This window comes from Lolium perenne, chromosome 5 (genome assembly GCF_019359855.2).
Source record: "Lolium perenne isolate Kyuss_39 chromosome 5, Kyuss_2.0, whole genome shotgun sequence".
NCBI lineage: Eukaryota > Viridiplantae > Streptophyta > Magnoliopsida > Poales > Poaceae > Lolium > Lolium perenne.
This window is the reverse complement of record NC_067248.2, coordinates 44,895,276-44,967,364: the sequence shown is the minus strand read 5'-3', so window position 1 is coordinate 44,967,364 and position 72,089 is coordinate 44,895,276. Positions and strand designations below refer to the sequence as shown.

General features: G+C 43.3%; 3 protein-coding genes and 1 pseudogene across 5 annotated transcripts; 1 reads left to right on the top strand and 3 right to left on the bottom strand.

The window, feature by feature from the left end:
• Positions 1-36,350: 36,350 nt before the first annotated feature.
• LOC127299323 (uncharacterized) lies at positions 36,351-39,817 on the top strand. Its single transcript, XM_051329267.2, has 2 exons — positions 36,351-37,347; positions 37,927-39,817. The coding sequence occupies exons 1-2, from the start codon at positions 36,362-36,364 to the stop codon at positions 39,815-39,817; spliced, it is 2,877 nt and encodes a 958-aa protein (XP_051185227.2). The 5' UTR covers positions 36,351-36,361.
• A 349-nt stretch (positions 39,818-40,166) lies between these two features.
• LOC127298473 (uncharacterized) lies at positions 40,167-44,886 on the bottom strand. Its single transcript, XM_051328322.2, has 6 exons — positions 44,313-44,886; positions 42,951-43,096; positions 41,513-41,681; positions 41,312-41,410; positions 40,864-40,946; positions 40,167-40,745 (listed from the first exon to the last, which is right to left on the bottom strand). The coding sequence occupies exons 1-6, from the start codon at positions 44,706-44,708 to the stop codon at positions 40,616-40,618; spliced, it is 1,023 nt and encodes a 340-aa protein (XP_051184282.1). The 5' UTR covers positions 44,709-44,886; the 3' UTR covers positions 40,167-40,615.
• Positions 44,887-45,531: 645 nt separating this feature from the next.
• LOC127298474 (uncharacterized) lies at positions 45,532-52,576 on the bottom strand. Of its 3 annotated transcripts, XM_051328324.2 has the most exons (8): positions 52,273-52,576; positions 51,775-51,860; positions 50,809-50,853; positions 48,934-49,260; positions 48,746-48,867; positions 46,990-47,032; positions 46,044-46,118; positions 45,532-45,792 (listed from the first exon to the last, which is right to left on the bottom strand). In XM_051328324.2, exons 4-8 carry the CDS (start codon positions 49,011-49,013, stop codon positions 45,723-45,725), a joined length of 390 nt encoding a protein of 129 aa, XP_051184284.1. In that variant the 5' UTR covers positions 49,014-49,260; positions 50,809-50,853; positions 51,775-51,860; positions 52,273-52,576; the 3' UTR covers positions 45,532-45,722. The 3 variants fall into 3 exon arrangements, 1 of the variants encoding a protein (XP_051184284.1); XR_007849788.2 differs by having other exon boundaries at positions 46,044-48,273; positions 48,746-49,260; XR_007849789.2 differs by lacking the exon at positions 46,990-47,032 and having other exon boundaries at positions 48,746-49,260.
• Positions 52,577-53,268: 692 nt separating this feature from the next.
• Positions 53,269-54,177, bottom strand: LOC127304460 (phospholipase A1-Igamma3, chloroplastic-like; annotated as a pseudogene).
• Between the last annotated feature and the right edge of the window lie 17,912 nt (positions 54,178-72,089).

The following is a 72,089-nucleotide window of genomic DNA, read 5'->3' as shown; positions in this document are numbered from 1 at the left end:
AGTGCCGCGGTATCACATCATCACTACCTTTTACTTTTTACTATCAAGTAGTGTCATATCATGAGTAGGGAAGTTATCATATAAGATGGGTTGCAGTGTGGAAGTATCTCTCCTTTAGTTGGTTGTCTATGTATCCCTTGGTGTGAGTTATCGTTATGAAATATTAATGAGAAGTCTTATCATTTACATATTGCACACCTTATTTTAGTTTGCAATTTCTATTATATGATTGATCTTGATTTTAGTATTGGTACCACTTTGGGAGCATTGAGTAAATCTATTTGGTTTTGGCAAACTTAGCATTGGTCAATAGCAACAACACCTTGAGGTTTAAGTAGAAAAGAGAAATATATATAGTTGTTTCATTGTCTTCCTTTCTTGTTAGCTCATAGCTTATTATTCTGAAGTTAAAATTGTTTGTGCTTACAAGAAAGATGCATGATTGTTTCTATCACATGTATATTCGTTTGATTCCCTCAACTTTTGTGCTTGCTAATTAACCTTGCTAGCCAAAGACCTGTACTGAGAGGGAATGCTTCTCGTGCATCCAAACCTCAACCCAAACCTATGCCATTTGTGTCCACCATATCTACCTACTACATGGTATTTCTCCGCCATTCCAAAGTAAATTGCTTGAGTGCTACCTTTAAAATTTCTATCCTTTACCTCTGCAATATATAGCTCATGGGACAAATAGCCTTAAAAACTATCGTGGTGAAGACTATGTACTTATGTGTCTTATTTCTTAGTAAGTTGCTTGTTGAGCGGTAACCATGTTTTCTGGGGACGCCATCAACTCTTTTACCTTTGTTGAATATCATGTGAGTTGCTATGCATGTTCGTCTTGTCTGAAGTAATGGTGGTTTTCACAATCAAATGGTTTGAGTATGCATACTGTTAGAGAAGAACATTGGGCCGCTAACTAAAGCCATGATTCATGGTGGAAGTTTCAGTATGGACAGCTAATCCTCAATCTCTTATGAGAATAATAATTGTTGTTGAATGCTTATGCATTAAAGAGGAGTCTATTATCTGTTGTCTATGTTGTCCCGGTATGGATGTCTAAGTTGAGAATAATCAAAAGCGAGAAATCCAATGCGAGCTTTCTCCTTAGACCTTTGTACAGGCGGCATAGAGGTACCCCTTTGTGACACTTGGTTGAAACATATGCTATGCAATGATAATCTGTGTTAATCCAAGCTAATTAGGACAAGGTGCGAGCACTATTAGTATACTATGCATGAGGCTTGCAAATTATAAGATGTCTTATAAATAACACATATGCTTTATTACTACCGTTGACAAAATTGTTTCTTGTTTTCAAAATGAAAAGCTCTAGCACAAAAATAGTAATCCATGCTTCCCTCTGCGAAGGGTCTGTCTCTTACTTTATGTTGAGTCAGTAAACCTATTCCCCTCCATCTTAAGCAAGCATTTGAGTTGTTGTGATCAAACCATTATATTGTGATTTACTTCATCATGTCTTTTACTCTTCCTTGTTTAGTACAAGTTTTATCTGAATGAATATAGCTTTGAAAGTTATCAATTATTACTATGATTGAGTATGCAAGTTTACCATAAGCTTTAATATGAAAGCGCTGCTCCATAGATAAGTATAATCTGTTAACTGTTCTCTGACCAAGAATAAAGTTTGCCATCACCAACTATGATTTCTTATGCACCTTTATTTGTGATTTCCTTTTACTTGTTTCAAGTTGAATTATATGAGGAAGTTGTTCACTAATATGTCTTGTGTGAATTAATATGATGCTTCTTGTCCGTATTTTATTTATCGACTCTTCACTCCATAAACATGTGGTCTTGTTTACCGAGTTCAGTTTCGCTTGGGGACAAGCGAAGTCTAAGCTTGGGGGGAGTTGATACGTCCATTTTGCATCACTATTTTATATCATAATTTGCTGTTATTCATTAATATATTTCATATTTGGAGATAATACTTATGTTATTTCATCTATTTTGCATGTTTCATGATTATTGGAGGATCGCGCACCGGAGCCAGGATTCTGCTGGAAAAAACACCGTCAGAATGCAATATTTCGGGAGATCAACAGTTGACAGAAATTATACGAAAAATCCTATTTTTCCAGATGACGCAGGGAGCCAGAAGGGGGAGCCGAGGGGACCCGAGGTGGGCCCACCTCATAGGCCGGCGCGGCCCAAGGCCTGGCCGCGCCGCCCTGTGAGGAGGGGGCCCACAGCCCTCTCTCGCCTCCTTTTCTTCGCGTACGTCTTCGTCCCGAAAACCTAAGCTCCAGAGGGTACATCGCGAAGAGCCACATCCGCCTTTGCGGGGCGGAGAACACCAGAGAGAAAAAAGCTCTCCGGCGGGCAGGAATCCGCCGGGGAAATTCCCTCCCGGAGGGGGAAATCGACGCCATCGTCACCGTCATCGAGCTGGACATCATCTCCATCACCATCGTCATCATCTCCATCATCATCACCGCCATCTCCACCGCTACACCTCGTCACCGCTGTAACAATTCGGGTTGGATCTTGATTGTTTGATAGGGGAAACTCTCCCGGTGTTGATTTCTACTTGTTATTGATGCTATTGAGTGAAACCATTGAACCAAGGTTTATGTTCAGATTGTTATTCATCATCATATCACCTCTGATCATGTTCCATATGATGTCTCGTGAGTAGTTCGTTTAGTTCTTGAGGACATGGGTGAAGTCTAAATGTTAGTAGTGAATTATGGTTGAGTAATATTCAATGTTATGATATTTAAGTTGTGGTGTTATTCTTCTAGTGGTGTTGTGTGAACGTCGACTACATGACACTTCACCTTTGTGGGCCTAGGGGAATGCATCTTGTACTCGTTTACCAATTGCGGGGTTGCCGGAGTGACAGAAACCTGAGCCCCCGTTGGTATATCGATGTAGGAGGGATAGCAGGATCTCAGAGTTTAAGGCTGTGGTTAGATTTATCTTAATTACTTTCTTGTAGTTGCGGATGCTTGCAAGGGGTATAATCACAAGTATGTATTAGTCCTAGGAAGGGCGGTACATTAGCATAGGTTCACCCACACAACACTTATCAAAACAATGAAGATTAATTAGCCGTACGTAGCGAAAGCACTAGACTAAAATCCCGTGTGTCCTCGAGAACGTTTGGTCATTATAAGTAAACAAACCGGCTTGTCCTTTGTGCTAAAAAGGATTGGGCCACTCGCTGCAATTATTACTCTCGCACTTTACTTACTCGTACTTTATTCATCTGTTACATCAAAACCCCCTGAATACTTGTCTGTGAGCATTTACAGTGAATCCTTCATCGAAACTGCTTGTCAACACCTTCTGCTCCTCGTTGGGATCGACATTCTTACTTATCGAAGATACTACGATACACCCCCTATACTTGTGGGCCATCACACTGTCGGAGCGGAAACCGCCTCCGCCTGTACACCCGGCGGACGTCGAGGTACTTTTCCGCCGCCGATTCGGTCACCTCCCCTACCTACGCGTCTTAACCGCCCCATTGCGGACGGAGGGGTGGTGGCTAAAGCGGCGGAGCGGCATCAGAGGAGGTGGAATCGCTCGCCGGAGAGGAGGCAGGAGGCGGCGGCGGGAGTGAAAGCGGCGGAGGGGACTAGGGTTTAGAAACCGAACTGCCCTCCACGGCCCCTTTTAATACGGGGCGACCGCTCGATTTCTCGGGGGCCCGAACTCGTTATACGGGTCAGGCCGCGAGTTCGGGCTCCGTTCTGGCCCATCTCCGAACCGAACCCCTATTCTCGCCGGAATTATTCAGTTTCGGCTGCGAGTTCGAGCTCTGCTAGAGATGCTCTTACAACGACATGACGAAGAAAAACTAACTTCTGCTTCTCTGTAGCTATCATTTGTATAACTTCCAACTAAATCTATGTCATGAAATGTATATCAAATAGAATTGTATTCTGCTACTATATTTCGATAAAATGTTGAATTATGGGTTGCAGGTATAGCTAGGCAATGGGCATACATCTGCTAACAGATGTAGATTAAAATGCGGGCAATGTTTGCAAAAGTGTAACATCCCAAATTTTCGAACAAAGAAGAAATTAAATTTCCATTTTTCCAAAAATGAGAACCAACAAAAACTTTTATTAAATTAAGTTTGATGCATAGTGATCATGCTCATATGTTGTGTTTTTGCCATGATTGTTTGTTTATTGCATTGAACATATTTACAAAACCCTAAACCCTAACCTTCTCAAAACCAAATAGGATCAAATAAGAAGGAACTAAAATAAAATAAAAAGACTAGTATGCAAATTTTGACTAATACCCTCCTTACTTTTCTAAATAGTGGTGAACCATTGTTAGACCCCACTAAACCCTAAACCTCACCCCTCTTCTCACCATCCATTATAAACAAAATAAAAAGAAATAAAATTAAATAAGAAAAGGGCCTACGTGCCTATGGCTATTTTGGTAAAACTTTTACCTAGGCTTTTCTAACTTGTTTAAAGGTTTTGAAAACATCAACAAACCTAACCTAGTACTTACCAACCAAATCAAGTGAGAAACAAAAATAAAATAAACATATGCATAGAGGCATATGTGGCAGATAGCCATATTACCAAAACTTGACCTAAGCACCTCTACCTTGCCCAAATGATTTGAAACCAACACTAAACCTCCTCTAACCCTAAATGAACCATACACCATGCCTAAGTGAAGCCAAGAATAAGAAAAGAATAAAAGTTAGAAAATCACCAAAACCCTCACATATGGGTTATACCATTTTTGCAAAACTTTAACCTAGACCAGTTTGGCTTGCACTATTGGTTGTAAATGGTTACTAAACACTTATTAACACTTTTGGAATCAAAGAAACTCAAATTGAATCAAATTTGAATGAAATGTGAGCTCACATGCAATTATGGTCAATTTGGCAAATCTTAGCCTGATGCCTTCTTTGAACCTTTGTCTTGGAAGATTTCTGAACTAAACTTGGCCAATTCTTTGCACCTCATCCAAGACAACATCAAGATGAACAAATTTGCCCAAAACCATCACCACAAATTCCTTCTCAAATTCAAATGATGATCAAGCAAAGTAGAGACATTGAAGCATATGCAAGATCATGTGCATTTTGAATTTTTGCAAACCACTTCAAATTTGACCACCACCACTACCAATCTACTGCAAATAATATATGATTCAAACCCACCAAAAATCATCCAAAAATTTGAAAGTAATTCTCTTGCGGCCATTTCATCGAGGACATGGTGAGCACCATCCTGCCAACTCGGGACATTGCAATGTCCAGCACTTTCTTGCCTCCCCCATTGATGCTATGTCATCCTTGCTACCTCTCTGACCCCTCTGAGCTTTGCCAAACACTTTGACAAGAAATGGTACACAGGGTCTTCATCATTTTGACTAAGACATGCCATGCCGTGGCATGGCATGGACATGCCCTTTGTCAACACCCGGATTTTTAAGTCCAGGTGCCTGTCATGCCATACATCGCAATCCCAGGAATATTGTTGTTGCGAGACATAACAGTTGAATATCATAAGTCATCATTCATTACATACCATAGTCGTCTTACAAATAGAGATCACACGATCCCATATTACACACAGAGTTGATCTAGGGATCAACATTCACCAAATTCATAGTTTCATAGCGGAAGCGTAAAGTAGAAGGGACTCTCTAGTCCACAGGCCAACGTCTGACGTCAGAAGGCTCCCTAGTTGTCGTGGGCGTCCTGCGGGTCGTCTTCTTCATGCTGTGGTTCTGCTTCAGAATCTGGCCATTTGAATAGCCAGGGACACAGCCGTGAGTACTTTAAAGTACTCGCAAACTAATACTAAGGTAAGTGCTAACAATCCTAGTAAGGGGGTGCTAAGCTCTAGTTTATTTCGCATAAAGCAGATTTTGTTTCACAAACATTTTTGTAAACAACTCTTTATGTACCAACTACTCAAGTGGGAACATTAGTGTCATTCCCACAACTCTGTTGTGATTCCAAGTCAAAGTCTCCATTCAAGTTCAAAGTCATAAGTCACACTTCACCATTCATAGTTTTCGAAAAGTTCTGATGACGGAACAGTATGGCCTTTCCAACTGTCCATAACCGAGGACGCGGCTATTCGAACAGGTCGAACTCGGCAGCGGTTGTACACGAGTGCCCCAACAATTGCAATAGCTCGTCAGGGTAACTGCCCTGATTTATCGTACGCAAGACGCGAACTACCAATCATAACCTTTCATTTACATACCCTAGTATAGGCACCTCTCCCCATGAGCTTGGCCTCCCGGTGAAGACCAACTGTCAACCCGGAACTGCACAGGGCTTGGGCCGGACATTCACCTCATCGCGCATCATATCGTATCATCTCAGTTGTTGTGGTAGAGGCAGCTTTCGGCATAACCCCGATGATGCTTGTTTAGAGGGAACCCATACTAAGACACACAAACTTCCAGTTAAGCCCTACCCAGATTCAGGTATTGTGGGGGTACGGTAAAATTGGAATGGTATCGCATCCGAACCCAACCATCAGTGTTTTTGGTAAAATTCACCAAGTCATTCACCAGTCATATTCACCTTCAAAAGAAATCATTCAATGGAATGCATCTTCATCCCAAGGTTTCGAAACTCCTTTAAAAATCTCTCAATAGAATGACTCGTCATTCCAAGGTTTTCGAAATCATTTCGGTTCAGTCTCCCACATGGAGTAGCCACTTTCAAATCAGCACTAGCATCTATGCAAGAGGGATGCTAAGTATTTGGTGTGTTTCTAGGCTAAGTTTGATACTCTTGTACTAGTCCAATACTAGCCAAGTGAATCATGAATCAAAAAGTACTTTGATAAAACAAAGGGTAAATAGAGTTTGTAAGTACAAACTGGAAATTAAGATCATAAGCCTAAAGTAAAATAGGGGAAGGCTTTGCTCATAGAGAGCTTAGCAAGTTGCAAGATTATTATCTTGCAACCAAAATGGTTTGCCTCAAGCTAGCTTGCATTGGTGGTAGCTTGCTAACTTTACTACTTTAGTCACCAACTTGTACTTTGACCAAAGTTAACTATAAAAGTAACCCATCTAGAAAACAAGTAAGAATTTGTAAAATCAAAACTTAGGATGGGTTCATAGAATAAAAGGTAAGAAACATGGTGCCTTGCCCCAAGGGGCGTTGCACCTTGCAAGAATATTAGTTTGCAAACAATATCTTAGCTTGCAAACAATATCACCTTGCAAAGGTAATTTCTATCAGTGCTAGCTTGCGTTGGTAATAACTTGCAATACTATCAGCTTGCCTTGGTTGAAGTGAGGGTCCAAGTTCTCTTCTCCTTCCTTGTTGTAGAAGTCCTCCTCTTCTGATGGTCTCGGTACTAGCGTCTAAAATACGAATACGGGGTACACAATCATCATACCAAACTTACATACTAAACTAATCACACACAAGTTTCACACAACTTAGCTAGCATCACACTTCTATTAAGTGGGTGGAGGTGTTCTTCCTATTTAAGAAAATAATTTTCTCTCATACTAACTTAGGTGTTACTTTTAATTAATTAGAGGAATAACTTCCTCTCATATCTTATTAAGATTTAATTTCTCTTATGAACAAGATATGACCTAGGTTGACTAAAGTCAACCTCTTCATACTCCTCATTTGAGAAAAATGATTTAAATGAGGTTTCATACCTCATACAATTTAATCCTAACAAGGGTAATGATTTAAGGTCACCCAATACTCAATATGAGATTATATAGACCATGGTCCATACCTCATGTTGAAATACTTGGGACCAAGATTTAAATGAGAGAGAAACCTCTCATAAGATTGAACACATAGTTGTAACTAGGTTAACAACTACCATTGAGGTGATTTCACATCCTCAACAATTCATTGGTTATTCTAACAATACTCGTACTCACACCAATACTACACTTAGAGTGCATTGGTTGTGTGGCTTGAGGAAAATAATTTCCTCTCCTACATGTAAGTGATAGTTTCCATCTAGTGTTTGAGAAATACCTTTCTCTTACTGAAAACTTCTTAAGATTTAATTTCTCAAACAATCATGCATGAAATCATGTTGACCCAAGTCAACCATTCATCATTATCATTTGAGAAATAGATTTAAATGAGGTAGAGTACCTCATGCCATTTAATAACACTACCTATGATTTAAATCTCTTAGTAATTCATATAGGTGAGTTTGGCCAGGGGTCCAAACATCACATGAATTCCTTTGAGATAAGATTTAAATGAAGCATAAGACTTCATATGAATTACTTAATAGTTTTGGACAATATCAACTAGTTAAACTAGCCATATTGCACACTACTTAAACTAGGGCATGATCATGCAAAGTGACCACACCATTTTCTTGTAGAAACAATTAGTGTAAGTCAAATGTGAGCTAAAGGTGTTGGAATTAACTTAAAATCATTTGTGGTTGATTTTTAAGAATTAATCTAAGGCAGAAAAGTCCCTGACTTGTTATTTTTGCCAGATTAATTCTACAAAGAGATTGACCATGAGGTCAGGGGCATTGGATAGATATTTTCCTAAGCTTTCCAAAAATATAAAATTCACTAGATTTGGTTTAGCCAATTTGAAATGGTTGAATTTCAAAGTGGAGGCAGTATTATAATTTATAACCAATTTATTTAACAGGATTTGCAAAATGGGCCGGCGGGAAACTGAACGGGCCGAAAGATTTGAAAATGCCCGGGGGCAGCCCAACTAGCGCTGCGGGCCAGCTGACAAAGGGGCCCGCGCGTCAGTGAGTGAAACTCACCGAAACGGTACGGGAGAAGGTGGGCGGTTGGATTAGATGCAGATCGGGCGGCTGTGGATCGTCGTCGTCGTCGACGAGAGGCAGACGCGGGCACGGCGGAGGAAGGGGGTCGGAGCGGTCGTCGAAGCTCCGGCGGTCGACGGCGAGGTGCGCAGCGACGTTGTCGAGGACGGCGGTCCTCCTGGTAGCAGTGGCGTCTCCGGGGAGGGCTCCAATCGGCGGCGGCGTCTGCGGCAGCTTGCGGGTCTCCGGCGTGCAATTGGCCGGCTAGCGGCGGCGAGGTGCTATGGAGAGGGGCGGAGGAGATTCAGAGGGAGGAGAGGAGTGGATTTGCTGTGAAGGTGAAGGCGCGGGGACGGCTCCTTTTATAGGGGCGAGTTGGCCGTGAGGGTGTGCGGCGAGGGCGACAGCAGGGCGGCGGTTCCGGCGGGCTAGAGGGCTGGGCAACGACGTGGCAGTGTTCAGCAAGTCCAGGCGGTTCTCCTGGAGGTGACAGCGGGGTCGGGCGGTGTCGGACGGCGACGCATTGCTTCCGCGTCCGCGGCGGCGTCCGCGGGAAAATGTCGACGGTGTCGACGGCGGCAGGCAGCGCGAGGACACGGGACCGTGTCAGGCGGGTTCAGGGTGCGGCGGTGATGCTCGACGCGTAGCCAGGGGGTCCGAGGGAGGCGGCGTTCGTCGGCGTCGCACGTGGCCAGGGCGTGTCCACGGGCGCGCGCACGACGTGGTCGGCATGGTTCTGGGCTGATCTGGGCGCATGGTTTTCGGCCACTATCGTCGTTCATCTTGACAGGGGCAAGGCTAGGGAGGTAGAGGGAGGTGAGGTGGAGCTGAATGGCAGCAGGGCCATGGCTGGAGGTGAAGGAGAAAGGAGGGGGCACGGCATGGCCGGCATGCTATGGCATGGCCATGGCTAGGCCATGTCTTGCCCTTCCCTAGGGTTGCTGTGGTGGTGTGAGGCAGAGAGGGGGCAAGGGGACAGTATGGTGTAGGTTGGGGGAGATTATGGGTAGTAGAACACTATTTCAAATAGTGTTGCATTTATGCCATATTTGGAAATTGCCAAATTTGCTCAAATTTGATTGAGTTCAAAAGGTTGACCAAAAAGACAAGAGTGGGTTTGGTTTGGTTCTAAATGACCAGAGGCAAGGAGAGGTGGTGGTGGAATTTAGAAATTCAAAATATGTCAATTTTCACTAAGTGGGAGATTGTTCCACTTAATTAAAAGTGCCAACTTTGGAGGAGCAAAGCAATTGATCAAGAAGGATTTTGGCAAGGTGGTCTTTACAAAAAGTGTTCATCTTGATGTCCTCTTGGATGACATGCAAAGAGTTGGGAAAGTTCAGTTTGAAAATCTTGAAATAGAGAGGCTCAAAGTAGTGACCAGAATAATAATGGCAGATTTGACCATTATTGCATGTGATCCCCAATTGAGTTTGAAATTGATTTGAAAAGGGTTGCTTGGATTCCAAAAGTTGTAATAAATGTTTAGTAACATTATACAACTAATGGTGAAGGCCAAAATGGGCTAGGGTCAAAATTTAGAAAAAAAAGCATAAGCCCTATGTGAGGTTTTGTGAATTTCTAACTATTTAAACTTTTATTTTTCTTGGCCTTGCTTTGACAAGGGTGAGGTTTATTTGGTGCTAGAAGAAGTTGGATGAAAGGGTCCAACCATTTTGAGACAAGGTTGGTGCCTAGGTCAAAGTTGATAAATTGGCCCTATGTGTATGTGAGGGAAAAATGGAGTTATCCCACTATTGGGTTTCTCTCCATTTGATTGGACTTGTCTTGACTCTAATGTCATTTTTATTAGTTTAGAAACATTTTCAAACCATTGAAACCATTTCAAATGGTCTTGCTCCAAGATTTGCAAAATTGGTCAAAACACAAGAGAGAGGACATGTCAATTTTTCTTATTCTTGTAAGGTGCTCCCCTTGCTTTACTTGAGCAAGGTGGAGGGTCAAGTTAGGGTTAGATTGGGTTCAGAGATGGTTTCACACCATTTGGTAAAAGTAGAAGGGCATAGGACAAGAATTGGTGAAAATGGCTACGGGTCACATATGCCTCTATGCATATGTGGCACTTGATTTTTATTGAACTTGGCTTGACCCAATTGATGTTGTTGAGAGTTGAAATGGTATCTAGGAGTGATCCCACCATTCAACTTCAAGTCTAGGGTCAAGATCCTTAATTTCACAAATTTGATATTTTGCTCTCATATGCCTCTATGGCATTATTACTCTCTTTTTGAAAACCTTGTGTTCCACTTAGGATGGTGTTGGAAAAGTACTAGATAAGGTTTAAGAGGACTTTCCAATTCTCTACATAAAGTAGAAAGGCCTAGGGAAAGTTTCTCAAAAAGAGCCATAGGCCTATATGCCTCTTTCTTAAATAAGATTTTTCCTTTTCATTTTATTCCTCAAAGATTGAGGACAAGAGGGGTGTGGTTTAGGGTTTAATAAGTTTTGCAATGGTTCACCACCATTGAGCAAAAAGAAAAGGTAGGGTTTAAGATTTACATATTAGGGCTATAGGCCCACATATAGTTTTTCCTTTATTCAGGGTTTCTCAAAATAGATCAAAGGAGTTTTGAAAAGGTTAGGGCTTAGGGTTCTTCTTATTTGATTTCTTTAACTTTTATTGGGTTTGTGATCTTTACTGGATCACTCTAGGGTTTTAGGGTGGGTCACATAAGCATACTAACACTCATCAAGGCAAGAACACAAGTAATAGATAGGAGCAATAAGCCTAATACCTTATATAAGAAAAGTTTTTGTTGGTTCTCATTTTTGGAAAAAGTAAATTCCTTTTTGCTTTGTTTTGAAATTTGGGGTGTTACAAACCCTTCCCCCTTAAACAAATCTCGTCCCGAGATTTTAAGAGGAGTTAGGTTCCTAGGAGAGATTGGGCGGTTTGATTTAGTAGGAAACATACTTGTCATGTTCCGAGATGCTTCGGCGGTCTTCAGGTGGTAGTAGCGACCGGTGCGGTTGTTCGGGTAGTTTGGAGCAAACTTTCTTCTAGTTGCGATATGGCGCTGCTGCTGTGCAGGTGCAGAGGGGTTGGCGGCGATCTTGGCAAGCTTCTTGCGGCATTCATTGGAGAAATGACCCACAGTTCCACATTCATAGCAGGTTACCGTTGACTTGCTTGTTTGTGCGATGGGTACAGCATTGCTTCCCGTCCTGGGGGCATTGTTGGTGGCTTTCCTCGGGCACTTGTTAGAGTAATGACCAGTAACACCACATGCGTAGCAGGTCACATTGGACTTGGCTCTGGGGGCATGGTGGAGTATTGGGATGTGCTGCTCCAGTGATGCTATCTTCACGCGGAGGCGGGCAATGAGGTAGTCCTTCTTGGCGTGTTGATGGCGAAGTGCCTTGCGCTCCATTGCAAGGATGTTGATGGTGTCAGCCATCTTGGCGTGCTCAGTGTGTATCTGATTGGCCTGGGCACGGGAGTTGTTGCGGGTAGGAGGGGCCATCTGAACATTGAAGTAGATGATAAGATAAGAGGGAAACTTCTAGGGTTTGTTTGAGTTAAAGTTCACAAAGTTCCAAAACTTGAAAACTTGAGTAGTGTTGAAGGGGGTAAAAACCAGCAACACCTTTTCATTCATACCAAACATCACACATTACAAATCTAACACACCGTTGGTTTGAAGAACCATTCATTCGTTCTACGATACAAGGGGATCCTGATACAACTCACACCTACTTAAGTGCTGGGGTGATACTACTTTTACGGGTGTAATCTGCTTCTTCACGGGTGAGGTGCTTGGCGTGAGGCGAGGGCGTTGTCCAAATCCCTGCAGGTTTTGTACTGCCTGAAGTCCTGAGGTGCTTCGTAGGGGTTCATCCTTGGTTGCGGTGGGGGCATGGTCATTGGTTCTCCCCAGGGGTCATGTCTTGGGTAGTAGATGAAGCGAGTGTTCTTGATCTTGTCCTTATTTTGTCCACACAGACGAAAAATTGCCTCTTGCATCGCTTCGGCTAGTCCTTCCTTCCAAGTGTTTCCCGTTACAGCAATCCAAATGGTTTCCCATACCGGGGCATCAAGCTTCCTTCGTAGATCAGTAGAAACGTCCCACTGAGGTGGTTCTCCTGCCTTAGCCTTGAGTGGCATTCCGAAGAACTTGGGGTACGGGTGTCCTAGATAATCCACTAGTTGCTTCAACTCTTTTTCGAACTTGAGGTCGCCTTCGGAACCAAGCTGATAGGACTCCCACTGGTACGTCATCTGTGAGCACAGAGGAGTAAATTAGAGAAGTAGTCAAGTGCGCAAAATTTTAGGTAAGTTTGCAAAGGAAGTAGAGATTGCTCATCTTTTTGAAAAAGGATTTCAAGGATAAGAGTAGGAACAAGTTTTCCCAAATATTCACTTCATTGGTTTTTGAAACTAAGTTTTTCAGACGTCCATTCTAACTAGGGTCTCCTAAGGTCAAACAATGGCTCTGATACCAACTTGTCAACACCCGGATTTTTAAGTCCAGGTGCCTGTCATGCCATACATCGCAATCCCAGGAATATTGTTGTTGCGAGACATAACAGTTGAATATCATAAGTCATCATTCATTACATACCATAGTCGTCTTACAAATAGAGATCACACGATCCCATATTACACACAGAGTTGATCTAGGGATCAACATTCACCAAATTCATAGTTTCATAGCGGAAGCGTAAAGTAGAAGGGACTCTCTAGTCCACAGGCCAACGTCTGACGTCAGAAGGCTCCCTAGTTGTCGTGGGCGTCCTGCGGGTCGTCTTCTTCATGCTGTGGTTCTGCTTCAGAATCTGGCCATTTGAATAGCCAGGGACACAGCCGTGAGTACTTTAAAGTACTCGCAAACTAATACTAAGGTAAGTGCTAACAATCCTAGTAAGGGGGTGCTAAGCTCTAGTTTATTTCGCATAAAGCAGATTTTGTTTCACAAACATTTTTGTAAACAACTCTTTATGTACCAACTACTCAAGTGGGAACATTAGTGTCATTCCCACAACTCTGTTGTGATTCCAAGTCAAAGTCTCCATTCAAGTTCAAAGTCATAAGTCACACTTCACCATTCATAGTTTTCGAAAAGTTCTGATGACGGAACAGTATGGCCTTTCCAACTGTCCATAACCGAGGACGCGGCTATTCGAATAGGTTTAACTCTGCAGAGGTTGTACACTTGTGCCACAACAATTGCAATAGCTCGTCAGGGGTAACTGGCCCTGATTTATCGTACGCAGTACGCGAACTACCAATCATAACCTTTCATTTACATACCCTAGTATAGGCACCTCTCCCCATGAGCTTGGCCTCCCAGTGAAGACCAACTGTCAACCTGGGAACTGCACAGGGCTTGGGCCGGACATTCACCTCATCGCGCATCATATCGTATCATCTCAGTTGTTGTGGTAGAGGCAGCTTTCGGCATAACCCCGATGATGCTTGTTTAGAGGGAACCCATACTAAGACACACAAACTTCCAGTTAAGCCCTACCCAGATTCAGGTATTGTGGGGGTACGGTAAAATTGGAATGGTATCGCATCCGAACCCAACCATCAGTGTTTTTGGTAAAATTCACCAAGTCATTCACCAGTCATATTCACCTTCAAAAGAAATCATTCAATGGAATGCATCTTCATCCCAAGGTTTCGAAACTCCTTTAAAAATCTCTCAATAGAATGACTCGTCATTCCAAGGTTTTCGAAATCATTTCAGTTCCCAGTCTCCCACATGGAGTAGCCACTTTCAAATCAGCACTAGCATCTATGCAAGAGGGATGCTAAGTATTTGGTGTGTTTCTAGGCTAAGTTTGATACTCTTGTACTAGTCCAATACTAGCCAAGTGAATCATGAATCAAAAAGTACTTTGATAAAACAAAGGGTAAATAGAGTTTGTAAGTACAAACTGGAAATTAAGATCATAAGCCTAAAGTAAAATAGGGGAAGGCTTTGCTCATAGAGAGCTTAGCAAGTTGCAAGATTATTATCTTGCAACCAAAATGGTTTGCCTCAAGCTAGCTTGCATTGGTGGTAGCTTGCTAACTTTACTACTTTAGTCACCAACTTGTACTTTGACCAAAGTTAACTATAAAAGTAACCCATCTAGAAAACAAGTAAGAATTTGTAAAATCAAAACTTAGGATGGGTTCATAGAATAAAAGGTAAGAAACATGGTGCCTTGCCCCAAGGGGCGTTGCACCTTGCAAGAATATTAGTTTGCAAACAATATCTTAGCTTGCAAACAATATCACCTTGCAAAGGTAATTTCTATCAGTGCTAGCTTGCGTTGGTAATAACTTGCAATACTATCAGCTTGCCTTGGTTGAAGTGAGGGTCCAAGTTCTCTTCTCCTTCCTTGTTGTAGAAGTCCTCCTCTTCCTGATGGTCTCCGGTACTAGCGTCTAAAATACGAATACGGGGTACACAATCATCATACCAAACTTACATACTAAACTAATCACACACAAGTTTCACACAACTTAGCTAGCATCACACTTCTATTAAGTGGGTGGAGGTGTTCTTCCTATTTAAGAAAATAATTTTCTCTCATACTAACTTAGGTGTTACTTTTAATTAATTAGAGGAATAACTTCCTCTCATATCTTATTAAGATTTAATTTCTCTTATGAACAAGATATGACCTAGGTTGACTAAAGTCAACCTCTTCATACTCCTCATTTGAGAAAAATGATTTAAATGAGGTTTCATACCTCATACAATTTAATCCTAACAAGGGTAATGATTTAAGGTCACCCAATACTCAATATGAGATTATATAGACCATGGTCCATACCTCATGTTGAAATACTTGGGACCAAGATTTAAATGAGAGAGAAACCTCTCATAAGATTGAACACATAGTTGTAACTAGGTTAACAACTACCATTGAGGTGATTTCACATCCTCAACAATTCATTGGTTATTCTAACAATACTCGTACTCACACCAATACTACACTTAGAGTGCATTGGTTGTGTGGCTTGAGGAAAATAATTTCCTCTCCTACATGTAAGTGATAGTTTCCATCTAGTGTTTGAGAAATACCTTTCTCTTACTGAAAACTTCTTAAGATTTAATTTCTCAAACAATCATGCATGAAATCATGTTGACCCAAGTCAACCATTCATCATTATCATTTGAGAAATAGATTTAAATGAGGTAGAGTACCTCATGCCATTTAATAACACTACCTATGATTTAAATCTCTTAGTAATTCATATAGGTGAGTTTGGCCAGGGGTCCAAACATCACATGAATTCCTTTGAGATAAGATTTAAATGAAGCATAAGACTTCATATGAATTACTTAATAGTTTTGGACAATATCAACTAGTTAAACTAGCCATATTGCACACTACTTAAACTAGGGCATGATCATGCAAAGTGACCACACCATTTTCTTGTAGAAACAATTAGTGTAAGTCAAATGTGAGCTAAAGGTGTTGGAATTAACTTAAAATCATTTGTGGTTGATTTTTAAGAATTAATCTAAGGCAGAAAAGTCCCTGACTTGTTATTTTTGCCAGATTAATTCTACAAAGAGATTGACCATGAGGTCAGGGGCATTGGATAGATATTTTCCTAAGCTTTCCAAAAATATAAAATTCACTAGATTTGGTTTAGCCAATTTGAAATGGTTGAATTTCAAAGTGGAGGCGATATTATAATTTATAACCAATTTATTTAACAGGATTTGCAAAATGGGCCGGCGGGAAACTGAACGGGCCGAAAGATTTGAAAATGCCCGGGGGCAGCCCAACTAGCGCTGCGGGCCAGCTGACAAAGGGGCCCGCGCGTCAGTGAGTGAAACTCACCGAAACGGTACGGGAGAAGGTGGGCGGTTGGATTAGATGCAGATCGGGCGGCTGTGGATCGTCGTCGTCGTCGACGAGAGGCAGACGCGGGCACGGCGGAGGAAGGGGGTCGGAGCGGTCGTCGAAGCTCCGGCGGTCGACGGCGAGGTGCGCAGCGACGTTGTCGAGGACGGCGGTCCTCCTGGTAGCAGTGGCGTCTCCGGGGAGGGCTCCAATCGGCGGCGGCGTCTGCGGCAGCTTGCGGGTCTCCGGCGTGCAATTGGCCGGCTAGCGGCGGCGAGGTGCTATGGAGAGGGCGGAGGAGATTCGAGAGGGAGGAGAGGAGTGGATTTGCTGTGAAGGTGAAGGCGCGGGACGGCTCCTTTTATAGGGGCGAGTTGGCCGTGAGGGTGTGCGGCGAGGGCGACAACGAGGCGGCGGTTCCGGCGGGCTAGAGGGCTGGGCAACGACGTGGCGGTGTTCGGCAAGTCCAGGCGGTTCTCCTGGAGGTGACAGCGGGGGTCGGGCGGTGTCGGACGGCGACGCATTGCTTCGCGTCCGCGGCGGCGTCCGCGGGAAAATGTCGACGGTGTCGACGGCGGCAGGCGCGCGAGGACACGGGACCGTGTCGGGCGGGTTCGAGTGCGGCGGTGATGCTCGACGCGTAGCCGTGGGGTCCGAGGAGGCGGCGTTCGTCGGCGTCGCACGTGGCCAGGGCGTGTCCACGGGCGCGCGCACGACGTGGTCGGCATGGTTCAGGCTGATCCGGGCGCATGGTTTTCGGCCACTATCGTCGTTCATCTTGACAGGGGCAAGGCTAGGGAGGTAGAGGGAGGTGAGGTGGAGCTGAATGGCAGCAGGGCCATGGCTGGAGGTGAAGGAGAAAGGAGGGGGCACGGCATGGCCGGCATGCTATGGCATGGCCATGGCTAGGCCATGTCTTGCCCTTCCCTAGGGTTGCTGTGGTGGTGTGAGGCAGAGAGGGGGCAAGGGGACAGTATGGTGTAGGTTGGGGGAGATTATGGGTAGTAGAACACTATTTCAAATAGTGTTGCATTTATGCCATATTTGGAAATTGCCAAATTTGCTCAAATTTGATTGAGTTCAAAAGGTTGACCAAAAAGACAAGAGTGGGTTTGGTTTGGTTCTAAATGACCAGAGGCAAGGAGAGGTGGTGGTGGAATTTAGAAATTCAAAATATGTCAATTTTCACTAAGTGGGAGATTGTTCCACTTAATTAAAAGTGCCAACTTTGGAGGAGCAAAGCAATTGATCAAGAAGGATTTTGGCAAGGTGGTCTTTACAAAAAGTGTTCATCTTGATGTCCTCTTGGATGACATGCAAAGAGTTGGGAAAGTTCAGTTTGAAAATCTTGAAATAGAGAGGCTCAAAGTAGTGACCAGAATAATAATGGCAGATTTGACCATTATTGCATGTGATCCCCAATTGAGTTTGAAATTGATTTGAAAAGGGTTGCTTGGATTCCAAAAGTTGTAATAAATGTTTAGTAACATTATACAACTAATGGTGAAGGCCAAAATGGGCTAGGGTCAAAATTTAGAAAAAAAAAAGCATAAGCCCTATGTGAGGTTTTGTGAATTTCTAACTATTTAAACTTTTATTTTTCTTGGCCTTGCTTTGACAAGGGTGAGGTTTATTTGGTGCTAGAAGAAGTTGGATGAAAGGGTCCAACCATTTTGAGACAAGGTTGGTGCCTAGGTCAAAGTTGATAAATTGGCCCTATGTGTATGTGAGGGAAAAATGGAGTTATCCCACTATTGGGTTTCTCTCCATTTGATTGGACTTGTCTTGACTCTAATGTCATTTTTATTAGTTTAGAAACATTTTCAAACCATTGAAACCATTTCAAATGGTCTTGCTCCAAGATTTGCAAAATTGGTCAAAACACAAGAGAGAGGACATGTCAATTTTTCTTATTCTTGTAAGGTGCTCCCCTTGCTTTACTTGAGCAAGGTGGAGGGTCAAGTTAGGGTTAGATTGGGTTCAGAGATGGTTTCACACCATTTGGTAAAAGTAGAAGGGCATAGGACAAGAATTGGTGAAAATGGCTACGGGTCACATATGCCTCTATGCATATGTGGCACTTGATTTTTATTGAACTTGGCTTGACCCAATTGATGTTGTTGAGAGTTGAAATGGTATCTAGGAGTGATCCCACCATTCAACTTCAAGTCTAGGGTCAAGATCCTTAATTTCACAAATTTGATATTTTGCTCTCATATGCCTCTATGGCATTATTACTCTCTTTTTGAAAACCTTGTGTTCCACTTAGGATGGTGTTGGAAAAGTACTAGATAAGGTTTAAGAGGACTTTCCAATTCTCTACATAAAGTAGAAAGGCCTAGGGAAAGTTTCTCAAAAAGAGCCATAGGCCTATATGCCTCTTTCTTAAATAAGATTTTTCCTTTTCATTTTATTCCTCAAAGATTGAGGACAAGAGGGGTGTGGTTTAGGGTTTAATAAGTTTTGCAATGGTTCACCACCATTGAGCAAAAAGAAAAGGTAGGGTTTAAGATTTACATATTAGGGCTATAGGCCCACATATAGTTTTTCCTTTATTCAGGGTTTCTCAAAATAGATCAAAGGAGTTTTGAAAAGGTTAGGGCTTAGGGTTCTTCTTATTTGATTTCTTTAACTTTTATTGGGTTTGTGATCTTTACTGGATCACTCTAGGGTTTTAGGGTGGGTCACATAAGCATACTAACACTCATCAAGGCAAGAACACAAGTAATAGATAGGAGCAATAAGCCTAATACCTTATATAAGAAAAGTTTTTGTTGGTTCTCATTTTTGGAAAAAGTAAATTCCTTTTTGCTTTGTTTTGAAATTTGGGGTGTTACACCCTTGCTCTCTCTCTCTCTCTGGACCTTGCCAGCATGCACAACCTTGTCACCTCGTTTCCTCTCAACCTCCTGAACGTGCCAGACACGGTGGTCGACGCGTTGGTGCACCACAGGCGCCAGAACGCGCGACGCCCAGACGTGCCGTGCCACGCCAGAGCGCGCACGGCGAGCGTCGCAGACACGCACTGGCATGATGTCGCCCCAACGCCTCACGCCACCACTCGCTCTCTCCCTTCGCCAGCAGCTGCGCCACGACGCCAGGAGACGACCAGACACCCTCACCTGCTCGCGGGAACCTTGTGCACGACGCCATGGCCGACGCCATCTGCCACGGACGCCAGGACGCGAGGACGATGACGAGCTCGTCCGTGCCTCGTTTTCCCCGCAATCAAGCCCTGCGTCAGAGCCAGGACGTCGCCTGCTCGCGTGCATCATCACCAGTGCCCCAGAGCCGCTGTAGCCGCGTCGTCGACGATGACCTCATCGCAGCACCACGGCCTCGCCTCGCCGCTATAAAAGGAGGGCCTCCCTCCTCAATCCAAGCACACCACTACTCCCCTCTCATCTCACTGAGCCTGCTCGACCACTTCTCTCACTCGATTCACCACCGTAGCTAGTCAATTCGATCGTCGGAGCCGCGGAGGTGCTGAGAAGGGCGCCATCGATTCCGGCCGCCGTTGGAGACGCCTGCTGCTTCCATCTGCTTCCTCGTCGTCGACAACCTCGCCGTAGCTCGTCGCCGACCATCGCCGCGCCGCCGGTGAGCCTCCCACCCCCCACCGTCGCCACCAGTGGCCGCGCCACTCGTCGCCATCGACGAAGGCTGTGAGCCGTTAGATCTAATTCTAATCGTGCGGGCCACGTTGAAACATACCGCTTCGCCTGTTAAGACCCAGTGACCTGTGGTCCCCACCTTGTCAAGCAGCCCACGCGTGCTGGACGCGTGGTGGGCTAGCCTGTGCGCTTTTAAATGGTTTCGGCCCATTTACGTTTCCCGCCAGGCCCGTATGATTCAAATTCGAATTTTTGAATTTAAATAATTTGCTCACATATGCTATGTTCAAATTGAAATAGAAATAAATCTACTAGGCCAAATTTAATAAATTTTATATATTTGGAAAGCTGAGAAAATTATCTAAATAACTACACTGGTCCCAACCCTAGATTATTTGTAGAATTAATGTGACAAAAATAACAAGACAGGGCCTTTTGAAACTTCAAACAATTATTAAAAATCAACCAAAAATGCTTTTGAGTTGATTCCAACTCTCAAAAATCATATTTCACATTGTCTATCAGAATATATAAAAATATGACATAGTTGTTTGTATGATCATGGTCTAGATTTGAAAATGGCTCTATGGCTATTTCTAGTCCATTTAAATTATTCTAAATTAATTATTAAATATTATGGGAGCTATCCTCTCATTTAAATCTTGTCTCAAATAACTCAAAATGAGGTAGTGACTATGGTCTAAGTGATCTCACATTGAATTATTTGATGACATTAAATCATTACTATGTTGTTATTAAATTGCATGAGGTGCATCACCTCATTTAAATCTTTTCCCCAAATGATAATTATGAAGAAGTTGACCTTGGTCAACCTAGGTCATATATTATTAATTAAGGGAATTAAATCTTAACAAGATTCAATGAGAGGAAATTATTTCTCCAATGAATTAAATAGCAACACTAAATAATATATTGTAATAAGAGGAAATTATTTTTCTTAAAGAAGAAAACAAAGTCAACCAACATAATAATAATGTTGTGATGCTAGCCTAGCTTGCGTGACTCATGTGTGTGCTTAGTCTAGTGCTTAAGTTATGTTTGGTGATTGTATGTATCGTATTCGTTTTTAGACGCTAGTACCGAGGAGTATCCGGAGGAGGAGGAGGTCTACTTCCAAGGAGAAGAAGACCATTTTGATCAATACACCAACCAAGGCAAACTAATATTCTTGCAAAGTGCAAAGCTCTACAAGAGCAAGGCATCACCACATTTTACTTTATGCTTACTGGTTCTATCCCAAGTTTTTACTTTACAATCTTTATGGCTTTGTTTTATCAAAGTACTTTTTGATTCATGATTCACTTGGTCTAGAGTAGAACAAGATCATCAAAGTTAGCCTATGGCAATCAAAGTTAGTTAGCACCCCGCATGACTAGTTGCTAGTGCTAACAAATAAAATTGAATACTCTAGGTGGGAACAGGTGAAATGAAATGACTTTGAAAACCTTGGAATGATGATTCATTCCATTAAAAGATTTTGAAGGTGAATATGACTTGTGAATGACATGGTGAACTTTACAAAAACTGATGGTTGGGTTCGGATGCGATACCATTCCAGTTTACAAGTACCCCCACAATACCTGATTATGGGTAGGGCTTAGCTGGAAGTTTATGTGTCTTAGTATGGGTTCCCTTTAAACAAGCGTCATCAGGGTTATGCCGAAAGCTGCCTCCACCACAAAAGAAACGACGTTAAAGATGAGGTGAATGTCCGGCCCAAGCCCTGTACAGTTCCCAGGCTGACCGTCTGTCTTCACTGGGAGGCCAAGCTGATGGGGAGAGATGCCTATTCTAGGATATGTAAGTGAAAGGTTATGGTTGATGATCCGCATACTGAGTATGATTATTCAGGGTTATCCCTGGCGGATGTAATCAAATTTTGTGGCACAAGTGTGCAACCTCTGCTGAGTGTAAAACTATTCGAATAGCCGCGTCCACGGTTAAGGACGGTTGGAAAGGCCATACCGTTCCGTCATCAGACCATTTTTCAAAAATGTGACATATGACTTGTGAATGGTGACTTTGAATTGAAACACAACAAGAGTTGTGGGAGTGACACTAATGTTCCCACTTGAGTTAGTTAGCAAATGAAGAGGCTTTTACTAAATGTTTGTGAACTAAAACTGGCTTTATGCAAATAAACTTAGAGCTTAGCACCCCATTATTAAAATTGATAGTACTTACACTAGTATTAGTTTGCGAGTACTTTAAAGTACTCATGGCTTTGTCCCTGGCTATTCAAATGGCCAGACTGTGAAGAGGAACAGCAGTACGAAGAAGATGGACAGCAGGACGTCTACGACAACTAGGACCACTCCTGACGTCAATAGTTGCCTGTGGAATAGATGAACAAGACCACTACTTCGCTTCCGCTATGTGTTTTGTAATAGGATCTCTGGATCCACTATGATGTATTAAGACCTGGATCATGTAATTCTTTGTTGTAAGACGATTATGTGTTGTAATGAATGATGTGTTGTGATATCAATCTATTATGTCTCGCAAAAACAATATTTCTGGGATTGCGATGAATGGCATAATAGGCATCTGGACTTAAAAATCCGGGTGTTGACAAGTTGGTATCAGAGCCATTGTTGACCTTAGGAGACCCTAGTTAGAATGGACGTCTGAAAAACTTAGTTTCCAAAAACAAATGAAGGGAATATTTATGAAAACTTATTCTCACATTTATCCTTGAGATCTTTTCAAAATGGGAAATCCATGCTCTACTTTTTCTTGAAATTCTACCTAAAATTTTGCACACTTGATAACTTTAGTATAACTCACACCTAAGGAAGAGAGCACTAGCGTGAGTTTGTATCAGGATTCCCTTGTACCGTAGAGCGAATGAATGGTTTTTAAAACCAACGGTGTGTTAGTTTTGTAATGTATGATGTTTGGTATGAATGAAAAAGTGTTGTTGGTTGTACCCCCTCAACACTACTCAAGTTTTGAAACTTTTTGAACTTTAAACGAAACAAACCATAGAAATTTTCCTCTTATCTTATCATCTACCTCAATGATCAGATGGCCCCACCAACCCGCAGCGCCAACCAAGACGCATTGATGCAAATGATCCAGATGATGATGGCAGACTGCGAAGCCGAGAGAGCTGAACGACAAGCCAACATAGCTGCACTGCAACAGATAGCTCAGAACAATCAAGGCCATGGGAACCATGTCACCCAGGGTCAAAACTCAAGAACTTTCAGAACACCAACCCTCCTATGTTCAGCAAGACCGAAGAGCCACTCGACGCAGATGACTGGCTCCAGACAATGGAGAACAACCTTGAAGTTGCGGGAGTTGAAGCCGCAGAAAAAGTACTGTTCGCCACCCAGTACCTATCAGGACCTGCCAGAGCCTGGTGGACGAGTGCCCGCGCAATGAATGCCGGACAAATAATGAACTGGGAAGACTTCAAGCTGAAGTTTAGCAAGTATCACGTGCCCCAAGGACTGATTAAGAAGATGAGAGACGAGTTCCATGAACTCAAGCAAGGCAGAATGTCCGTGGTGGAATACCGCGACAGGTTTCTTACTCTGTCAAGGTACGCCCCGGATGAGACCGACACCAACGAGAAAAGGAAGGAGAGATTTCTGAACGGACTACACGACGAGATGCAAACTGTGTTGGTAAACATTTCGTTCGCTGACTTAGAAGCCCTGGTAGACTCCGCCATACAAATGGAAGGAAAACTGCATCAAGCCAACGAGAACCGCAAGCGCCGGATGATGAACCAGAATGGACCCAACAACGCCCAGAAGTACCGCAACAGCTCAACTGGAGGATTTGCCTCAAGATACAACAAGCCCCCTGCTCCGACATACCGCCCAAGCAACAGCAACAACAACAACAACAACAACAGCAACAGCAACAACAACAACACCAACACCAACACCAACACCAACAGCAACAATAACAACGGCAACCGCACCAACAACAACAACCACCCCAATGGCAACAACAACAACCCCAATACTGCCCCAATGACTGGAAGCAACGCTGTTCCCGTCAACCCCAAGGACAAGTCCACCATCAACTGCTATGAATGTGGAGTTGTGGGTCACTCCTCCAATGAATGCCCCAAGAAGCTTGCCAAGATTGCCGCCAATACCGCTGCACCTGCTCAGCAACAGCGCCGCTTCGCAGCCCGAAAGAACCAGAACAACCGCAACGGCCGCCTCTACCACATGAATGCAGCAGACGCACAGGAAGCACCTCAGGCTATGCCAAGTATGTCTCCTGTTAATCCAATTGCTCAATCTCTCTTAGGAACCTACCTTTTCTTAAAATCTCGGGACGAGATTTGTTTAAGGGGGAAGAGTTTGTAACATCCCAAATTTTCGAACAAAGAAGAAATTAAATTTCTATTTTTCCAAAAATGAGAACCAATAATTTTTTTATTAAATTAAGTTTGATGCATAGTGATCATGCTCATATGTTGTGTTTTTGTCATGATTGTTTGTTTATTGCATTGAACATATTTACAAAACCCTAAACCCTAACCTTCTCAAAACCAAATAGGATCAAATAAGAAGGAACTAAAATAAAATAAAAAAAAGACATATGTGGGCATATAGCCCTAGTATGCAAATCTTGACTAATACCCTCCTTACTTTTCTAAATAGTGGTGAACCATTGTTAGACCCCACTAAACCCTAAACATCACCCCTCTTCTCACCATCCATTATAAACAAAATAAAAAGAAATAAAATTAAATAAGAAAAGGGCCTATGTGCCTATGGCTATTTTGGTAAAAGTTTTACCTAGGCTTTTCTAACTTGTTTAAAGGTTTTGAAAACATCAACAAACCTAGCCTAGTACTTACCAACCAAATCAAGTGAGAAACAAAAATAAAATAAACATATGCATAGAGGCATATGTGGTACATAGCCATATTACCAAAACTTGACCTAAGCACCTCTACCTTGACAAAATGGTTTGAAACCAACACTAAACCTCCTCTAACCCTAAATGAACCCTACACCATGCCTAAGTGAAGCCAAGAATAAGAAAAGAATAAAAGTTAGAAAATCACCAAAACCCTCACATATGGGTTATACCATTTTTGCAAAACTTTAACCTAGATCATTTTGGCTTGCACTATTGGTTTTAAATGGTTACTAAACACTTATTAACACTTTTGGAATCAAAGAAACTCAAATTGAATCAAATTTGAATGAAATGTGAGCTCACATGCAATTATGGTCAATTTGGCAAATCTTAGCCCGATGCCTTCTTTGAACCTCTGTCTTGGAAGATTTCTGAACTAAACTTGGCCAATTCTTTGCACCTCATCCAAGACAACATCAAGATGAACAACTTTGCCCAAAACCATCACCACAAATTCCTTCTCAAATTCAAATGATGATCAAGCAAAGTAGAGACATTGAAGCATATGCAAGATCATGTGCATTTTGAATTTTTGCAAACCACTTCAAATTTGACCACCACCACTATCAATCTACTGCAAATAATATATGATTCAAACCCACCAAAAATCATCCAAAAATTTGAAAGTAATTCTCTTGCGGCCATTTCATCGAGCACATGGTGAGCACCATCCTGCCAACTCGGGACATTGCAATGTCCAGCAGTTTCTTGCCTCCCCCATCGATCCTATGTCATCTTTGCTACCTCTCTGACCCCTCTGAGCTTTGCGAAACACTTTAGACAAGAAATGGTACAAAGGGTCGTCATCATTTTGACTAAGACATGCCATGTCATGGCATGGCATGGACATGCCCTTGCTCTCTCTCTCTCTCTGGACCTTGCCAGCATGCACAACCTTGTCACCTCGTTTCCTCTCAACCTCCTAAACGTGCCAGACACGGTGGTCGACGCGTTGGTGCACCACAGGCGCCAGAACGCGCGACGCCCAGACGTGTCGTGCCACGCCAGAGCGCGCACGGCGAGCGTCGCAGACACGCACTGGCATGACGTCGCCCCAACACCTCACGCCACCACTCGCTCTCTCCCTTCGCCAGCAGCTGTGCCACGACGCCAGGAGACGACCAGACACCCTCGCCTGCTCGCGGGAACCCTGTGCACGACGCCATGGCCGACGCCATCTGCCACGGACGCCGGGACGCGAGGACGATGACGAGCTCGTCCGTGCCTCGTTTTCCCCGCAATCAAGCCCTGCGTCATCGCCAGGACGTCGCCTGCTCGCGTGCATCATCACCAGTGCCCCAGAGCCGCTGTAGCCGTGTCGTCGACGATAACCTCATCGCAGCACCACGGCCTCGCCTCGCCGCTATAAAAGGAGGGCCTCCCTCCTCAATCCAAGCACACCACTACTCCCCTCTCATCTCACTGAGCTTGCTCGACCACTTCTCTCGCTCGATTCACCACCGTAGCTAGTCAATTCGATCGTCGGAGCCGCGGAGGTGCTGAGAAGGGCGCCATCGATTCCGGCCGCCGTTGGAGACGCCCGCTGCTTCCATCTGCTTCCTCGTCGTCGACAACCTCGCCGTAGCTCATCGCCGACCATCGCCGCGCCGCCGGTGAGCCTCCCACCCCCCACCATCGCCGCCAGTGGCCGCGCCTCTCGTCGCCGTCGACGAAGGCTGTGAGCCGTTAGATCTAATTCTAATCGTGCGGGCCACGTTGAAACATACCGCTTCGCCTGTTAAGACCCACTGACCTGTGGTCCCCACCTTGTCAGGCAGTGATACGTCTCCGACGTATCGATAATTTCTTATGTTCCATGCCACATTATTGATGATATCTACATGTTTTATGCACACTTTATGTCATATTCGTGCATTTTCTGGAACTAACGTATTAACAAGATCTTTGAAGTGCCGATTCTTGTTTCTGCTGTTTTTGGTTCCAGAAAGGCTGTTCGGGCAATATTCTCAGAATTGGACGAAATCAACGCCAAACCTCCTATTTTTCCCGGAAGGCTCCAGAACACCGAAGAAGAGTCGGAGAGGGGCCAGGGGGCCACCACACCATAAGGCGGCGCGGGCCAGACCCTGGCCGCGCCGGCCTAGGGTGAGGCCACCCTGTCAGCCCTCCTGTGCCGCCTCTTCGCCTATATAACCCCTTTCGACCTAAAAACGCAGTACCAATTGACGAAACTCCAGAAAGACTCCAGGGGCGCCGCCACCGTCGCGAAACTCCAATTCGGGGGACAGAACTCTCTGTTCCGGCACCCTGCCGGGACGGGGAATTGCCCCCGGAGCCATCTCCACCGCCGTCTCCACCGCCATCTTCACCGCCATCGCTGCCTCCATGATGAGGAGGGAGTAATCCACCCCCGAGGCTGAGGGCTCCGATGTAGCTATGTGGTTAATCTCTCTCCCATGTACCTCAATACAATAATCTCATGAGCTGCTTTACATGATTGAGATTCATATGAGTTTTGTATCACTACTATTCTATGTGCTACTCTAGTGATGTTATTAAAGTAGTTTTATTCCTCCTGCACGGTGTAATGGTGATAGTGTGTGCATCCGTGTTAGTACTTGGTGTAGGCTATGATTGTAATCTCTTGTAGATTATGAAGTTAACTATTGCTATGATAGTATTGATGTGATCTATGCCTCCTTCATGGTATGATGGTGACAGTGTGCATGCTATGTTAGTTCTTGGTGTAATTGTGTTGATCTATCTTACACTCTAAGGTTATTTAAATATGAACATTGAATATTGTGGAGCTTGTTAACTCCGGCATTGAGGGTTCGTGTAATCCTACACAGTTAGCGGTGTTCATCATCCAACAAAAGAGTGTAGAGTAGTCCTATTATGTGATCATTGTTGAGAGTGTCCACTAGTGAAAGCAGGATCCCTGGGCCTTGCTTCCAAGCATCGAATCTCCGTTTGTTTACTGTTTTACTGCGTTACTACTGCTGCGTTACTACTGCTTGTTTACTGTCCTGGGCAAAGCACTTTTCTGGTGCCGTTGCTACTGCTTATTCATACCACCTGTATTTCACTATCTCTTCGCCGAACTAGTGCACCTCTTAGGTGTGTTGGGGACACAAGAGACTTCTTGCTTTGTGGTTGCAGGGTTGCATGAGAGGGATACCTTTGACCTCTTCCTCCCTGAGTTCGATAAACCTTGGGTGATTCACTTAAGGGAAACTTGCTGCTGTTCTACAAACCTCTGCTCTTGGAGGCCCAACACTGTCTACAGGAAAAGGAGGGGGCGTAGACATCAAGCTATTTTAAGCGCGCCGGGGAGGTAAGGTAAAAGGTATTCACATCCTCCGACTACTAAGCTATTTTCTAGCACTGTTGCCGGTGTGTGAGTGCTCGAAGCTATTTCCTTTAGATCCTGCAATTGCATCTTTTTGTTTCTTGTTTACACTAGTTAGGCATAATGGACAACAATGAGCTTCTTATTCTATTTCATGATTTAAGACATGGATGGTTTGATGCGAAAATTAAAAAACCTATGGAACATATTAGTATGAACGCTTTGAACACCATTGTTGCTAATGATATGGAAAATTCTAAGCTTGGGGAAGCTGGCTTTGATGAGCATGATATTTTTAGTCCCCCAAGCATTGAGGAGAAAATTTACTTTGATGATACTTTGCCTCCTATTTATGATGATTATAATGATATTGGGCTTTTAGTACCGCCTGTTATGGAGGATAAATTTGATTATGATTACAATATGCCTCCTATATTTGATGATGAGAATAATAATGATAGCTACTTTGTTGAATTTGCTCCCACTACAACTAATAAAATTGATTATGCCTATGTGGAGAGTAATAATTTTATGCATGAGACTCATGATAAGAATGCTTTATGTGATAGTTATATTGTTGAGTTTGCTCATGTTGCTACTGAAAGTTATTATGAGAGAGGAAAATATGGTTGTAGAAATTTTCATGTTACTAAAACACCTCTCTATGTGCTGAAATTTTTGAAGCTACACTTGTTCTATCTTCCTATGCTTGTTACTTTTTTCTTCATGAATTTGTTTATTTACAAAACTCCTATGCATAGGAAGCATGTTAGACTTAAATTTGTTTTGAATTTTCCTCTTGATGCTCTCTTTTGCTTCAAATATTATTTCTTGCGAGTGCATCATTAAAACTGCTGAGCCCATCTTAATGGCTATAAAGAAAGAACTTCTTGGGAGATAACCCATGTGTTTATTTTGCTACAGTAATTTTGTTTTATATTTGTGTCTTGGAAGTTGTTACTACTGTAGCAACCTCTCCTTATCTTAGTTTTGTGTTTTGTTGTGCCAAGTAAAGTCGTTGATAGTAAGGTTAATACTAGATTTGGATTACTGCGCAAAAACAGATTTCTTTGCTGTCACGAATCTGGGCCTAATTCTCTGTAGGTAACTCAGAAAATTATGCCAATTTACGTGAGTGATCCTCAGATATGTACGCAACTTTCATTCAATTTGGGCATTTTCATCTGAGCAAGTCTGGTGCCACTTTAAAATTCGTCTTTACGGACTGTTCTGTTTTGACAGATTCTGCCTTTTATTTCGCATTGCCTCTTTTGCTATGTGGGATGGATTTCTTTGTTCCATTAACTTCCAGTAGCTTTGGGCAATGTCCAGAAGTGTTAAGAATGATTGTGTCACCTCTGAACATGTGAATTTTTGATTATGCACTAACCCTCTAATGAGTTTGTTTCGAGTTTGGTGTGGAGGAAGTTTTCAAGGGTCAAGAGAGGAGTATGATATACTATGATCAAGAGGAATGAAAACTCTAAGCTTGGGGATGCCCCGGTGGTTCACCCCTGCATATTTTAAGAAGACTCGAGCGTCTAAACTTGGGGATGCCCAAGGCATCCCCTTCTTCATCGACAACATTATCAGGTTCCTCCCCTGAAACTATATTTTTATTCAGTCACATCTTATGTGCTTTGCTTGGAGCGTCGGTTTGTTTTTGTTTTTGTTTGAATAAAATGGATCCTAGCATTCATTGTGTGGGAGAGAGACACGCTCCGCTGTTGCATATGGACAAATATGTCCTTAGGCTTTACTCATAGTATTCATGGCGAAGGTTGAATCTTCTTCGTTAAATTGTTATATGGTTGGAATTGGGAAATGCTACATGTAGTAATTCTAAAATGTCTTGAATAATTTGATACTAGGCAATTGTTGTGCTCATGTTTAAGCTCTTGCATCATATACTTTGCACCTATTAATGAAGAAATACATAGAGCATGCTAAAATTTGGTTTGCATATTTGGTCTCTCTAAAGTCTAGATAATTTCTGGTATTGAGTTTTGAACAACAAGGAAGACGGTGTAGAGTCTTATAATGTTTACAATATGTCTTTCATGTGAGTTTTGCTGCACCGGTTCATTCTTGTGTTTGTTTCAAATAACCTTGCTAGCCTAAACCTTGTATCGAGAGGGAATACTTCTCATGCATCCAAAATCCTTGAGCCCACCACTATGCCATTTGTGTCCACCATACCTACCTACTACATGGTATTTCTCCGTCATTCCAAAGTAAATTGCTTGAGTGCTACCTTTAAATTTCCATCATTCGCCTTTGCAATATATAGCTCATGGGACAAAATAGCCTTAAAAACTATTGTGGTATTGAATATGTACTTATGCACTTTATCTCTTATTAAGTTGTTTGTTGTGCGATAACCATGTTCCTGGGGACGCCATCAACTCTTTGTTGAATATCATGTGAGTTGCTATGCATGTTCGTCTTGTCTGAAGTAAGGGCGGTTTTCACAACCAAATGGTTTGAGTATGCATACTGTTAGAGTAGAACATTGGGCCGCTAACTAAAGCCATGAATCATGGTGGAAGTTTCAGTTTGGACATAAAACGTCAATCTCTTATGAGAATATTAACTGTTGTTGAATGCTTAAGAATTAAAAGAGGAGTCCATTATCTGTTGTCTATGTTGTCCCGGTATGGGTGTCTAAGTTGAAGAATGATCAAAAGCGAGAAATCCAATGCGAACTTTCTCCTTAGACCCTTGTACAGGCGGCATAGAGGTACCCCTTTGTGACACTTGGTTGAAACATATGTTATGCAATGATGATCAGTGTTAACCCAAGCTAATTAGGACAAGGTGCGGGCACTATTAGTACACTATGCATGAGGCTTGCAACTTGTAAGATATAATTTACATGATACATATGCTTTATTACTACCGTTGACAAAATTGTTTCATATTTTCAAAATAAAAGCTCTAGCACAAATATAGCAATCGATGCTTTCCTCTTTGAAGGACCTTTCTTTTACTTTTATGTTGAGTCAGTTCACCTATTTCTCTCCACCTCAAGAAGCAAACACTTGTGTGAACTGTGCATTGATTCCTACATACTTGCATATTGCACTTGTTATATTACTTTACATTGACAATATCCATGAGATATACATGTTATAAGTTGAAAGCAACCGCTGAAACTTAATCTTCCTTTGTGTTGCTTCAATGCCTTTACTTTGATTTATTGCTTTATGAGTTAACTCTTATGCAAGACTTATTGATCCTTGTCTTGAAAGTACTATTCATGAAAAGTCTTTGCTTTATGATTCAGTTGTTTACTCATGTCATTGCCATTGTTTTGATCGCTGCATTCATTACATATGCTTACAATATTATGATCAAGGTTATGATGGCATGTCACTCCAGAAATTATCTTTGTTATCGTTTACCTGCTCGGGACGAGCAGGAACTAAGCTTGGGGATGCTGATACGTCTCCGACGTATCGATAATTTCTTATGTTCCATGCCACATTATTGATGATATCTACATGTTTTATGCACACTTTATGTCATATTCGTGCATTTTCTGGAACTAACCTATTAACAAGATGCCGAAGTGCGATTCTTTGTTCTCTGTTTTGGTTCCGAGAAAAGGCTGTTCGGGCAATATTCTCGGAATTGGACGAAATCAACGCCAAACCTCCTATTTTTCCCCGGAAGGCTCCGAACACCGAAGAAGAGTCGGAGAGGGGCCGGGGGGCACCACACCATAAGGCGGCGCGGGCCGGACCCTGGCCGCGCCGAAGCCTAGGGTGAGGCCACCTGTCGGCCCTCTGCGCCGCCTCTTCGCCTATATAACCCCTTTCGACCTAAAAACGCGTACCAATTGTGAAACTCGAGAAAGACTCCGGGCGCCGCCACCGTCACGAAACTCCAATTCGGGGACGAACTCTCTGTTCCGGCACCTGCCGGGACGGGGAATTGCCCGGAGCCATCTCCACCGCCGTCTCCACCGCCATCTTCACCGCCATCGTTGCCTCCATGATGAGGAGGGAGTAATCCACCCCAGAAATTTGAGGGCTCTACCGTAGCAATGTGGTTAATCTCTCTCCCATGTACCTCAATACAATTATCTCATGAGCTGCTTTACATGATTGAGATTCATATGAGTTTTGTATCACTACTATTCTATGTGCTACTCTAGTGATGTTATTAAAGTAGTTTTATTCCTCCTGCACGGTGTAATGGTGATAGTGTGTGCATCCGTGTTAGTACTTGGCGTAGGCTATGATTGTAATCTCTTGTAGATTATGAAGTTAACTATTGCTATGATAGTATTGATGTGATCTATGCCTCCTTCATGGTATGATGGTGACAGTGTGCATGCTATGTTAGTTCTTGGTGTAATTGTGTTGATCTATCTTACACTCTAAGGTTATTTAAATATGAACATTGAATATTGTGAAGCTTGTTAACTCCGGCATTGAGGGTTCGTGTAATCCTACACAGTTAGCGGTGTTCATCATCCAACAAAAGAGTGTAGAGTAGTCCTATTATGTGATCATTGTTGAGAGTGTCCACTAGTGAAAGCAGGATCCCTGGGCCTTGCTTCCAAGCATCGAATCTCCGTTTGTTCTTTGTTTCTTTGCGTTACTACTGCTGCGTTAGTACTGCTTGTTTACTGTCCTGGGCAAAGCACTTTTCTGGTGCCGTTGCTACTGCTTATTCATACCACCTGTATTTCACTATCTCTTCGCCGAACTAGTGCACCTCTTAGGTGTGTTGGGGACACAAGAGACTTCTTGCTTTGTGGTTGCAGGGTTGCATGAGAGGGATACCTTTGACCTCTTCCTCCCTGAGTTCGATAAACCTTGGGTGATTCACTTAAGGGAAACTTGCTGCTGTTCTACAAACCTCTGCTCTTGGAGGCCCAACACTGTCTACAGGAAAAGGAGGGGGCGTAGACATCAGGCAGCCCACGCCTGCTGAAGACGTGGTGGGCTGGCCTGTGCGATTTTAAATGGTTTCGGCCCGTTTACGTTTCCCGCCAGGCCCGTATGATTCAAATTCGAATTTTTGAATTTAAATAATTTGCTCACATATGCTATGTTCAAATTGAAATAGAAATAAATCTACTGGACCAAATTTAATAAATTTTATATATTTGGAAAGCTGAGAAAATTATCTAAATAACTACACTGGTCCCAACTCTAGATTATTTGTAGAATTAATGTGACAAAAATAACAAGGCAGGGCCTTGTGCAACTTCAAACAATTGTAAAAAATCAACCAAAAATGCTTTTGAGTTGATTCCAACTCTCAAAAATCATATTTCACATTGTCTATCAGAATATATAAAAATATGACATAGTTGTTTGTATAATCATGGTCTAGATTTGAAAAATGGCTCTATGGCTATTTCTAGTCCATTTAAATTATTTAAAATTAATTATTAAATATTATGGGAGCTATCCTCTCATTTAAATCTTGTCTCAAATAACTCAAAATGAGGTAGTGACTATGATCTAAGTGATCGCATATTGAATTATTTGATGACATTAAATCATTACTACGTTGTTATTAAATTGCATGAGGTGCATCACCTCACTTAAATCTTTTCCCCAAATGATAATTATGAAGAAGTTGACCTTGGTCAACCTAGGTCATATATTATTAATTAAGGGAATTAAATCTTAACAAGATTCAATGATAGGAAATTATTTCTCCAAAGAATTAAATAGCAACGCTAAATAATATATTGTAATAAGAGGAAATTATTTTTCTTAAAGAAGAAAACAAAGTAAACCAACATAATAATAATGTTGTGATGCTAGCCTAGCTTGCGTGACTCATGTGTGTGCTTAGTCTAGTGCTTAAGTTATGTTTGGTGATTGTATGTATCGTATTCGTTTTTAGACGCTAGTACCGAGGAGTATCCAGAGGAGGAGGAGGTCTACTTCCAAGGAGAAGAAGACCATTTTGATCAATACACCAACCAAGGCAAGCTAATATTCTTGCAAAGTGCAAAGCTCTACAAGAGCAAGGCATCACCACATTTTACTTTATGCTTACTGGTCCTATCCCAAGTTTTTTACTTTACAAGCTTTATGGCTTTGTTTTATCAAAGTACTTTTTGATTCATGATTCACTTGGTCTAGAGTAGAACAAGATCATCAAAGTTAGCCTATGGCAATCAAAGTTAGTTAGCACCCCGCATGACTAGTTGCTAGTGCTAACAAATAATATTGAATACTCTAGGTGGGAACAGGTGAAATGAAATGACTTTGAAAACCTTGGAATGATGATTCATTCCATTGAAAGATTTTGAAGGTGAATATGACTTGTGAATGACATGGTGAACTTTACAAAAACTGATGGTTGGGATCGGATGCGATACCATTCCAATTTACAAGTACCCCCACAATACCTGATTATGGGTAGGGCTTAGCTGGAAGTTTATGTGTCTTAGTATGGGTTCCCTCTAAACAAGCGTCATCGAGGTTATGCCGAAAGCTGCCTCCACCACAAAAGAAACGACGTTAAAGATGAGGTGAATGTCCGGCCCAAGCCCTGTGCAGTTCCCAGGCTGACCGTCTGTCTTCACTGGGAGGCCAAGCTCATGGGGAGAGGTGCCTATTCTGGGATATGTAAGTGAAAGGTTATGGTTGATGATCCGCATACTGAGTATGATTATTCAGGGTTATCCCTGACGGATGTAATCAAATGTTGTGGCACAAATGTGCAACCTCTGCAGAGTGTAAAACTATTCGAATAGCCGCGTCCACGGTTAAGGACGGTTGGAAAGGCCATACCGTTCCGTCATCAGACCATTTTTCAAAAATGTGACATATGACTTGTGAATGGTGACTTTGAATTGAAACACAACAAGAGTTGTGGGAATGACACTAATGTTCCCACTTGAGTTAGTTAGCAAATGAAGAGGCTTTTACTAAATGTTCGTGAACTAAAACTGGCTTTATGCAAATAAACTTAGAGCTTAGCACCCCATTATTAAAATTGATAGTGCTTACACTAGTATTAGTTTGCGAGTACTACTTTAAAGTACTCATGGCTTTGTCTCTGGCTATTCAAATGGCCAGACTGTGAAGAGGAACAGCAGTACGAAGAAGATGGACAGCAGGACGTCTACGACAACTAGGACCACTCCTGACGTCAACAGTTGCCTGTGGAATAGATGAACAAGACCGCTACTTCGCTTCCGCTATGTGTTTTGTAATAGGATCTCTGGATCCACTATGATGTATTAAGACCTGGATCATGTGATCCTTTGTTGTAAGACGATTATGTGTTGTAATGAATGGTGTGTTGTGATATCAATCTATTATGTCTCGCAAAAACAATATTTCTGGGATTGCGATGAATGGCATAATAGGCATCTGGACTTAAAAATCCGGGCGTTGACGAAAAGCATACCGGTTAAACTCCGTATGTAGGAAATAAGCTGAATTTCGCTGCAGCAGAACAGCAAACTTATGAAATAAGCTAACTTACGACAAAATAACATTAATTGTTTGCGATCTTCCAGAAATTAATGCTAAATTTCGCGGCAGCAGAACAGCATAAAAAGCCCAGCAAAGCTCCACCACTAGTCCACAAAACTATTGATTAAAGCAAATATCCCAGGTACTGCACCGGCTAGTGTACTCCAGCGTACATGCCTTTGGAAGTCGTCCACTGAAGCTTCGACGAACTGCACGAGACGGGACACTCAAGACACGTCGTGGTCGTCGGCATGTCTTTGGACTCGCCGGCGGCGCTAAAATGGAGTCAACATTTGCTTCTTATAACCATTAAGTAATCTGTGAAAGCTGACACATGCACAATTAGGACCTGTGTCACCATCGTCTACCATGCAAAATCGTCGCAACCCGTTCTGATGCTGACGAACATCACCGTCATCCATGCTATATATCCGAGCGCACGAGCTTCGGTCCATGTGGCGGCCTCTCACTCTGACAAAAATGGCGCCTATCGCCACGGCCACCACGAGCATCATGCTGGAGCTCCGCAAGTACCTCATGCTCATGGCCATCCTGGCGGCGACAGTGACCTACGTCGCCGGGCTCAACCCACCGGGCGGCGTGTGGCTGCGCACCGAGGACGGCCACCTCACAGGCGACCAGATCCTCGTCCTCACGGGCCGCCGCCGCTACGACGCCTTCTACTACAGCAACGCCGCCGCATTCATGGCCTCCATCGTCGTCATCCTCCTCCTGCTCCTCATGGAGCGGAGGATTGGCACGAGCAACAGGCTGCTCGTCCTCGCCGCGCTCCGAGTGGTCATGGTGCTCGACTTCTTCGCGGTCATGGTGGCCTACGCCGCCGGAGCCAGCCGGGGCACGGCCACAACAATCGTCGCCTCGCTGCTGGTTTCCACGGTCTCGGTCTACATCACGGGCTACGCCGCGTACCGTGCGCTCTTCAGGCCTAGACCACCGCCAGAGTCCCCCGGCGACGCGACGCTTAACCTTAGGCTCGAGCGGCGGCGCAAGACCCTCATGCTCTTCTGCATCTTCGCGGCAACCGTCACCTACTCGGCGGGGCTGAACCCGCCGGGCGGCTTCTGGCCTGACAGTCGGGAAGGCAGCCATCCTGGCAGCCCGGTTCTCGAGGAAGATCACCACACGCGGCGCTTCATCACCTTCTTCGTCTGCAACACCGCCGCGTTCATCGCGTCACTAAGGGGCATCATGCTCCTCACCACCATCAGAAGCAAGTTCAAGGACGGCGACGGCAACGGGCGGTGGTGGTACGTCCTCTACGGGCACGTCGTGGTGGCGCTGAGAGGCCTCCTCGTCGCCTACGGCTTCGGAAGCTGCAGGGAGACTCACTCCACTGTCTACGTCTTTGGACTGGTCTTCCCTGTTGTCGCCTACACTGGCATCCAATTCGTTATCCAGAGATACTGCTGGAATAAGCTCGTGGACCTTGCGGATAAAATACATAGGTAATCCATGCTTTTTCATGATTTGTTAGTTCAATTAATTGCATGATTAGACCCACTAGTCAAACTAAGGAGAGAGAGTTCAATTTCCCCATAGAAAACACATAATTCTACTCTTTTTTTAGCCCCTCAAAAGTTCGTTCAATTTTTCAACGAAATTTTGACAAAACCTGCAAAATTTCGATGGGTTCCGATACATATGTTTACCTCACCATTTTAGGACTTGATTTATCAAAAAATAAAAAGAAGTCAAATTTCATTGATCGAAATTAAAAACCCTAAAAGTACACACTGAACATAGTGACTTTAATATTTTACCATTTCAAAAAATACCTGTCATAAAATAGAGCTTATAGGGTAAAATATGGCATTTACTCTAAACTAAAAATATTAATACCCTAGTTTCATTTTTATGAACTTGGTCCAACTTAAAATATTTGACCGAGGACAAGATTGAAAAGCCTTGTGTACTTAGAGGGAGTGGGTATATAATCACTTCACTAACATAATGATGGATAGGTTTTTATCCGTTTCATCATATTTATCTTCTCTATATACGGACAACGTTTTTTTGCATTTCAGGCGTTTAAGCTCATACTGGACCAGCCTAAGACTGAGTTTGCGCTCATGCTGGAGAAGCATATGCTCTTGCTTGATCGATCCTGATGAGCAAACCACGGTAGAAGATGATGATGGACTTGGAACAGAGACGACGCCGGTAAAGAGGGCTCACACCGCAGTGCTGCTTCTTGCCACCCTCTCGGCGACCATCACGTACCAAGCAGGGATGAACCCACCGGGTGGCTTCTGGCCTGACAGCCGCGACGGACACGCCAGCGGCGACCCGATCCTCCTAACTACGCACGCGAAACGCTACAAGGTCTTCTTCGCCTTCAACTCCCTGGCGCTCGTGACCTCCATCATTGTCATCGCCATGGTCCTGACAAGGCGCACGTCCAGCGCCGTCCACAGGCACCACGCGCTGGAGGTCACCATGATCCTCGACCTGCTCAGCCTCGTGGTCGCCTACACCGTTGGGTGTGGTCGCGACGTGAACACTTCCGTCCGAGTGATCGCCCTGGCTGGTGGCGTCCTGGTCTGCGTCGTGATCCACATTGTATTTTTCACGCTCAAAAACAGGAGAGAGACGCCGGAGCTGCTGAAGAAGAAGCGCAAGCTGCTGCTGCTGTTTGCCATCCTGGTCGTCACCATCACCTACCAGGCTGGGCTCACTCCACCAGGGGGCTTCTGGCTCGAGGACGATGCCGATCACCACGCCGCAGGCTACACCGTGCTCTCCAACACTTACCCGCACCGTTACACAGCCTTCTTCTACTGCAACGCGGTGAGCTTCATGTCCTCGGTGGCGACCATCATCCTGCAGGTGAATCCGCACATGTACGAGCTGGGCATCATGTGCCAGGCGCTCTACCTGTGCGCGGTATCGGCATTGTTCGGCCTCATTGGGGCATACGCCGCCGGAAGCTCTCGTCGCCTAGGAACGTCTCTCTCTGTGGTTGAACTGGCAGCCGGTGTGTTTGTCTTCATCGTCATGCTGCTCCTAGCACTCAAGTTTCTGAGTAGATGCAAGATATTCTGCCACGGAAGCAATGAGTTGCCACCGCAGCCACAGGAAGCAAGGGAAGAGGAGCCCCAGCCCAAGGAAGAAGACAATGTAACGGAGGAAGGCGACTCCGACGAGACCCAGCCCAAGGAAGAAGAAGACAATGTAATGGAGGAAGATGACTCCAACGAGGAGACCCAGCCCCAGCCCGAGGAAGGAGGAGACCACTCTGATGAGGAGTCCCAGACCCAGCCCCAAGTAGGTGGGGGAGACGACTCAGACGACAGAGACACTGCTAGATACACCACGCGCAAGTACCTGATGCTGGTGAGCATCCTAGTGGCGAGCGTCACCTACCAAGCCGGTCTCATCCCGCCAGGTGGGGTATGGCCAGATAGTGTCAACGGGCATACTGCGGGCAACCCGGTCCTGCATGACAGCAACGAGCGCCGGTACAGCTTGTTCTTCTACAGCAACTCCGTCTCCTTCCTGGCATCCATCGTCGTCATCTTCCTGCTACAGCTGGATGAGCCGCTGTTTGCCCGGAAGGCCAGGTCGCCTTCCACAGCTGGAGGAGCCCCCACATGTCGTAGCAAGTCCGACGAGCTGCTCCGGGTGGCGCAGTCCTCCATCCTGCTGGCCCTTCTTTTCCTGCTCATCGCCTACGCCTCAGGCTGCAGCCGTAGGTGGGAGATTTTTGGGTACGTCGTCGTGCTCACCGTCGCCGTGCTGCTCTACATCACCATCCATGTGCTGTTGTCATGCCGTGACGAGAAACCTGGACAAGTAACACCTCTGGCTCAGGAGGCTGAGCAGGCTCGTGGTAGTAGCCACTGTACTGACGGGCTGTGCAGATGTAAATGCCATGAGAAGGACGGGGAAAGAATGCAGGAGGAAAGCGAGGTCTAGAGATAGCTTTAGCCCGGATGCAACAACCCAAATGCTTGCTTGGGACAGTTATGTTACTCCGGAGCTTTAGCCGGATGGATTTCTGTTGACATTACCTCTGCCCTTTGTATGTTTCAGGGATGCTGAGTTCATATTTTTATTCTTTTTAGGTAACCACTGCCTCCCCGTGATTTTTCTTCTAAAGGGATATCAAACTGACTGTCTTACAGTAAACAAAATAAAGAAACACCCAGAGCACGCAAATGGGGCCTGCGTGTCATTCCCGTTAAGATTTTGGTCCATGGCATTGCAAATATTGCCTATACTTGGTATGAAAGGAGAGAACATTAAACTCATGTTGCGCCATCACTTCCAGAAGGGCTTCTATATATTAACATCATTTGGTTGCAATAACAAATGTGTAGCCTATATTATTCCCAGAGATCAAAATTGTATATACATAAACAGAATTGCAAGCATAGCACACCGGAAGCCTTATTCATTTGTACCAAAATGTTACCTGTTACCTGACGGGTGTCATCCTTAAAACTTTTCCGGAAGGCGTTCAGATATAATTACCTTACAAGCTTTCATGGCTGAACTTTTTGTTTCGAAGCATTGATATGCTGAACCACTGCAGTGCTGATTAATGTCTTCATTCTCTGGACTTCATTTTCAAGGCGTATTGGAGTGTCAACTCTGAAGAATAGTCCGGACCAAGTTGATGGATACAATAAAATTTCCAGAATTTGTTCTTGACCGATCTTCCTATCTGTATCATGTGCTCATGACCAATATATGTCCACAACTACTTTCCAGTTAATTTTGCGGTTTGTCAGATGATGAGGAGGTTGCCCCTAGAAGAGACGAAAGCGATGGACGCATCAAAAGATATAATGCGGGTCCCAGCAAAGGGATAAGTGCCAGAGGCAGAACCCAACCACTTTTCCTGCAAATGGAATTAGAAAAATAATGGGACATCTGTTGCATGCATTTCCTTATTTTGCATCAGGCAAGGAGTAAATTTTATACGCTACGATTATAAGAATGGGGACTAGAACTCTTACCATCGCCTTGCTGTCATATCATTGTAGACCCAGAATGGTGAGAAGGCCGAGAGCAAAGTGAAATCAATAGATGTAACATGGATCTGATATATGACATGAAACAACACGAAATTAGTTCAACCTCACCATTTCCGTGCCATCTAAAGTTCTAAACATAGGCTGGAAATTATTCAGCCTAGAAAGTTCTGTACTTTCTAGAGTAACATATATTCATTCCATTTCAAAATATAGCAACCATATAAAATCAGATTATGAGTAGAATAATGATTACAAATTGATTATGGTGTATACTTGCAACAATTTTGCAGCCGTTAATTGACATAACTGGACAAGCATATAGGCGTAACAAACATGAAAATTGCATGTGCATCGCAAACATTTACTATATGATATGGTTTCGTTATTTTTTATTCATGCTTTGCCAAGAATTGAATAAGGCAAAACTTACAAACTTGCTCTCTCTCGCGTACTGAAAAAATTCCTGCCAATCAGCACCTCCAGCTTTGGCTGCATATATAATCAGTCCAAGGCCCACGGCAAATGTTACCTGCAACATGATTGGAAAAGAATCTTGTAACCCACTAGGGTATACTGCATGCTACTTAAATCAAGATTTTGAGAATGTAAAGACAATGCAACTGGAGCATACTCCTGCAGTTAATTTTGATTCAAGAAATTTTAATGGCCATTGTCCAATTTCATCTTCATCAATGGCAGGTGGAGGAGGTTTCCATAGAACGAAGTAAGGAATCAAGGCATATGCTCCTCCAAAGCATGAAAGGACCAGGAATGGCCAGACAGGAATCTTGCTGTTTGAACTGCAAAAGTACATACAAGGTGATGTAGTACAATATCATAGCAAACAGGTCTTGCTAATGTTACATCCTTATGTTTGTTTTGTCATGTAGATCAAGAAATGCATTACCAAGAATGCTGGATTAGCAGACCATGCAAAAGAATGTTGGCTTCCCCATGTTTGGCAAATAGGTTCATCAAGTTTTTAAGATGCACATTAGTAGAAAAATGAAAATCATTGTGCTAATAAAAAAACACTTCTCCTGGAGAATGAATGTACTACTATGTTAGTGGCTAGAGTAACTCCAAAAAATAATGAAGCTAACAAATACTGCAATGATACATCATAATAATTGTTATAAAATGCAAATGGATCTTTGGTCAAATGGATGTTATTGACCAAAACAATGATTCGTGACAGATCCATGAGCCAACATGTGCTTGTGTTGGTTTGTAAAGTTGCACATGTACCCATCGGGATTTTCTCTCAGGAAACAGATTGAGGTGTGGCTAGGGTTACATAGTAGCTCAGCTCGGTCAAGCTTCACCTAGGATAATTAGCTTAACAAGCAAAAGCTGTGCTCAGCTTGGGAGAAAGCTCGAGTTAGCTCTATGTGCTATTTTCAGGTTCATTAGAAAATCCACATCGACAAAACATGCATCGCAAAATCAGTAAATAACAGCCTGATGCATGCTCAATTTCTATTCTACTGAATCTACAAATAACCTAGCAGACTTTGGACTAAATAATTGTCAGACTAAATCTTGAGAGAGGAGAACAATCTACTATCTATGTCGGGGTTGGGTAGCCAGGTGGGTTTAAAAAGTGTCCCTGCTGGGCCAGGACCTCACACTCATGTTTTTTTACAAACTACTTGTATGTTTGGCTCCTATCAGAACAGGCCAAAAATCCTGCTTAGCTTGTTAAGGGCATGATTTCAATCCAAACTGACAATACAATCTATTTTTCTCAAGGAACACGATACACTCATTTGGCCCATGAGGTTTTGAGTTTTTTCGATCCTATGTTTACCTTAAAATCCAGAAAAAGCTGGAAAATGATTACATGAACATAATGAGCAGCATGAGTACATTTCATTTGATGTAAGTATGTAGATAACCATTTTAGTACAGCAAGAGAACTTTATTTTCATATAAACAGATACATGAGATAAGAGATATATTGAGAAAATGCTTAAATCAAACTACTATGCAATATGATATTTTTCTCCGGTACAATGTTGGATAGCAAAAAGGAAGCACATGACTAGAAAATTTTCTGATCCAATTACCTTCTTGCGGTAGGAAGAAGCAACATGCTGTACACTAGTGGCCAGATTCCCATTATGTACCACAGAGACACAAGAACATCATTCATTCGGAAGCCATCGTCACCTTTAAGATAAAGAAGCTTCTGCAAGAAGTATGTGTCTCTGTACTGCAACGAAAATAGGTGAAGAATTAGAAGTGATAAATCCATTTGAAGCAACTATGCAGAGATAAGATGCAACCAAACTCCAACCAGATAGAAACTAATTTAAACCATCCGAACGTAAGATGAAATCTAACTCAAAACAACTTAACTCTAGATAACATATCCACTAAATAATGCAAACTAGACTAACGGTCACATGCCACACAACTGTGAGTACTGTTCATGCAACACTTACAGCACAAATAGTCCCTAGGGGTATGTAGCAAGAAAAGACATTATATCTGTAACCCAGAAAAATATGTCAACAGTTTACGCCAGGGAACGGTTCATTCTTGGTAATCCCCTGTGGCAGTAGAATGTATGAGTGACTGATAAAGACTTGAAGCGGGATCTGCAATTTCCGAAAAGTATTTCTAGAATAACTCCAAAGGGTTATTAATAATTAATTGCAACCATCCTTCTTTTTTGGTTTTTGGTTGATCACATTCACATACCATGGTCAGTGAAACTATACAGCTAGAGAATTTCACTTCAAGTAATGAGGGATAAGTTCCTAAGAGTGTCGAAAATACTATACACACTGGATGTATTTAAACTTTTAAAGTTATTGATGGCTCACTTATTTCAACAAAATTCTGGTTTAACAAATTCATCAGATTATACCCTTTTCATGAAAAACTGCAGTTTATAAGTACCAGAAAATTCAAAGATCTTACTAATATAGCAGCACAAGGTATTGTGTAGCAAATAGACAATGCTAAAATGACCTTACTAATATACCAGTATCCAACAATAGTTTTAGCGTATAGGCTACGAACTCATGATCATAGCCTGGAGAATCCATATATCACTGAAAGGACAACTGCACAAACCAGAACATTTATCGATGGTATGATAAAATGTGTGGGCCATTTATTTTTTTTCCATGAAAACCCTGAATCGTTGATCTAAGCCACTGTCCAAACCATCTCCATTTATCAGCACTGATCACCGTCATAATCAGATTACCAAGAATACACACTTCTCACCAAGTAACAGGCAATCAAACCCAGACGGATGTGTATTCTTTGGAACAACATTGTCAGGGCAAAGACAACATAGAAAGCCAGCAATATGATTGTCACGGATACTAGTATACTACTACAAACAAGGACTTATGTTCACCAAAATGCTGCAAAGCAATGGACAGTTGGTAAATTCCCATGGAGGAATAACGTACCGGCGTCTGGTTTGGCGCGAGCTGAAAGACATAATACATGAGCCCCGCATATATCCCGAAGAGCAGCACGGACGTGCTCCAGTCGCTCAGCTGCCCACCACCGCCACCGCCGCCGCCTCCTCCAATCTGGGCCTTAGCTAATTGTTTCTTGATCTCTTCTTTATCCCGCTCCTCCGCGGCATCGACTCCCGGCGGCGGGTCTTGTAGGGAGGAGTCACGGCAGACTTGGGCCCATCCCCGGCGCCCAAAGGGAGACCCGTAAAGGGAGGTGAAAAAAGTATGGCCATTGGTTCTGGAAATGGCGGCAATTCTTGCGAGGTCAAGGCGTGGTGGTTTGCGGAACGGCAAGTGCCGGGGAGCGTGGCCGCAGGTGAGCACGAGCGAGGGGGAGACCATGTTGGTGGGGTGGAGAGGAGGGAGTGCGAAGGGTGGGAGTGCACCAGGACGCGCGCCTCCCTCGAGCTTCCAGCAGGGGAGAGAGGGAAGAGTGAGGGCCCGGAGGGGGACGGCCAGGAGGGGAGGGGAGGAAGAAGACGACCTGTTGCGGGGAGAAACAGGAGGAGAGGATAAGCCTATGAATTCGACGAAGGGTGTGTGTATCCCTCAAACCCTGCATTTTTTTTAGAGGTAATTGCACCGCTCATACAATAACTTGTCTTTTCAGTGCAAAATCATACAACAACTTGCAAAACGTGTTCCCGCGGTACACAACTTGTATTTCAGGTGCAAATTCATACAAAACGCTAGGAGCCTGACACATGGTGTACCATGTTGGATCAGAAACTTTGCAACAAAGTCTGTAAAGAACAGAGTATTAGCAAACAGGTCCTCAGTTCCATGAGGCCCCAGGGAAAGAAAAGTCGCGTCTTTTTTTTGGCCGGCGGCGTGAACTCCCGCAGAGATGTCGGTCATTGGCGCATCTCGTACCATGCCATACATAGAAGAATCGAGCCAAATCAAGGCACCGACAGCACCTGGGGTCTACAAACCACCAAGGCAGCAACCGCACGCGAGTGAATCACTGCTATATTAAATCACTAGATTTAGATGTGCGCCTTGGCGCACGATCCCGTGAAGTTCACTCCAATTCGCAGTTTGTATAGCAACAATGAAAACCATGTGAGAAAAAGATAATATGTTATTGGCTTGGTGCCTTAGAAGAGCAAATCTGATAGTCAAAATTATATGGTAGCTCAAATATATATGACTCATAGTAAGCTGGGATGCATAATAATACTAATGAACCAATAAGTAACGCAACAATGTGGCCAAGAAATCCATGGCAAGATGTAGATCAATGTCACACAATAGTTCTTGATCCAAGGAAAACATTCCGGCCTGAATATCAAGCCTTTCAACCTAAAAGTAGCAAACTCTTGTACAAAGCACAATCAACTCATGATCCTCTCTCTACTGGATCAGATTGTCATCATCATCAGGTAGTGGTTGCGCTGTTACGGCAGCAAGCACATCCTCATGCCTGCAAACATCGTATTAAAAACAATCAGCAATCCAGTCATTCATCTAAGGGTGTCAAGTGGGATCCCACTTTTGTCCCACTTGTAGTATAATTTGACTTTTTTAGTACAAATTTTGACATCAAAATTTGAACTATATAGTACAAAATGACATCCCACCGGGATCCCACCTTGACACCCTACATTCATCTGTTTCAAATAAGAGGAGCACCCGTGGCAGTGGAATGATACGAAAAATAGGACTGACACTTACTGTTGCTGCTTAGGTAGGTTGAAGGTCACTTCCAGGGGCTTGAGAGTCACAGGCTTCAACAAAGTGTTGGCATCACTAACATCATCATATACAAATAATAATTAATATAAATGGCCATGGATACTGTACCAATTAATTAAAAAAAACAAAGAGTCAGAGATGAATTAACCATGGATACTGCAAAAATCAATCCAAAAGAACAGTCAACCAGAAATTATAACGGATACCAGTATGCATGAGCAAGTAGCGACAACCAAAGAAAAGTACAGTGAGCATTTTACTAACTTTCAGATAAAGAGAATGGATCAAGCGTACGGTACCCTGCGAACAACAAATAATTATTCATCTAAGGTAACGGTTACAAGTTAAATAATGCATCTACCTATTGAGACTATATAACACATTCATCTGTAGAAACATTAGCTAAAATTTCTCTGTGTTTTTAGAATAATTAACAACCTATGAAGAACAAATAATAATATGGAAATGAAAGCATTACAACTTAACCAAGACATCGAACTATTGTGACAACAGAACACTCATGCAGAAACATTAGCTGAAATTCATTGCCTTTTCAGAATAAGCAACACATAACACTTGCCAATGAAAGAGTGTTTGTATCAAGAAGTTGCATAAGTCACTTTTCCTAACAAAAGTGTACTGCACACCAAGACCTACCAATGGACTAACAAACATAGCTTTACACGGAAAAAATATGGCCACCCTGATATTATTTTAGTAGTATCTTAGGATGAAGGAAATATTTTCTTTTCCATTAGTACTCAAAAAATCTTAGTGTTGCGGAGAATAGCAAGTTCAATTCGAGCACCAACATAGTACGAGCGACGATTTCAGCAGTATGCGTAGAGTGAAAGTTAAGAGAATCTGAATAAGGTCAGTTAGCATGAGCTAGACGAAGGCAAAAGATATGATCTCCACATTGTACCTGAACCAGTGAATGATGCATATAATTTCTAAAGTCAATGTGCCTGGATTTACAGTTGAAAATAGAGTAATCAGTAGAGAGACATAGATAAAATCAATGAATCGTGCACATAGAGTAATCGGAACAACAACAATATAAAAACAATGTTAATGAAAAGCAGAATAGAAAATAGAAAACACTAAAGCTGAAAGTGTTTGAACTATTTTCCTATCAGGACTTGATCTTATTGATACGTTACAAAAAAACTTCATTCGAATCGTCTGATTCCTCTTCACCGAAGAAGCATGTGCTCGAAATAACCGAGCACGGGCTTTTCTGGTCAAAACGAGTCTTGTCTAAAACAGTTCTGAAAATATTCAAACATGCATGATTTTGATATAAACAGATAGAGTTTCTTTTTTCTGAACATTCGGTTATCTTATTTGCATTTTTCCGATTATATATGAATTAGTTATGATTTTCACAAGCTAAAAAACATTTCTGGAAAACAGAAAACTGCAGAATACGGAATTAGTTCTTCAAACTCTCTGAAAAGGTCTCACTGACTTTGTTAAGAAGCACTGAGTTTAGATGTAGTCTTCCTACCATCATGCATCGTTTATCAATACCCCCTTGGAGAATGATCTGGTCATGATCTTTTTGCCGGCATCGCAAGTTTGAGTGACCGTGCATATATCGTTTTTCATATGTAGTACAAACAAACTCTCATTACATAAATAGCACCATTTTTTCATATGTAAGAGGGCACATGAAATGGGAAGCGAATTCAGATTGGAGATTTCGCCTCATTGGCGCGAAAAGATTTTTGGGAAATAGCATCTTTAGTATAAAGATTGATAAGCTGGCATTATTTTTTCTTACCGAACACATACCAATGATATTTTAAGACCTGTGTAATTGTAATTACTTAAATTTAGGTCTAATCCTGTAATCTGTGAATCATGCAAGGCTAACCTATACCTTTTAAAATCTATGAAAAAAGAAGAGAAAATCCTTAGTATACATGCTCAACTAATATGTGCATCAGTTTCTTAGTGGTCGATAATGAAGACCCATAAGTATGGTTAAAGGGCAGGGCTTAGCATATTAATTTTTACATGGTAGCATCCTAGCAGGACGTGAAGATCCTTTTCAGGGATCCAAAACTAACCTAGACCAGAAGAATTTATATACAACTTATTTGAGCCTTTTGTCACTTATTAGGAGAAGTAACCATACCGATAATGTAAACTTTGGGGCATTCGTTTAGAACCTGAAAATATAGAACCTGAGTGGCAGAGTGTCCTATCAAACAAAGAGCGCAACTTAGATGTAAAAAGGAGCTACAATATAACTATTAGGACTAATGCACCAAAATGCTGGCCAAATCGACAATTATACTGGGCAAAAAATAATCCCCTTGCCCATCCTATCAAATAAGACCAGCTCAATTTCACCACCTTAATTTGCACCGACATGACAGAACCAACACCTAACAAAATCGATTGGATCCGGTGGAGACATATACACAATGACATATATATAAATCAGAAATTCAATGTCCTGTGAGGATTCTAGGTAGAAGAGAAGGAGAGATGGAGACAGGAAGTACATGGTTACCAAAGGATGCGACAAATGCAGCTAGGCTCTCATGGGACTAAATTATACAACAAAAAGTGGCTACTGCCAGGAGCACGAAGATTATCAAACATTCAGGCATATCTACACCATATATAGGAACTGAAGAAAGATCAAGTCCACATGGGGAGATGGTTACCTGTGGAAGACTCCGGATTATCAGTCAGACTTGGGAGATCATCGATTGGGGTCAAAGCATAAGTACACACGGGCCATGGGGTAATCCATGAGATTATCATCGATCTCCGCACGGTTTTGTATCTGCCGAACCTAATCATGAGTTCACCTTCCACGGGCTTGTATAGTTTTTTCGCTGCAGTTACCTACCTACGCAGCTCATAGACTTTGCCCTGTTTCATTTTTTCCATGAACTGGTTTACCAAACCCGCAGCAATCTCCCCATACATATCATTTCCCTAAAAAACAAGAAGACAACAACAAATAAGTAATAAGCAATAGGACCAGTAACCCAGTGGAACAAGAACAATGTGCCTCAGTCAATATCTTTGTATCCTGGAACACAAACACAGTATCAGTATGTTTGATGGGTCCCACATCCGTCCCTCCATGGTGCTGCCAGAGGCGAGACACATACACATGGATCGTCCATTCCTGATGTCCCTGGGTAAGCTCACTCAGTTGATTGATCGGCATCTGTGCAGAAGGAAAATAAAGAGGAGTTAGCCAAAGCAAAGGAAGCAAAATGACATACAAATTAAAACGGCACATGGCAGAAGGGTACCCCAGAAAGGAAAGCAGGAAGATAAAACCACATCGAACAAATAAGGTAGAGGACCATCGAACGCATGATAGACAGAGGCAATGTCCATAGCAAAACATTGATGTGGGCTAGCACAGATACGATTGAACAAGTGCACAAAACCAAAAACACGCGTAGGTTGTACAAGCAACAAAAGAAACCAGGTATTATAAACAAACAGTAGAACATAAGCTATAATATGAACATGCATACGGTAGAACATCATTCCCGAGTTAAATGAACGGATTTAAAGACCTCCGGATAGACCACGTTCTTCGTCTGCGATCCGCAGGTCTTATCTTCATTGACTATCAATATTTTCAGGGATTTTCTAGAGGTTACGCAAGATACAGCCACATATAATTGTCCATGGGAAAACACCAGTGTTTTTAGGTACAGAACAACAGAATCTAGGGTCTGTCCCTGGCTCTTATTTATAGTCATAGGATAAGACACACGTATTGGGAACTACCGTCGTACAAGAATGAATGTCCACTTAGTTTTTCTTGCTATCAACTCAATTCATGGTATATAGATTACATCTCCCACATGCGACCCTGTGATGATGACAGCTTTCAGCACACGGTCAGCAAGATCAACAACAATAAGTCGTATGCCATTGCAGCACAGGCCAGTAGACTTGCTCAGGTTTCTAAGCAACATAATAGGAACACCCATGGTTTTAAAGGCGTTAAGGCGTCTTGGAGCGGTTTGGGGGCGCTTTGGCGCCTTAGATCGTTTTCTTATACATGCACAATAAAATGAATATCCTTGAGAACAATGAGTTCGGAAGAAGAAAAACACTACATGTCACAAATGGAAGAAATAAGCTGATTACAAAGCATTTGCCATTTGCCAATGTACTGGATCACTAACATGATATACAGAGCCATCACTAGCATCGCCCAAGACAACACGACCCGACCGAGCTACCAAAACTGCAAGAATGATGGCAGACCGTGCAAGATTCCTATAGGCTTGCATTCCCTCATAATTAAAGTCTCGTACTACAAACCCATACAAATGCTGCAAGAAGCGCACAACTTGCAGGGCCGACACCTCGTACGGGCATCATAAACCAGCCGACGCGGAAGTCCAAAAAAAGAACCGGGTGGGTGTGGCTCCCTCCCGGGCAACATCGATCTCAAGCTCCACGCCTCCCAGGACGGAACCATCACCACCCACATCACACAGGTAGGAATGATATGAAAACCGACAGTGTGGGGCGACCATCTCCAACAGATGCATACGGTAATAGTAGACAGCGCACATCCTATAGCACCAGAAAAAACCCAAACACTCAACGCACAACAAAAACAGGGGAAAAAACCACAGTGCACACCCTCATTAGGAGCATAGCATTTTCAGACATGAACAAAGACAAAAATATATACAGGCCAGAGGTAAACATGCGATACCATAAAACAGGTAAGGGAAACTACCTGAATAACAAGCAGTCGCAGGAACAACTCACAGTAGCACACGCCCTGAAACAAACACACCATAGCTGAGACACACACGTGATAGCACCGATAAAAAGAATTTGTACATAAGAAATTCAATTAAATCCTAAAGCAAGAGAGTAGCAGAAAAAATAAAACAATTAAGGGGAATACAAAAATGTAAGACTCAACTAATTCCAACGACAGGGAAACCACTCTAGCAACAACACAAAGATGTGTATGGCCTACTAAGGACAACCGACAAATCAAGACAGAGCTGCAATGCGTGTGGTAACCATTGGACTGATCAATTGTACATGCATGAGTTATTTCTAAAAATACTGGAGCATATTCGTAATGAAAGGAATGTGCATACCACAGTGGTGTTGTCAATTTAGGGAGAAACCTCTTGAATATGTTGCCTCAGAAACAATAATCCTAATCCTCATATTTAAATATGATCATCTTCAGGATAGAATCTATTGACTGGTACTGCCCACCCTCGTGTGTAACAGCACCGCACCTATTTTCCCCTAGCCTCTACCCATCCCCTATTTTTTATTTTATGTACCATCCAAAATACTTATACTAAACTGTTTTGAACTTGCAAAATTACCTGCGGCCATGTTTTGCTTCTATTGTAAACCCAACTCACTATTTTTGGACTTCCCAAGATTTTGCTTGAATTCTAAACAAGGCAGGAAAATCTTACCAAATTCTAATCATTGAGATTTTATTAAGAAACACAGTGTAAGACTTTGCTATTTTTTTTAGATCAGCCAACTGACACCACCTAAAAAATTAGGACTAAGCAGGCAAACAACGGGGCACCCAGGACATGAGCCCTCAAATTCAGTGAATTACAGAGAAACAAAATGTGCAACCACATATTATTATGTATGAATGTTTGCATCCATTCTACTTAGCTAGCAAAGCAACATAGTGCGTTCCTAGGAGAGCACTTACCACGAGCTGCCCAGGACAGCAGACCAAGAAAGAACCTGCAACCAGCCGCTTCCACCCGACATGGCAGCCTCCACGAAAGCGACGACCTGCCAGGAAGCAATGGTGGGACAAAAATAAATAAGGTCAGCACTCAGCAGTCAGCCGCAGTCCAGAGAAGGGAAGCGGGACCAAAATCACACCAAAACGAATCCAGGAAGCGGATCGAAAAGGAAGATGACAAGAACAAAAGCAGGAAGGGACCAAATCCGAGCTAAAAAGAACACGGAAGGATCCTGTCGGCCAGATCTGGAAGAAACAAGCGAAAGGAAAAAAAAAGTTGTCTTCCAGGAGCCCAAGAAAAATCCGCAGATCGACATCAAGCAGAAACAATCAAAAGCGCATCAACATCGAAAGAACCTAGCAGTTCTACCCGAATAAAAAAGAAAGATTTTTTTGCAGAACACGAAGAGGAACGATGGGGAATAAATGTAAATTCCCATAGGTCAAACGGAGGCTCACCTTATCCGAACGCACCGCGGCCTCCTCCTCTAGCCGGAGACGCGCTGGCGGACGGTGTTGGAAGTGTGAGGGCACTCGTCGATGGCCTGGCGGTGTCCTCCCCGTGCGCCTCCTCATCTCGTCGTGCACTGCTGCCCGTTGACGGCGGCCTCCTCCTCTCGCCGGAGACGCGCTGGCGGACGGAGGTTGCTCGTCGGCGGCCTGGTGGTGCTCTCCCCGCGGGCGTCGATGCACGCTTCCGACGGCGGAGTGACGAGGCGGACGGCAAAGGCGAAGCGGAAGGGACGAGGGGAAAGTGAGGAGGATGGGCTCTCCGCGGAGGAGGTCGCCGAGATGGTGCACCTGCTCCTCTCTCTCCTGCATCAACCGCCGGCGCTGCTCAAGGCGGCGAATGGGGAGCGGGGATTGGGGAGAGGAGAAGAGGCGGCTCAAGGCAGGGGAGGCGGGGATTGGGGAGAGGAGGAGAGGCGGGGATTGGGGAGGAGCACACGATGCGTCAACGCCGGGCCGGGAGGGCTTTTAGCGACCCATGGATAAAATGTGGGTTCGCGCGAGGGCCTCGCGCCCTGGACCGAACGGACGGCCGAGATCGCGCCACGTCAGCTCGATCGGACGGCCGAAAATCCAAAACGCTGTGAGAGCTCCATGAGGGTGCAGCAATCATACCGTGGGATGCCGCCATCGCGGATCGCTAGCAACTCATCAACCCTGCCCGTGCCATCGAGTTGACATTTTTCGGTTGCAAGAAAGGAGGAGGCGATCAATCGATCGATGACGGAGACAAGGGGGTCGAGGGGGGCTGCGCCCCCCTATGCTCAAGATTTTCTTTTGAACACAAGTCATGGCAACTCCTTATTTGTGTGATTTTAGCTAGTTCTGCTCCCCTCATACTAACATTACCCCCCTTATAGTATATTCCTGACTCCGTCCCTATTCGTAGTAAGGATGCCAGCGTTCTCATGTCCTCCGATGTGATCTTACTTTTTTCTGTACGACATCCTCCTCTACGGCTCTACGTGCTCCTGCCCGTTCTGGCCTTCTATGTGCTCGCCTTAGTTCAGCTCCACAAGTTGAAGCCGGTCGTCAGCCATCGGCAAGTCTTCGCGCTCCCGTTCTGGCAGAGCCCACCACATAGATAAATCATCACGCACGAGCCCCTTGTTCACCGCCGGCTCGCACCACGACTCCGGGAAGCGTTCCTCTTTGTGCAGCATTCCACATCGCTTGTTCTTGAGCGCCACATCACGCCGAGGCAAGCCTTCCTGCCAGAACGCGCCGTCGGTGCCCTCATGGCCATCCAGCAGGTGTAGGCGCAACTCTAGGTTGAGGATACCAAGCGCGTCGTAGGAGGGCTTAAGGGGTTGAGGTGTGCCGAATTGGAAACGTCGAGGACTACCCGTCGCCGAGGTGCATCCTGCGGCCGGCCAGCGCACACAGATTTCCCAGCACATCGGAGACCGGGGCGTCAAGCACAGCTCTGCAGGACGCTCGGCACCAATGTCACAGTGTCGTGCTTGAAGACAAGGCGTAGGACGCCGACGCCACGCCACGTGAGACCGTCGCAGAAGGCCCTGTTGCCGATGCACGGGGCCGATAAGGATACGGCGCGGACCGACACGTCCGGGTGTGCGGCGGCGGCACCCCTGGTGGTGAGCAGGGCCAGCGCGCCCCCGATGTTGCGCCCCGTGAAAGTGAACCGGACCTCCTCGTCGAGTGCCCTGACGTGGTGAAGCAGCCGGTCGAGCTCGCCGGCAACCTGCTCGCGCGTGCTCCTCGCGTCGTATTTGTTCCTGCGTTCTTGGACGCGCACATGTCCTGGAACCCCTTGACCACCATGGCGCCCTTGTCCCTTCCGTCGTCGGCGTCGCCAGTCTTCAGGTTCATGAGCCACTCCTCCACTGCCATCATGCCGCGCCACGCGACGACCACGTCTGGGTGCCCGACGCGCCCGGACAACCTGGTGGACGTGAGATGTCAAGGTACGAACAGACAGTCATATAGCTATACTACATGGGGAATCCCTCAGAGAGACACATCTAGAACCTCATCTTCTCCTACGGCATGGCCTTTGAGTGGCGGCGGGTTCGCCATCAGCCGCGCCCTGACCGCACAACTGCCGTGACTGGGACGTGGTCATCGCGTGGTAAACCTCATCCGATGCCGGTGCCCAAAGAAAGGATTTGAGGATATTCTCATCTAGATTAGCTGAGGTTTTTTTTGAAATTGAAATAAGCAGAGGCTTTTTGCGAAATTTTTAAAGTTGGGCCGTGCATTTTTCAATCATGGCAACGCCAAGTGTCAATCTCAGAGCGATTTTGTATGAATTTGCACATGCTATGCAACTTTGTGTACCACGGGAACACACTTTGCAAGTTTTTGTATGATTTTGCACATAAAGAACAAGTTTTTGTATGGGTGGTGCAATTACCTCTTTTTTTTATGATATCATTTTGGTCTGAATAAAATTTATGAAGTTTGGTCAACTGTAGGAAAAAAATATCAACGTCTACAATATCATGTCGACTCCATATTACTGGAACAATCATGAAATATATTGTAATATTTAAGAATTTTGTATTGTGAATGTTGATATATTTTTCTTAATAGTTGGTCAAATTTTATAAAGTTTCACTTTGAGTAAAACTAATACGCAATGGGAGGGAGGAAGAATCTCTTAACAATAATCCCTCTGGTTGTGTATACAAGACCACTATCTTAACTTTAAGACACCAAGAAATCAAAGTCAACTAATAAATATCATAAACAATTCATTATGTATAAAAACGTGTTCCATGCTGTATAATTGATGCAACATCCGTATTGATGAGCACCATCGTACGAGGTTGAAATCAAGTGGGGAGTAAATGTGGTGGAAGAAGAACCATTTTTGTTCAATATGGTTGTACCATTGGAAATTCCCTGGTGATGCAATGCGATTTTTTTTAAGAAAAAACAGAATGGAACTCAATAGAGAGCTCCAACTTTACCCCTATGTATTTTAAGGAACACCAAAGCATTGTAACAAACCACACGGTTGCAAATTGCCTATATATATACAGTGATGGCTCGGGAAGGCCATATTTGTTGGATATATCACGTGCCCCTAGATATACCTATTCTTGATTTTAATTTGACGAACAGAAAGAACACCTTACACTAAGATGTAACAAACCAAATGTATGTTGGATACTCTATGCCCCTGGATATACCTAGTTCCATACTAAAATGCAAAAAAGTTGAAAGTGGATATATTCAGAAGGCCATGTATCTTGGACATCACATGCCCTTTGAATATACCTTGTCTCCTTCAGATGTTTTATATTCGGCTAACAAAAGAAACATAGTGGGAAAGAAAGTGGGTGGGGGAAGGCAAGATGTCATTTACCAAAGGCTAGTCACACTATACATAGTGTCATGGGGCATCAAGAGCGGGGGAAACCGACGGGAAAGTGTGGAGGGAAAGAAAGGACATGAAAAATCATTGTTTTAAAAGTGTCAAACCCTAGACACTCATCAAAAGTTGGGTGGAAAAGCAATGTTCGCGTGTGAGAAGGTGGCGGGGAGATTTATGAATGTTTGCCAAGTGTCAACCCTGAACACGTGTCAAACAGATGGCGGAAATATTTTAATTGCGCGTAATAAGTATCAAAGCCAACTTTTCATTAGGGGACACTCGGCAAAGAGTGACCTTCTCCATGATGTTGTCGGATATGTGAGTCTGATAGCCACGAGTCCAACTAGTTTGTTGACTATGGTCAATTTTTTGAAGTGTTTTTCACCTTTTGCCAAGTATTGCTATTTGTCGACTGTTTTTACATTTATGCTAGTGCACCGAGCGTCGGCTATTTCCTGAGTGTTTTTTTGTTTACCTTGGCATCCTAGCCCTAGGTGTCATATATGCTAGTAAGTATGGCTCCCCAAACGAGGGAGTCATACTTAAAATTCATGAGCTCCAACACAACTAGGAAACATGATATTGTCGGCGCACCTATTTTGATTATCCCCGGTGCACCAGAGTCTGCCGGTGGTAACGATTTACCGCCGGCGCACCTGCCTGGTGCGTCAGCGGTACGTTTTTTCAAAATTCAAAAAAAGCCAGATCTAGATCTAGATCGGGAATGTAGGTCCTGTCGTCAGGATTTAGGTCTGTTCGTCGGGAACCGTGGCCTTGTGGAGGAAATGGTCACCGGAGCACGATGGTGGTGGTGGTGGTTGCTGGAGCATCCCAGTGGTGGTCACCGGAGCATGGAGGTGGTGGTCGCTGGAGGAGGTCATGGAGGAGTCAGTCACCAGAGCATGGAGGAGGTGGTCGCTGGTGCCGGAGCTTGGAAGACGTGGTCGGAGCATGGAGGATGAGGTCGCCGAAGAGCATGCACCATGGGCCCGAGGAAGTGGAGGGAAAGCGGAGGAGAAGAGAAGGTGGCCGAAGGAAGAAAGAGAAAGAGGAGGAGGGGGAGGAGGAGGAGGAGGAGGAGGAGGAGGAGGAGAAGGAGAAGTGAGAGATGAGAAGGGGGAGTGAAAGGGGGAGATGGTGAGCTGGCTGGTTTGGTGTATATACTCCCTAAGTTACCGCCATCGCACCAAATAGGTGGCGCGTCGGGGGTAATTTTTTTATTTTTTCATCAAAATCTAAAACATGGAAAAACTCTGTTTTCCTTTTTAATTTTTGAGAATCTAAAAATTGTCTAAACGCCTGGAGGGAGTTGAAATCAGATGTAAAAGCGTAGATACACTTTCATATAAAAAAATACTTTCATCGGAGGTCGTATACAACCAGAAAAGCCGTTTTACTGAGACATGACCCCACTTTGCGTAATATCTCAAATTCGTGTTTTTTTATTTTTCCTTAAAACTAGATGACATAACACACATAACACATTGCCATCACGAAGGATTTTTTTTTTTTGAATTTCTATCATTTTCTATGATTGTTTTGAAAACTGAAAAGGCGTTCGGGGGGGGGGGGGGGGGGTGGGGGGAAAATGGAGGTTCCACCTCACCGGCGGTAAGATCTGCTACAATTTCCTCCCAGCCTGAACCTTGTCGACCATTACCCCCGGCGCATCAAATTTGGGGTGCACTGGTGGTATGTAAATAGCACCGATGTAACTAAAAAGTGGTGCAACGGCGGTAACCCTTGCGGCTATAGGACTTTTCCTAGTAGTGCGTGGTGTGGTCAATATGAAGGTATGTCGCTCTGACACGGTGTTGGCATCATGAACAAAGGGTCAGATCATGAGTTGTTTTTAAATCATGTACATTTTGTACTGATTTTTTTAAAATAAATTATATGTTTTGTATTTTTAGAAAAAATTGAGGGTGTCGAACAAAATCTTCTAGCGCTGTACATTCATCAGATAAGGCATCATTTTAGCATTACAAGGTTGTCTTTATGTTGCCAAAATTTTGTAGAGAACTCTTGATTTTTTTGTCTAACGCTATCCGCGCTATCCGGATCTGTCTGAACCCATGCTACGAAAAAACATTTCTCGCCTGATTGGAAACCAAAAAAAAAAAGCATTTATTTATATTTAAGAAATGTGGTTGTATCCTAGGTCTTTGCATGAGTTAATGCACACACACCTATATATTTGCTGGAGCCAAATGACATTGCCCACCGCCTTTCTAGCTTCATTTACTAGCTAACTTCTATTTAGGCATAGATGTTATGTTTGATGGATGAGCGATCTCCATGAAAAGTGTTCCACTGCCTTTCTCATGCTAAGACTAGGAGGCATCAGGACCCCATGTCTTACTAATTCTAATCTTGATACTAATTTACTTTCTTAGCTTTTAACACTGAAACATTCAGCTGAGACAGACTGTCTCTCTGAAAGTTCTAGACGGCTGAGGTCACCGACTGCATGATATTGTGAAGCAGCATCTCTGTGCGGTCCACCATTTAAAGTCCACTCTATTACTACAAGTGTAGAACTCGCCGTTCCTGGTAATCTGGTATGCTTCACGGTTTGTTGAAATGATCAGAGATAATGTGGTGAATATTACCAGGAGAGAACAGCAAACATGACAAATTAATATGCATGATTTGGCGCACCCACACCAGGAGTATTAGTATGCACAACTCCATGTGCATGTGCAATTATGCTACTTTTTTGAGACCTAAGAGCATCTCCAGCCGCGTCCCCCAAACCGCGCCGGATTGAGCGTTTGGGGGACGTGTTTTGTTCGTGCCGCCTTTGGGGGACGTCGCTCCCCAGCCGCGTCCCCCAAACGCCGCCCCCAAACATTTAAAATACTTTTTTGGGCATTTTTATTTCAATTTCCACAAACTAATACATAACTGGGTACGTGGTTTCCACAAACTAATACATAGTTGGAACCGTGGTGGACACAAATATAAAATATTGCAAATAAACTAAACCTAACTAGGCCGTGCATCGGAGGTTTCCTGTGTTCGCTGCTAAGAAAGAACACTCGAGGGCACACCCAGTCACCTAAACTGGAAAATCCAGCGGGAGGATGGTGCCCTTGTTGGTTCTACCGATGAGGCGAACAGGCAGAAACCTCCGTGCACGTATTCGCTGCGAAGAAACAACACTCAGTCGTCCTCCTCGTCGGTGCTGTCATCGTGGGAGTCCCTGTCGCCGTGGTAGTCCCGGCGGCAGCGCCTCTCGTCGAAGACCTTGACGCTCATGTCCATGTTGCCGAAGTAGGAGAACACGAGGATGAAGCCGGCTTCGAGGCTGTGGTGGCGCGTGAACTTCTCCCAGCCGATGTTGAAGTACATCTTGTCGCGCGCGTCGTAGATCGCGTCGACGATTCACCGGTAGTAGCCGCACGAATGCTCCCGCAGATGCATCTTGCGCGGGCGTACGCCGCCGACGTACTCGACGAAGGAGTCCGGCAGCCTCTGGATGCCGCGCGGGTCGCCCTTGAGGACGAGGACGAACTCGAACAGCACGTCCGGCTCCACGTCCATCTCCGACGATGAAGACGACGGCGTGGGAGGCTGATACGTCTCCGACGTATCGATAATTTCTTATGTTCCATGCCACATTATTGATGATATCTACATGTTTTATGCATACTTTATGTCATATTTATGCGTTTTCCGGAACTAACCTATTGACGAGATGCCGAAGGGCCAGTTGCTATTTTCTGCTGTTTTTTGTTTCAGAAATCCTAGTAAGGAAATATTCTCGGAATTGGACGAAATCAACGCCCAGAGTCTTAGGATTGCATGAAGCTTCCAGAACACCCGAGAGCCGCCAGAGGGGGGCCACAGGCCCACCACACACCAGGCTGGCGCGGCCAAGGGGGGGCCCGCACCCCCCTGTTGTGTCGTCGCCTCGTTGACCTTCTGACGCTGCCTCTTCGCCTATATAAAGGTCCCTGACCTAAAACACGAGACGAAAAAGCCACGGTACGAGAAACCTTCTAGAGCCGCCGCCATCGCGAAGCCAAGATCTGGGGGACAGGAGTCTCTGTTCCGGCACGCCGCCGGGACGGGGAAGTGCCCCCGGAAGGCTCCTCCATCGACACCACCGCCATCTTCATCAACGCTGCTGTCTCCCATGAGGAGGGAGTAGTTCTCCATCGAGGCTCGGGGCTGTACCGGTAGCTATGTGGTTCATCTCTCTCCTATGTACTTCAATACAATAATCTCACGAGCTGCCTTACATGATTGAGATTCATATGATGATGCTTGTAATCTAGATGTCATTATGCTAGTCAAGTGGATTTTACTTATGTGATCTCCGGAGACTCCTTGTCCCACGTATGTAAAGGTGACAGTGTGTGCACCGTGTGGGTCTCTTAGGCTATATTTCACAGAATACTTATTCGCTGTTATGAATGGTATAGTGAAGTGCTTATTTATATCTCTTTATGATTGCAATGTGTTTTGTATCACAATATATCTGCGTGCTACTCTAGTGATGTTATTAAAGTAGTTTATTCCTCCTGCACGGTGTAATGGTGACAGTGTGTGCATCGTGTAGTACTTGTACTTGGCGTAGGCTATGATTGTGATCTCTTGTAGATTATGAAGTTAACTATTGCTATGATGGTATTGATGTGATCTATTCCTCCTTTCGTAGTGTGAAGGTGACAGTGTGCATGCTATGTTAGTACTTGGTTTGGTTATGTTGATCTGTTATTGATGGCGTGTACAGCACACGTCCGTTGGGAACCCCAAGAGGAAGTTGTGATGCATACAGTAGCAAGTTTTCCCTCAGAAAAAAACCAAGGTTTATCGAACCAGGAGGAGCCAAGAAGCACGTTGAAGGTTGTTGGTGGCGGGATGTAGTGCGGCGCAACACCAGGGATTCCGGCGCCAACGTGGAACCTGCACAACACAACCAAAGTACTTTGCCCCAACGAAACAGTGAGGTTGTCAATCTCACCGGCTTGCTGTAACAAAGGATTAGATGTATAGTGTGGATGATGATTGTTTGCAGAAAACAGTAAAACAAGTATTGCAGTAGATTGTATTCGATGTAAAAGAATGGACCGGGGTCCACAGTTCACTAGAGGTGTCTCTCCCATAAGATAAATAGCATGTTGGGTGAACAAATTACAGTCGGGCAATTGACAAATAGAGAGGGCATGACAATGCACATACATGATACGATGAGTATTATGAGATTTAATTGGGCATTACGACAAAGTACATAGACCGCTATCCAGCATGCATCTATGCCTAAAAAGTCCACCTTCAGGTTATCATCCGAACCCCTTCCAGTATTAAGTTGCAAACAACAGACAATTGCATTAAGTATGGTGCGTAATGTAATCAATAACTACATCCTCGGACATAGCATCAATGTTTTATCCCTAGTGGCAACAGCACATCCACAACCTTAGAACTTTCTGTCACTGTCTCAGATTTAATGGAGGCATGAACCCACTATCGAGCATAAATACTCCCTCTTGGAGTTAAGAGTAAAAACTTGGCCAGAGCCTCTACTAATAACGGAGAGCATGCAAGATCATAAACAACACATAGGTAATAGATTGATAATCAACATAACATAGTATTCTCTATCCATCGGATCCCGACAAACACAACATATAGAATTACAGATAGATGATCTTGATCATGTTAGGCAGCTCACAAGATCCGACAATGAAGCACATGAGGAGAAGACAACCATCTAGCTACTGCTATGGACCCATAGTCCAGGGGTGAACTACTCACTCATCACTCCGGAGGCGACCATGGCGGTGAAGAGTCCTCCGGGAGATGATTCCCCTCTCCGGCAGGGTGCCGGAGGCGATCTCCAGAATCCCCCGAGATGGGATTGGCGGCGGCGGCGTCTCAGTAAGGTTTTCCGTATCGTGGCTCTTGGTACTGGGGGTTTCGCGACGGAGGCTTTAAGTAGGCGGAAGGGCAAGTCAGGGGGCCACACGAGGTGGCCACACAATAGGCCGGCGCGGCCCAAGCCCAGGCCGCGCCGCCTTGTTGTGTCGTCGCCTCGTGGCCCCACTTCGTTTCCTCTTCGGTCTTCTGGAAGCTTCGTGGAAAAATAGGCCCCTGGGCGTTGATTTCGTCCAATTCCGAGAATATTTCCTTTGTAGGATTTCTGAAACCAAAAACAGCAGAAAACAGCAACTGGCTCTTCGGCATCTCGTTAATAGGTTAGTGTCGGAAAATGCATAAATACGACGTATAATGTGTATAAAACATGTAGATATCATCAATAATGTGGCATGGAACATAAGAAATTATCGATACGTCGGAGACGTATCAGCATCCCCAAGCTTAGTTCCTGCTCGTCCCGAGCAGGTAAACGATAACAAAGATAATTTCTGGAGTGACATGCCATCATAACCTTGCTCATACTATTGTAAGCATATGTAATGAATGCAGCGATCAAAACAATGGTAATGACATGAGTAAACAAATGAATCATAAAGCAAAGACTTTTCATGAATAGTACTTCAAGACAAGCATCAATAGGTCTTGCATAAGAGTTAACTCATAAAGCAATAAATCAAAGTAAAGGTATTGAAGCAACACAAAGGAAGATTAAGTTTCAGCGGTTGCTTTCAACTTATAACATGTATATCTCATGGATATTGTCAATATAGAGTAATATAACAAGTGCAATATGCAAGTATGTAGGAATCAATGCACAGTTCACACAAGTGTTTGCGTCTTGAGGTGGAGAGAGATAGGTGAACTGACTCAACATAAAAGTAAAAGAAAGGTCCTTCAAAGAGGAAAGCATCGATTGCTATATTTGTGCTAGAGCTTTTATTTTGAAAACATGAAGCAATTTTGTCAACGGTAGTAATAAAGCATATGTATCATGTAAATTATATCTTACAAGTTGCAAGCCTCATGCATAGTATACTAATAGTGCCCGCACCTTGTCCTAATTAGCTTGGATTAACACTGATCATCATTGCATAACATATGTTTCAACCAAGTGTCACAAAGGGGTACCTCTATGCCGCCTGTACAAGGGTCTAAGGAGAAAGTTCGCATTGGATTTCTCGCTTTTGATCATTTTTCAACTTAGACACCCATACCGGGACAACATAGACAACATATAATGGACTCCTCTTTTAATGCTTAAGCATTCAACAACAGTTAATATTCTCATAAGAGATTGAGGTTTTATGTCCAAACTGAAACTTCCACCATGATTCATGGCTTTAGTTAGCGGCCCAATGTTCTTCTCTAACAGTATGCATACTCAAACCATTTGATTGTGAAAACCGCCCTTACTTCAGACAAGACGAACATGCATAGCAACTCACATGATATTCAACAAAGAGTTGATGGCGTCCCCAGGAACATGGTTATCACACAACAAGCAACTTAATAAGAGATAAAGTGCATAAGTACATATTCAATACCACAATAGTTTTTAAGGCTATTTTGTCCCATGAGCTATATATTGCAAAGGCGAATGATGGAAATTTAAAGGTAGCACTCAAGCAATTTACTTTGGAATGGCGGAGAAATACCATGTAGTAGGTAGGTATGGTGGACACAAATGGCATAGTGGTTGGCTCAAGGATTTTGGATGCATGAGAAGTATTCCCTCTCGATACAAGGTTTAGGCTAGCAAGGTTGTTTGAAACAAACACAAGGATGAACCGGTGCAGCAAAACTCACATAAAAGACATATTGTAAACATTATAAGACTCTACACCGTCTTCCTTGTTGTTCAAAACTCAATACTAGAAATTATCTAGACTTTAGAGAGACCAAATATGCAAACCAAATTTAGCAAGCTCTAGGTGTTTCTTCATTAATAGGTGCAAAGTATATGATGCAAGAGCTTAAACATGAGCACAACAATTGACAAGTATCAAATTATTCAAGACATTTTAGAATTACTACATGTAGCATTTCCCGATTCCAACCATATAACAATTTAACGAAGAAGATTCAACCTTCGCCATGAATACTATGAGTAAAGCCTAAGGACATATTTGTCCATATGCAACAGCGGAGCGTGTCTCTCTCCCACACAATGAATGCTAGGATCCATTTTATTCAAACAAAAAAAAACAAAAACAAACCGACGCTCCAAGCAAAGCACATAAGATGTGACTGAATAAAAATATAGTTTCAGGGGAGGAACCTGATGATGTTGTCGATGAAGAAGGGGATGCCTTGGGTATCCCCAAGCTTAGACGCTTGAGTATTCTTAAAATATGCAGGGGTGAACCACCGGGGCATCCCCAAGCTTAGAGCTTTCACTCCTCTTGATCATAGTATATCATACTCCTCTCTTGACCCTTGAAAACTTCCTTCACACCAAACTTCAAGCAAACTCATTAGAGGGTTAGTGCACAATCAAAAATTCACATGTTTAGAGGTGACACAATCATTCTTAACACTTCTGGACATTGCACAAAGCTACTGGACATTAATAGATCAAATAAATTCATCCAACATAGCAAAAGAGGCAATGCGAAATAAAAGGCAGAATCTGTCAAAAACAGAACAGTCCGTAAAGACGAACCTGGAAGGGGCACTTAACTTGCTCAAACGGAAAAACTCAAAACTAACGAAAGTTGCGTACATATCTGAGGATCACGCACGTAAATTGGCAGATTTTTTTGATTTTTTTACAGAGACTTCTGTACGAATTCGTGACAGACAGCAATGCTGTTTCTGTGCAGCAATCCAAATCTAGCATCAACTTTACCATAGAGACTTTACTTGGCACAAAAACATGATAAGGAGAGGTTGATACAGTAGTAAACAACTTCCAAGACTCAAATATAAAGCAAAGTACTGTAGTAAAAATATGGGTTGTCTCCCATAAGCGCTTTTCTTTAACGCCTTTCAGCTAGGCGCAGAAAGTGTGTATCAAGTATTATCGAGAGATGATGCATCGACATTACCTTGGGTGTTGGGAGTTGCCTCAACTATGCATTTTATCTTATCTATGTGAGTTTCAGAGGTTCCCTTTTCATTACTCTTAGGCTTGCTATTCTCATTAAACAAATTTTCAGGAACAATCCAGTCATAATTCTTTTCTAGTGCCCCGAATATTCCTGCGAGCTTGCAAGGTATTGATGTCTTAATATCCCCTACATCATTAATATTATTAGTGTACTTTATTCTATCAATGTCCATCTCTTCAAGGGTACTAGCAAAGTTGGTGCAAGAACCAAGCATCTTATATTTGATAAAGACTTTTCTAGCCTCTCTTGCTACACCACCAAATTCTTTAAGAAGGGTTTCTAAAACAAAATCTTTCTTTTCCCCTTATTCCATATCACCAAGTGTGAGAAACATGTGTTGGATTATAGGATTAAGATTAACAAATTTAGTTTCCAACATGTGAACTAAAGAAGCAGCAGCAATCTCATAAGTAGGAGCAAGTTCCACCAAGTGTCTATCTTCAAAATCTTCAGTGGTACTAACATGAGTGAAAAAATCTTCTATGTTATCTCTCCCAATTATAGACCCACGTCCTACCGGTATGTCTTTTAGAGTGTACTTAGGAGGAAACATGATGAAATAAACAAAAAGTAAATAAAGTAAATGCAAGTAACTAATTTTTTTGTGTTTTCGATATAGAGTGCAAGATAGTAAATAAAGTAAAGCTAGCAACTAATTTTTGTGTGTTTTGATTTAGGTGCAGCAAACAAAGTAGTAAATAAAATAAAGCAAGACAAAAACAAAGTAAAGAGATTGGATTGTGGAGACTCCCCTTGCAGCGTGTCTTGATCTCCCCGGCAACGGCGCCAGAAAAATGCTGGCGTGTAGTTGACGTGAGAGTTAGAAATCTTTGTGGTGTAACTTTTCTTCAGGTCCCCGGCAACGGCGCCAGAAAAAATGCTTGATGGCGTGTACAGCACATGTCCGTTGGGAACCCCAAGAGGAAGGTGTGATGCAGACAGTAGCAAGTTTTCCCTCAGAAAGAAACCAAGGTTTATCGAACCAGGAGGAGCCAAGAAGCACGTTGAAGGTTGTTGGTGGCGGGATGTAGTGCGGCGCAACACCAGAGATTCCAGCGCCAACGTGGAACCTGCACAACACAACCAAAGTACTTTGCCCCAACGAAACAGTGAGGTTGTCAATCTCACTGGCTTGCTGTAACAAAGGATTAGATGTATAGTGTGGATGATGATTGTTTGCAGAAAACAGTAAAACAAGTATTGCAGTAGATTGTATTCGATGTAAAAGAATGGACCGGGGTCCACAGTTCACTAGAGGTGTCTCTCCCATAAGATAAATAGCATGTTGGGTGAACAAATTACAGTCGGGCAATTGACAAATAGAGAGGGCATGACAATGCACATACATGATACGATGAGTATTGTGAGATTTAATTGGGCATTACGACAAAGTACATAGACCGCTATCCAGCATGCATCTATGCCTAAAAAGTCCACCTTCAGGTTATCATCCGAACCCCTTCCAGTATTAAGTTGCAAACAACAGACAATTGCATTAAGTATGGTGCGTAATGTAATCAATAACTACATCCTCGGACATAGCATCAATGTTTTATCCCTAGTGGCAACAGCACATCCACAACCTTAGAACTTTCTCACATCGTCCTGCATTTAATGGAGGCATGAACCCACTATCGAGCATAAATACTCCCTCTTGGAGTTAAGAGTAAAAACTTGGCCAGAGCCTCTACTAATAACGGAGAGCATGCAAGATCATAAACAACACATAGGTAATAGATTGATAATCAACATAACATAGTATTCTCTATCCATCGGATCCCGACAAACACAACATATAGAATTACAGATAGATGATCTTGATCATGTTAGGCAGCTCACAAGATCCGACAATGAAGCACATGAGGAGAAGACAACCATCTAGCTACTGCTATGGACCCATAGTCCAGGGGTGAACTACTCACTCATCACTCCGGAGGCGACCATGGCGGTGAAGAGTCCTCCGAGAGATGATTCCCCTCTCCGGCAGGGTGCCGGAGGCGATCTCCAGAATCCCCCCAGATGGGATTGGCGGCGGCGGCGTCTCAGTAAGGTTTTCCGTATCGTGGCTCTCGGTACTGGGGGTTTCGCGATGGAGGCTTTAAGTAGGCGGAAGGGCAAGTCAGGGGGCCACACGAGGTGGCCACACAATAGGCCGGCGCGGCCCAAGCCCAGGCCGCGCCGCCTTGTTGTGTCGTCGCCTCGTGGCCCCACTTCGTTTCCTCTTCGGTCTTCTGGAAGCTTCGTGGAAAAATAGGCCCCTGGGAGTTGATTTCGTCCAATTCCGAGAATATTTCCTTTGTAGGATTTCTGAAACCAAAAACAGCAGAAAATAGCAACTGGCTCTTCGGCATCTCGTTAATAGGTTAGTGCCGGAAAATGCATAAATACGACGTATAATGTGTATAAAACATGTAGATATCATCAATAATGTGGCATGGAACATAAGAAATTATCGATACGTCGGAGACGTATCAGTTATGCACTCTAAGGTTATTTAAATATGAACATTGATTATTGTGGAGCTTGTTAACTCCGGCATTGAGGGTTCGTGTAATCCTACACAGTTAGTGGTGTTCATCATCCAACAAGAGGGTGTAGAGTCTAGCATCTATTTATTTATTCTGTTATGTGATCAATGTTGAGAGTGTCCACTAGTGAAAGTATGATCCCTAGGCCTTATTCCTAAATACTGCTATCGCTGCTTGTTTACTGTTTTACTGCATTTATAGTGCCTGCAATATTACCACCATCAACCACACGCCAGTCCTGGACAGCAAAGCACTTTTCTGGTGCCATTGCTACTGCTCATACTTATTCATACCACCTGTATTTCACTATCTCTTCACCGAACTAGTGCACCCATTAGGTGTGTTGGGGACACAAGAGACTTCTTGCTTTGTGGTTGCAGGGTTGCTTGAGAGGGATATCTTTGACCTCTTCCTCCCTGAGTTCGATAAACCTTGGGTGATCCACTTAAGGGAAACTTGCTGCTGTTCTACAAACCTCTGCTCTTGGAGGCCCAACACTGTCTACAAGAATAGAAGCACCCGTAGACATCAAGCACTTTTCTGGCGCCGTTGCCGGGGAGGAAAGGTAAACGGCACTCACACACCGGACCCCGGCAACTAAGCTATTTTCTGGCGCCGTTGCCGGGGAGGAAAGGTAAAAGGCACTCATACTCCGGTCCCAGGTAAAGTACTTTTCTGTTGCCGTTGTGTGTGTGCTCGAAGCTATTTCCTTTAGATCCTGCAATTGCATCTTTTTGTTTCTTGTTTACACTAGTTAGGCATAATGGACAACAATGAGCTTCTTATTCTATTTCCTGATTTAAGACATGGATGGTTTGATGCAAAAATTAAAAAACCTATGGAACATATTAGTATGAACGCTTTGAACACCATTGTTGCTAATGATATGGAAAATTCTAAGCTTGGGGAAGCTGGCTTTGATGAGCATGATATTTTTAGTCCCCCAAGCATTGCGGAGAAAATTTACTTTGATGATACTTTGCCTCCTATTTATGATGATTATAATGATATTGGTCTTTTAGTACCGCCTGTTATGGAGGATAAATTTGATTATGATTACAATATGCCTCCTATATTTGATGATGAGAATAATAATGATAGCTACTTTGTTGAATTTGCTCCCACTACAACTAATAAAATTGATTATGCCTATGTGGAGAGTAATAATTTTATGCATGAGACTCATGATAAGAATGCTTTATGTGATAGTTATATTATTGAGTTTGCTCATGTTGCTACTGAAAGTTATTATGAGAGAGGAAAATATGGTTGTAGAAATTTTCATGTTACTAAAACACCTCTCTATGTGCTGAAATTTTTGAAGCTACACTTGTTCTATCTTCCTATGCTTGTTACTTTTTTCTTCATGAACTTGTTTATTCACAAAACTCCTATGCATAGGAAGCATGTTAGACTTAAATTTGTTTTGAATTTGCCTCTTGATGCTCTCTTTTGCTTCAACTACTATTTCTTGCGAGTGCATCATTAAAACTGCTGAGCCCATCTTAATGGCTATAAAGAAAGAACTTCTTGGGAGATAACCCATGTGTTTATTTTGTTACAGTACTTTTATTTTGTATTTGTGTCTTGGAAGTTGTTACTACTGTAGCAACCTCTCCTTATCTTAATTTTGTTGCATTGTTGTGCCAAGTAACGTCTTTGATAGTAAGGTTCATACTAGATTTGGATTACTGCGCAGAAACAGATTTCTTTCCGTCACGAATCTGGGCCTAATTCTCTGTAGGTAACTCAGAAAATTATGCCAATTTACGTGAGTGATCCTCAGATATGTACGCAACTTTCATTCAATTTGGGCATTTTCATCTGAGCAAGTCTGGTGCCACTTTAAAATTCGTCTTTACGGACTGTTCTGTTTTGACAGATTCTGCCTTTTATTTCGCATTGCCTCTTTTGCTGTGTTGGATTGATTTCTTTGTTCCATTGACTTCCAGTAGCTTTGTGCAATGTCCAGAAGTGTTAAGAATGATTGTGTCACCTCTGAACATGTGAATTTTTGATTATGCACTAACCCTCTAATGAGTTTGTTTCGAGTTTGGTGTGGAGGAAGTTTTCAAGGGTCAAGAGAGGAGGATGATATACTATGATCAAGAAGAGTGAAGAGTCTAAGCTTGGGGATGCCCCGGTGGTTCACCCCTGCATATTTTAAGAAGACTCAAGCATCTAAGCTTGGGGATGCCCAAGGCATCCCCTTCTTCATCGACAACATTATCAGGTTCCTCCCCTGAAACTATATTTTTATTCCATCACATCTTATGTACTTTACTTGGAGCGTCTGTGTGCTTTTGTTTTGCTTGTGAGGGAGAGAGACACGCTCTGCTAGTTCATATGAACACATGTGTTCTTAGCTTTTAATGTTCATGGCGAAGGTTGAAACTGCTTCGTTCATTGTTATATGGTTGGAAACGGAAAATGCTACATGTAGTAATTGGTAAAATGTCTTGGATAATGTGATACATGGAAATTGTTGCGCTCATGTTTAAGCTCTTGCATCATATACTTTGCACCTATTAATGAAGAAATACATAGAGCTTGCTAAAATTTGGTTTGCATAATTGGTTTCTCTAAGGTCTAGATAATTTCTAGTAAAGAGTTTGAACAACAAGGAAGACGGTGTAGAGTCTTATAATGTTTACAATATGTCTTTTATGTGAGTTTTGCTGCACCGGTTCATCCTTGTGTTTGTTTCAAATAACCTTGCTAGCCTAAGCCTTGTATCGAGAGAGAATTCTTCTCGTGCATCCAAAATCCTTGAGCCAACCACTATGCCATTTGTGTCCACCATACCTACCTACTACATGGTATTTATCCGCCATTCCAAAGTAAATTGCTTGAGTGCTACCTTTAAATAATTCAAAATTTATCACCTCTGATTTGTGTCAATGTTTTATAGCTCATGAGGAAGTATGTGGTGTTTATCTTTCATTCTTGTTGGGCAACTTTCACCAATGGACTAGTGGCTTCATCCGCTTATCCAATAATTTTGCAAAAAGAGCTGGCGCGGGGTTCCCAGCCCCCAATTAATCAACCTTCATTAATAATTCTCTTCACATGTTTTGCTCTGATTCATCAGTAAGCAACTTAATTTTGCAAATAGACACTCCTTCATGGTATGTGAATGTTGGAAGGCACCCGAGGATTCGGTTAGCCATGGCTTGTGTAAGCAAAAGGTTGGAAGGAGTGTCATCCATAAATAAAACTAAAATACATGTGTAAACAAAAGAGAAGAGGGATGATCTACCTTGCTGGTAGAGATAACGTCCTTCATGGGAGCCGCTCTTTGAAGGTTTGTCTGGCAAGGGGGTTAGAGTGCCCACTACCATTCGTTGACAACAACAAATACCTCTTAAAATTTTACTTTTATGCTCTCTTTATGTTTTCAAAACCAAAGCTCTAGCACAAATATAGCAATCAATGCTTCCCTCTGCGAAGGGCCATTCTTTTACCTTTTATGTTGAGTCAGTTCACCTATTTCTCTCCATCTCAAGAAGCAAACACTTGTGTGAACTGTGCATTGATTCCTACATACTTGCATATTGCACTTGTTATATTACTTTGCATTGACAACTATCCATGAGATATACATGTTATAAGTTGAAAGCAACCGCTGAAACTTAATCTTCCTTTGTGTTGCTTCAGTATCTTTACTTTGATTTATTGCTTTATGAGTTAACTCTTATGCAAGACTTATTGATGCTTGTCTTGAAAGTACTATTCATAAAAAGTCTTTGCTTTATGATTCATTTGTTTACTCATGTCATTACCATTGTTTTGATCGCTGCATTCATTACATATGCTTACAATAGTATGATCAAGGTTATGATGGCATGTCACTCCAGAAATTATCTTTGTTATCGTTTACCTGCTCGGGACGAGCAGAAACTAAGCTTGGGGATGCTGATACGTCTCCGACGTATCGATAATTTCTTATGGTCCATGCCACATTATTGATGATATCTACATGTTTTATGCATACTTTATGTCATATTTATGCGTTTTCCGGAACTAACCTATTGACGAGATGTTGAAGGGCCGATTCTTTGTTTTGCTTTTGGTTTCAGAAATCCTAGTAAGGAAATATTCTCGGAATTGGACGAAATCAACGCCCAGAGTCTTAGGATTGCATGAAGCTTCTAGAACACCCGAGAGCCGCCAGAGGGGGGCCACAGGCCCACCACACACTAGGCTGGCGCGGCCAAGGGGGGGCCCGCGCCCCCCTGTTGTGTCGTCGCCTCGTTGACCTTCTGACGCCGCCTCTTCGCCTATATAAATGTCCCTGACCTAAAACACGAGACGAAAAAGCCACGGTACGAGAAACCTTCCAAAGCCGCCGCCATCGCGAAGCCAAGATCTGGGGGACAGGAGTCTCTGTTCCGGCACGCCGCCGGGACGGGGAAGTGCCCCCGGAAGTCTCCTCCATCGACACCACCGCCATCTTCATCAACGCTGCTGTCTCCCATGAGGAGGGAGTAGTTCTCCATCGAGGCTCGGGGCTGTACCGGTAGCTATGTGGTTCATCTCTCTCCTATGTACTTCAATACAATAATCTCATGAGCTTCCTTACATGATTGAGATTCATATGATGATGCTTGTAATCTAGATGTCATTATGCTAGTCAAGTGGATTTTACTTATGTGATCTCCGGAGACTCCTTGTCCCACGTGTGTAAAGGTGACAGTGTGTGCACCGTGTGGGTCTCTTAGGCTATATTTCACAGAATACTTATTCGCTGTTATGAATGGCATAGTGAAGTGCTTATTTATATCTCTTTATGATTGCAATGTGTTTTGTATCACAATATATCTGCGTGTTACTCTAGTGATGTTATTAAAGTAGTTTATTCCTCCTGCACGGTGTAATGGTGACAGTGTGTGCATC

Coding starts and splice junctions, on each gene's coding strand:
- LOC127298474 (XM_051328324.2), bottom strand. CDS start 49,013: ATGTATGGGGAGATTGCTGCGGGTTTGGTAAACCAGTTCATGGAAAAA. Junction 48,868..48,933: donor AAAGTCTATGAGCTGCGTAG/GTAGGTAACTGC, acceptor TAGGTTCGGCAG/ATACAAAACCGTGCGGAGAT. Junction 45,793..46,043: donor AACCTACCTAAGCAGCAACA/GTAAGTGTCAGT, acceptor CGATGTTTGCAG/GCATGAGGATGTGCTTGCTG.
- LOC127298473 (XM_051328322.2), bottom strand. CDS start 44,708: ATGGTCTCCCCCTCGCTCGTGCTCACCTGCGGCCACGCTCCCCGGCAC. Junction 43,097..44,312: donor TCGCGCCAAACCAGACGCCG/GTACGTTATTCC, acceptor TTTTCGTTGCAG/TACAGAGACACATACTTCTT. Junction 41,682..42,950: donor CTTCTTCCTACCGCAAGAAG/GTAATTGGATCA, acceptor GTACTTTTGCAG/TTCAAACAGCAAGATTCCTG.
- LOC127299323 (XM_051329267.2), top strand. CDS start 36,362: ATGGCGCCTATCGCCACGGCCACCACGAGCATCATGCTGGAGCTCCGC. Junction 37,348..37,926: donor CTTGCGGATAAAATACATAG/GTAATCCATGCT, acceptor TTTGCATTTCAG/GCGTTTAAGCTCATACTGGA.